Consider the following 70463-nt stretch of genomic DNA (forward strand, 5'->3'; position numbering starts at 1 on the left):
TCAAATGGAATAATCACAAGGGACCAGCTTCCGGCATTCCTGATGCCTTTGAGATGTGGCCAGGGTTGGATACCAGCAGAGGGTACTGGATCCTAGTTCTAGGCTAGGAGGTCTGTGTTTACGCTGGTTTTCTGGATAGATTGGATCCAAGGGAGGCAACCAGAGAACTTGGCTGACCAGGGCTCCGGCAAAGGGAAGAGCACACACACCTTGCCCTCTAGGCTCCGAGGTGGTCAGAGCGGGGAGGTAACTGTGGGGTGACAACAGAGTCTTCCTCGGGAGCTCCCTGGGATTTCAGGACAGATCTGAGGACCTCATTTGAGGTCTAGTGTCACCATGGTTCTCTTGGCGTCATTCCCTGATGGGGCTTGGACTCCAAATCCTAATTTTTTGACTGGTGTTCATCGTCATAGAGCTGACCCACTGTGGGGCCACTCATGAGGCAGGACGTAGGGTTGCTTGTGTGATCATCTCCTCACTTTCCCACTTGGGGAGGGAGGAAATGGAGGCTGAGAAAGGTGAGCAGTGGAGTCTCATGAAGTATAAGCAAGTCAGGGTTGCACAGAGGAAGAGGAGTTAAGGGTGTTACATGAGTGGAGGAGTTTCCTTGATCAGCTGAGGAAAGAGGAACTTGTACCAACCCAGGAGCCCTAGAAAATTCATTCCCGGGTCTCTTTTTATCTGGAGACTTGTGAGGCCAAGAAGTAAACATTCGTTTCTTGGTTTTGCTTCATTCAATGTAGTGCTGATGGTTCGCTCTTCAGTTTCAGGGAGAAACTGGAAGAACTTTGCCCTCGTTCCCCTTTTAAGGGATGCAAGTACTCGAGATAGGCACTCTACCCAGCCTGAGGAAGTTCATCTGAAGCATTTTTCAGGGTCTCTTAAGCCAGAGGATGCCGAGGCCTTTAAGGATTCCGTGGCTCCAGGGGAGAAGTGAGGGGCCCCATGTGGGGTACTCTCCATGCTGGACCTTTGAATGCTCGACTACCATTGGGAAGCTGTTCAGAGAACACCAGTGCCCTGTCTGCAGCCTGACCTGATCTGTGCCAGCCTAGGCACAGCCCTAAGTCTGTACTGGACATGCCATGGGAAGTGTGTTTGGGTCCATGCGAAGAGATCGGCATCCAACCATCACTGTCCCCAGGTGAATCGTCAAACAGAAAATGATCCGCCTTTCTACTTTTTACTGACTTCATTAAACAGTGTGAATGGTAAATCTCTGTTGGATATACATTAGGCCCTTGTTTTCTTTTTCTTTTTTGTTTTCTTTCCTTTTTGTTTTGATACTGGGGATTGATCTCAGAGCCTTGCACTTGTGAGGCAGGCGGCGGAACCACTGAGCTAAATCCCTGGCCCTTTTTTTCTTTTTCTTTGGAGACATGGTCTTGCTATATAGTACATGCTGGACTTGAAATTATGTAGTCCAGGCTGGCCTTGAACTAGTGGACCCCTGCCTCAGTCTACTGGGTTGCTGGGGTTATAGGTGCTTGGCACTTGTTTGATTTTTGTATTTCTGGGAGCACAAGTAAGCGAACCCCAGGAAAATACTTTTGAGGACACAACACTTCCTTTGATGTTAAATGCTGAGGCCCTTTCTTTCTGTATTATGTTAATATCTCATCTACCAAGAGTGGTCTTGGGGGAGTTTGTCATTTGCTCCCCAGAGGAGTTGGGGGAGGCTGGTCCTATTCCCAGCTCTGGCAGAATGAGGTTTTCCCAAAAATGACTTTGTCCTTTGGTATGAAATACTGAAGTCCCCAAAATACAGCTTTATTGCTGCTCAGATAAAAGGACAGGACCACACTCCCCAAAGGACATGGAGAGGAATTTCCAGGGAACTTTCACTTGCTGAAGTGAAAATCTTGTTCTCCTGCAGTGCTAAATGCTTTCACCCCACTCTCCTGTCGTTCTCCATATAAATAAATATATGTATGTATATATACATATATATGTCTTATAACAATTGTGAACTTTGCGCCAGTCATTGGGCTGGCATGGCTATTTGGCATGGTGCCTTCTTTTTGTGCATCTGGGAGTGTGTACATGAGTGTGTGTTTGTCCTACCCTTTATGGCTGGATGCCTCTGGTTGTTCTATAGCTCTTACCCACAGGTGGGGGACCCTCCCTCACAAATATATCTACATAATCAGCAAACTATAGTCCATGGGCCACACCCACCCTAACGCCTATTTTTGTAAATAAACTTTCATTGAAACACAACCTCTGCCACTCCTTAGCCTGTTTTCATGCTACAATTCAGAGTGAAGTAGCTGCAGTAGAGACCAGATTGTTTGCAAAGCGTAAAGTATGCAATCTGGCCTTTTTGCAAAAGAGGTTTGTTGGCCTTTTCTTTATGGAATAGAAATTAAACAATCCAGGAGAGGTCTGTCCCGGATATGGGGTCGGGGAGGCTGTGCTAATGTCTGTGGATTGTGGAATGAACTGCTTAATTGTGAAACTGTTGGCCACACGCTCATGAAAGGAAGGGTGACTTTAGCTGGGGCCGGGCCTTAGGCCCTAGTGTGAGAGGTAAATCTGGAGGAAATACTTCATGCTCCCCAGCATCACATATGCCTCCCAAATAAGGCCGCCAGAGGCATCTGAGGGCTGGCGCAGCAGGGGCCTCTGTATGCAGTGAGGTACATGCAGACCGTGCGGCTGGTGAGTGCGGAGGAGGGATACAGACCATGAGGGTGTGCAGAGTGTTGATGAAAGTGCTTGATGTATATTATCCTTTATGCCTCATAACAGCTCACGCAGGAGCTATTATTATCTCTATTTTATAGATAAGAAAATTGAGACTCCAACAATTAGTAAGGTTACACAGCCAGTAAACAGCATGGCCTTGGTCTGACCCCAGGGAGTCTGACTCCAAAGCCCCAGCCTTAACTGCTGTGCCAGGCCACCTGGGCATGCCAGCCTACCGCCAGGTCAGAAGGGAGACAGGAAGGCTTCTTGCTGTCTGTTGTGAGCCTGGACTCCGTGCTTTACTAGGAACCCTTTCTTAGAAAATGTGTGGATGTCACGTATCTGCAAATTTCTGCAAATTGGATCAGCGTTTGAACTTGTGCAGAGGTGGAAAGAATCCTTGGCTGTTCTTCTGAATGATCACAGCCTTTTGTATAAACTCGGGGTTGCTTCAAGAAAGGAATACTTGCCTCTGGCTCATTTTTCCTTTCTTTTCTTTTTAAATTAATAAACTATTTTAAGACCAGCTTTGTGTTGACAACAAAACGGAGCAGGAAGTACAGAATTTTCTGTATAATCGTCTATCCCCACATGTGCACAGCCTCCTCTACTTTTGATATCCTGCTCCAGAGTGGTACTTGCATTAAGATTAAGGCAAGCAAACCTACACTGACATATCGTTTTCACCCAAAGTCTGTTAGCGTTCTCTCTTGGTAGTGTACATTCGATGGGTTTTGGCGAATGTATAAATATGGTATCCACCATTACAGTCTCATGCAGAATAGTTTTACTGCCCTAAAAACCCTTTATGCTCTGCTGATTCATCCTCCTCTGCCTAGCTTTTGGTAACCACTGATCTTTTTTACTGCCTCCATGGTTTTTTACCTTTCCCAGAATGGCATGTACTTGAAGTTACACAGTGTGCAACCTCTTTGGATTGGCTTTTCTCACTTAGTATCATGCACTCGAATAGTCCTTCATGTCTTCATTTCTTTTTGGCACCGAATAATATTCCATTATCTGGATTTACCACCGTTTACGTATCTACTCAACTACAGAAGGTTGTCTTGGCTTCAGTTTTGGCAATTATGAGTGAACCTGCTGTTAAACATCCATGCGTAGGCTTCAGTGTGGATTATAAGTTTTTAGATCCTTTAAGTCCCAAGGAGTGTGATTGCTGGATTATTTGGTGAGAGGTATGCTTAGTTTTGTGAGAAATCTCACAGTAGGCTTGCAAATTATTTGAAACATCTTACACTCCTACCAGCAGGGATGAGAATTCTCGTTTCACATCCTCATCAGCACTTAATATCCGAACTCTGGGTTTTGGCCACTCTAATAAGTGTGAAGTAAGTAGTCTTACTCTATTTTTCTGTCTCTTTTTTTCTTTAATGTTTCCACTTAAACTTAGCTGTATTGACCAATATGTAGTATGCATTTGCATTTTAGAATATTATATTTTCGTTATGGCCATGTTCTTTTGTACTTTTCTTTACCTTTCCCTTTCTAATCCTCTCATAAGGAAAAATGGTAAAGAAGGGAATAAAACAAAACAAAATCTTTGTTTTACATGATGTAATTGTGACATATATTTGTGCTTTTTAAACTGTTTATTTATTTATACTTTTTGGTGCTGGGGATCGATCCCAGGGCCTTATGCATGCTAAGTGTGTGCTTTACCAGGGAGTATTAGCAAATATAATTTGTATATATTATGGTGCATAGCATGATATTTTGATATATGTGTACATTGTGGAAAGACTAAGATAGCTAATTAACCTATGTGTCACCTCATCTGCTCATCATCTTTTTGGTGTGTGTGTGTGTGTGTGTGTGTGTGTGTGTGTGTGTGTGTGGTGTGAACATTAAAATCTACTCTCTTAGCAATTTTTCTAGCCTGTTGCTGTTTCTTTGTCTCTGTCTCCAAGTCCTTTCTCAGTCACCTGGAAGCAGGATGAGCCACATCCAGAATCCTTGATGGGGCTGCTGCTCAGCTCTCCTAGTCCAGAAATGAAGCTGTCTTTCCATGATGCAGACCAGGGCCCTCAGGGTGGCCAGGGCCAAGACAGCATCCAACTTTCAAAGCCAGTCCCTAAGAGCGCACACAGAGGAAGCCCCCACTCAACGCTTCCCACCAGCAGTCATGCATCATTGGCCTTAGTGTCAGACAGCCTTGCCCCCTGCTGGCCATGTGACCCTGGGAAAATCATCTCTCCCGAGCCTCAGTTTTCTCACCTGTGAGATGGTTACAGCCCAGTTTGCAAAGTTACTCTGGAGCTTAAATGAGAGAGTGAACAGAAGGGCTAGAACAAGGTACAGGGTGCAGAAAGAACTCATTGACAGCTACTAACCTGGATTGTTTTTACTATGCTCCTTTGTTTTCCCACTGACTGCCATGGCTGCTTTCTCCAAGGTCAGAACATGGAAGAAGACTCTGTCCTTCTTCTTGGACCAGGCCTCTCCTGGGAAGGGCATGAGGTGAAGCTTGACTAAGGCACTGCACACCTGCTCCCACAGGAAGGTGCGGGCAAGACATGACAGGGTCAGTCTGCCAAGGTCCGAGGCAGGCAGTGGAGTTCTTCCTGGCTCCTGGCTCCTTCTTCATGGCACCAAGTGTGAGGGAAAGGGTTGGCCCTTGCCTGCCCGTGTCCACTGCAGAGATGCCCTGCCCCGTGGTGGTAGATCCTATGGGCTTGTTGCCTGGGCCTGAGGCCTGTGGGGTTTCGATGGTGCAGGAAGTTGGGAGGGTCTGCCTCCTGCTTCCTGCTGTGTCTTCTGTGGGTGTTCTATGATAGGCTGGAAGACTGCCTCTGTAGACAGACTCCCCCCCAACTTGGGCAGGATGGGGGCAGACAGGATATCTTGGCAGATGTCTAGCCTCTGGAGCAGGCCTTTAGGGGCAGGGCTGGGATAGGAATACCCAGAGGCTGACCTTTCACTCTTCCATTACATCCCACTCCCAGTCCTGGCCCTATTCTCTGCACATACACAACCGATGTGGAAGGACCCTTTCTGGGCCCCTTATGTGTTCTACTCACTGTCCCCGAGAATTCAAGCCACTGAGGAAGGGTTAACACAGCCTGGCTCATGGTTGCTACAAGGAACCTGGGGCCTGGTAGAAGAGGGCAACTGTTAATTTCTCCAAGCTTCAGGTGTTGGGGCCTCTTGGAATGAGCCTCAAAGGTCACCCATGTGGCTGTCAAGGCTATGCAGACGATGTAGGATTCTGTAAGGGCTACAGTCTTGGTATAAACAGGTGGGACTTCTGGCCCCCTACTCCTGTGACTGTGCTTTGAGGACCCAGAGCAGGCCAGAGACACTGGCTCATTAAGGCTGGGTCAGTTCCCTGCCTGATCTCAGTGGTGACAACATCCTGCTAGGCCACAGGCCATGTGTCTGTGAGTTTTTGCAACACAGCCCTGTGTGACTAAGTGTAGGATTGGCCCAGTGGCTTGGGGCCACGCGGCCAGCTGCACCTCACTCTGAAGCCTGACTTCTGAGCACCCTGTGGAGTTCACATGTTGCCCCAGGAATGTCATCACACATGGAACATGCCAGAGGGGTCTCTGGCCTAAGACTCTGCTGATGTGGCTTTCCTCTTGCAGCTACCTCTCTTTTCCTCTCTTTCTGCTCTGTCTACCTTGGACCCATTTCCCCCTCCTCATTAGAGGCCCACCCCTCCTTGGTTGGTCCTTATCATTTTCCTGGTGGGTTATGGTTCCTGCCTGTGCTGGTTTCCCCTGAGTCCCGCGTTCACGTGGGCTCTCACACTGTGCTGGCTTCATTGGAACTGCATGTGGACCAGTTCACAGAGCTGCTGCTTCCACGTGTTAGGGGTGGGACTCTTTCATGAAGCAGTGCCTCTTTCTGTGTTGGGTGACCTGGCTCCTGCTGCTGTTTTTAGCAGAGTGGGGCTTCCCTTATTCCTTGATGGGCACAGTACAGATCTGGGTGAGAGACAAGGGACATTTGTCCCTGAGAAAAAGCACCAACACAGGGAAATTGAAACAGAGACCATCAGCAGGATTCATACATAGCTGGGAGCAAGCTGGGAGGAGGGAGGGCTGGGCCAGGGGCGGGTCAGGAAGTTACAGAGGGGACCCTACTTCCCCAAGTGTTGGGCTGTAATGGTGTTTCATGATGAGATTGAATTGAGAATGGGAACTTCTCACTGGCTAGCACTGTGAAAGCAGCTCCTCACTTTACCTCACTCAAAAGACTGCTTTGTCCTGTCCTGGCCACATGTCCTGCTGTCTTGTGGTCTGGGAGCCAGCCCCTGCACCCTACTGCCACTCCAGGTCCAGTGGGTTATGGTGACAAGGGATCAAGGGGCTTGCCTCCGGGAAACTGTCAGGGAAGTCCCTACTGCCTCGCCCAGCAGCACTGGCACAGTCAGCAGAGACTTCCGCTTGTCCCGTCATGGCTTGGCCACATCTGGCCTAGGGGAGCAGGTGTGCATCTCCTGAGTCAAGCCTCACTCCACCCTCTCTCCAGTGGCTGCCTGGCCAGGAGAGGGAGGGCACACAGTCTTCTAGGCTGGTGCTGGCCTTGGAGAAAGGTGGCCTGGACAGTTGCCGGGGAAATAAATTGGCACGACAAAAACAATCCCAGCAAACAGTTGTAACTGAATTCTTTCCGCATTCTGGACCTTATTCTAGCCCCATGTATTCATTCATTTAAGCCCTATACTAACCTGGCAAAGAGCCTCATACACACCTCACAGGTAAGGAAATTGAGGCTTAGAAGAAATGACTTTCCCAAGGTCACATGGGGGCTGTCTGACGCTAAGGTCTATGGTGCATGTTTGCTGGAGGGAAACATTGAGTGGGGGCTTCTTTTGTGTCAGAGGGACCTGCTCTTGGGGACTGGTTTTGAACGATGGATGCTAGCCTTGGGGCCAACTACACTAGGGTCAACCCGGCCAGTCCTTGGCTGAGCCTTTCTTCCTAGAGGTCAGGGTAAAGCACTTGACTGTTTACTAAGCCTTCCCGTCTTCATGATCTCTTTGACTCCTGTGGCATTCTTGGGAAATAAAGTCTACATTATGATTTCCATTTCCCAGTTGAGGAAACTGAGGCTTTTGAGGGGAAGCCCTCGTTGAGCATCAAATACAAGAGAGGGAAGAGTTGGAGCCAGAACTTCAGCCTTGTGCATTAATAGGTGCCTCATTTGCCTTTTCCCTGTGGGGTCAGGTGCTGGGCGGGTGTGGGGATGACTCACACAGGGCACGTGGGTGGTAGGTGGGGCTTGCCCGGCGCTGAGGGCAGGTAACCCAGCCAGTTCTGCCTCTGCTGCCTCAATCCAGCCATCAGCCATCCCCAGGCCTGAGATGAAAGCCTCTTGCCGGCCCAGCCACTGTCCCATCGGGGGGCCTTGGGCCCCAGACATGCGGTGATATCAGAGCAAGGGCTGTCACCACCAGCTGGTACCTCACAAGGTGAGTCCTTGCCACATGGGGCAGCCAGTGCCATCCAAAGCGCCTGGGGAGCCCAGAGGATGGACTTGGGGTTCTCCTGGTCTTTGCCCATAAGCTTCCAGGAAGGTTGGGAGGGAGCTAAGTTCCAGCAGGGGAAACAAAGTCATGAGCTCTTGGCTGTGAGAGTGCAGACTCTAAAGGAGACATGAGCCTTCTCTGAGTCTGGAATTCTTCCTTGGGAGGAAGAAGGTCTTATGGCTGCTCAGGGCAGAGGTGAGGGTGCTGTCTCCCTCAGTAGGCTTGGGGATGTCTCTCGTTAGGGCATGAGTGTGATGGGATTTGGGACTCTACAAAATGGTCCAATACTGGAGAGGTGTGGGGCCCAGGCACCTTACAGGTGGCTCTCCCAGGTGCCTATGGTCTTTACCATTCCAATTAGCAAGAGAGGCCATTTAAATCAGTGCGAGGGCTTGGGAAGCATGACATTCCACTTGCCGGGCGTGGAAACTGAATCCAGAGAGAGGGAGGGCAGGGCAGCTGAGAGTCCAGCGGGTGAGAACACAGGGTTTATGGGTGATTCAGGAGCTAATTATAGCTGCTGCAGTCCTGATCCTGATTTTCCTGGCCCTCTTCTGCGCTAGCTACCCAGGACAGCCCACAGTCATGGGCAAGGCAAATGGAGCAGCTAGTATCATGGGTCAGGACTAAGGAGTCCTTAGGGACCATCAGCCCATTTCTCAAGAGAGAAACTAGAGACCCGGGGAGGGGTAAGACACATGCCTCCATCCTTCTTGCTCCCTCTTGGTCCAGCTAAGCCTTTTAGCCCTGTCTGTTCAGAGATTTCTTTGGTCTGGGGCAGGCAGTAAAGGCCACCTGTCCTCCTTAGGCTGTGACAGGCAGGGACCTGGGTGTCCTGAGGCCCTTTCTGTGGGCTTCCCCACCTGGCTGGCCTTGAGGCCCCTCTTGAGTGCCTCTGGCATCAAAGTGTCTGCATTTCAGAGACAGAGCCCTCCCCTATCCTAACACCCCTCATCCTCGTTTTCCATGGGGCAGGCACTGTTCCATTTCCAAACCTCTCCAACCCGATGACAAGGAGGTGCTCAGGCCACCTCCTTACGAGGCTTTCCTGCTGGAGCAGGGTCACCATTAACTCCAAGTTCATCCATCCAGCTAGGTTTTTGTAGACACCCTCTTCCTCTGCTTCTGTGACTCAAGCTGAGGTTGGCTTCTTTACTGTATCACCTCCTGTCCACTCCTCCCTTTCTAGATCACACACCCTATGTGAACAGCTGGCCCCTATCCCCACAGTCCCCACAGCAGCTCCCTCCTGGCCCCTAGGCCTCCACGCCCATGGCTATTTTCCCTGAGGTGTCTGTCCCTATGTAACCCCAAGCCCTCCATATTCCTTGCTGCCCTGGGTTTAACTCCCAAGTGGAGCCCCTCACGGTGTGATCCAAGCTGTTTCTAAGGCCCCCCCTGACATGGGCCCCAGGATCTCCCACCCCAGGCTCTTTGGCCCCACTAATTCCTTGCCACTCACTGACCTATCATGACCCCAAGTCTTTGCCCAGACTGTCTCTGCTCAGATTGCCCTTTCTCCTCATAGCAGCCTTTAGGGTTTCTTCTGATATGCCTTCTCTTTCTCCTTGGAAAACATCTCAGTCCCTCTTCCCAGCATCTCTATGTCCTTTGGAGCTGAGCTCAGTGGCCAGCCCACAATGAACACCAGCAAAGTAAGTCTGGACCAGGGAATGGGCCTCCTTTGCCTTGGGGCAAGGGATTCAACTACTTCCTCTAGGCAAGAGGGAGTTCAGCATGCAGACAGCCACAGGCTGCTTTTGCTCAGCTTTGTGAAGAGGATGAGAGAGATGATCAGTGTATTAGCCTCAGAAGCCATCCAGATTTTGAGAAATCTAAAACACCAGAGGAGCCCAAGGCTGTGCCACTAGAAACATAGTGTCTAGAGAAAAGAACTTGATGCCAAGGTCAGACCTCTTGGAGTACAGATCTGAACACAAAATCTGAGCGACATCAAGAGAGCAGAGCTACTTCTCAGAATTCCATACAAAGATCACTGGGGCTTGGGGCTGGGAATGGTGACTTGGGGAGACGATTGGGCATGGTGGTCTCTACCTGGATGCTTTGCTGGGCTCTCCTAGGGACAAAGGAGCAGGCAATAGGGAAAATTGCAGGAGCAGTTGCCCTGATCTCAGGAAGGATCGGCAACCTAGGAATATAGAGAGGGAGCTCCTGTCCCAGGAGGTCTGAGCAGTAGCTGGACGGTACCATGTGGGGGTCTGAAGGCCCTGGAAGCTGCTCCATGCCCGTAACATCTACCTTGTGAATGTGTTCCAGCTATGAATGCCCACCCCAAGGAGATGGTGCCCCTCATGGGCAGGAAAGTCAACATTTCCGGTGGGAACCCTGCTGTTCTGACAGAAAAGAGGCCGGCGGAGGTCACCCCCACCAAGAAGAGGTAGGATTGGCAAGCTTAGGACCAGATTCTGTGCAGTCAAGGCAGGGGAAGTTCCCACTCCAGGGATCTCTGCCGGTGGACCAAGATTCTCAGGTGTCATCTAAGGTGGCATGGCACCCAGCCAGGTCTAATGAGGAAAAGACACCGCATACTTGGTCTTTGCAGGGGAGGTCTATAGAATGGAACAGTCAGGGAGCTCTCCCCCAAGGGGCCAAGGGGCACTGAGGCAAGAACATTCAGAAGGCTCCTGGAGGAGGTGAGGCATTCCTGGAGCCATCCCTGAGACAAGGAACAAAAAGATGGGTGGAAATTCCAGGTAGCTCAGACTTAGTTGGGTATGTTTTTACCCACACTGATAGCTTTCAGTGCACTGAGAACTCCAGCTGTCTAACCCACCTGCATAATGGATACTTTGGGAAAACCCATTTCTGTGTATAAGAATCAGCTGTCAAAGGCAGAAGGTGCTGTGAGACCTAAGAAAGAGGCAGACAGATCCAAGAATGCACAAAGTGTTGTTTATTGGGGACCTATGGACAGATGTGTGTCTTGTGCGGTAGCAAGAGAGAAAGATCACAGCCTTGAAGGTAGGAGGGGGTTTATATGCTAAACTAGACAAAGGTGGGTTGTGGCCAAGCAGAGTATGTACCTCGCTTTTCTTAAAAATTATCAACATGTCTAACATCAGTTTAGAGATATTCTGAGTGTTCACAGCCAGCACAATACTCTTGGATGACTATATTTTTTTCTCATTAAGTTTATTGGTACATTTTAGGTATACAGTACAGTTACATTCATCATTGGGATCTTGTACCTTTTCATGACAGGTCTTGGTTCTCATTTTTTCCCCTTATCCCCGCCCTCCCTTCACCCCCTCCTCCCTTCCCTATTTACAAATACTTTATTTCCATTTTTTCATTTTCTCATGTTTTTTTTCCTATTCCCTTATTACCTTTCCCCAACCCTTCCTATTTTCCCTACACCTTTAACCCTTTCTTCCTATTTCACATTGTCAATTATATCATTAATGTCTTATGAACAAATACTTTTTCCATTTTTTCATTTTCTCATGTTTTTTTTCCTATTCCCTTATTACCTTTCCCCAACCCTTCCTATTTTCCCTACACCTTTAACCCTTTCTTCCTATTTCACATTGTCAATTATATCATTAATGTCTTATGTACCCTTATAGTTTTTCACACCAGAGAAACTATTCGGTATTTACAAATGTATGACTTACGTATTTCACTTAGGAGGTTATCCTCAATATGTATCCATTTTGGGATGACTATCTTAATGGCTTTGTTTGTTCTGTAGGACCAGGGTTGCCTGGTGGGGAAAATAGAGGCTATGATCAAGATGGTTGTAGTCACATCAAGCTGGGTCCCTGTATAGGGACACCGGCAACGGTACCCACTCATTGGATGATAAATTGGGATTACGTCAACAAAGTGCTCAGCACAGTGCCTGGTATTCAGTAGTGCTCAGCACATGTTGACGTTGGTAGTATTTTTGTAACCTTTATCATCATCATTGCTGTTGTCACTCGATAGGCTCTTGGGACTTAGGCAAGGCTGGGGTGGTTAGTTCCACTTCCAAGCTGCGAACACAGAGGAAGCTGGGAGCAGAGGAGGAGCTTCTCTAGGCTCAGACCTTCCTTCCCTTGAGCTGCCTCTGAGGCAGGTCCCTCTCAGATCTCTTGGCTGATTGGGCGCCTCCTACAGGGGCCATCTTAGACCAGGGAACCACCTCAACTGTGTGTCCTTTGGATACCAGAGAAGTCTGGTGTGGCTGAGATATCAGTGAGTAGAGTCTTTGAAGAGATGAACCTCACTTACAGGGCTAGTTAAAGAACTTGAACAATCTTAAGGGAAGGGAGGGATTTCTCTTGGGAGGGAGGGCATGGTGAGATTTCCCTTTAGCAAGGTTACTTTCAGTGATCTGTGTGGGTGATGGATTGGTGGGGAGACTGGGGCATGAAGCTCATGAAGAGGCTGTTGGAAAGCCCAAGTGACAGGTGGTAAGGTCTGATCCTGGGTGGTGAAAGATGGAGAGGCGGGGGTGGATCAGAGGGGTATTAGTGTCAAAGGATCTGTTATGGGAGGCGAGGGAGAAAGAAGATACAAGACACACTTCTTTCTTCTGGTTCAGTGACTTAGAAGAATGGTGAGGCCACCTCTGATATGGCCCCAAAGAGGAGAAGGAACAAAGTCAGGAGGAATGAGCCAAAGTCAGGTATGAAGTACTGGCTAAGGGTGCTTGTGGGACATCCAGGTAGGTGGTCTATCCTGGTGTGCAGGAGAGAGAGAGAACTGCGGAGAAATGGAGATGCAGCAGGCGTCAAAGAAGCATGAGGATCACATGGAAGGAGCAGAAATATCCCTAGGCTGGGCCGGCAAGGACCGGCCTCCCTGGCCATCTTACTAGTCCCCTCCCCTCCCATGTCCCTAGGGACTGAGGATCCCGGCAGGACCGAGGATAGGCATTGGAGGAGTCCCAGGTGTTCCTAAGCAGGTCCTGTCCACCTGCCTCTTTGGAGCCCATCCCTGCATGTGAACTCGACTCCAAGCTCAACACTACTGACTATATTGGTCATCTTTCCATCACTCTGTTAAGATACCTGACATGAACAACTTAGTTTGTGGTGGAGGGCATGGTGGGGGAAAGCTGCTCACCTCGTGGCAGCTGGGAAGCAAAGAGAAAAGAAAAGAATGAGAGAGATAGAGAAAGAGAGGGAGGGAGGCAGGGGGAAGAAATAGAGAGGTTGGAGACAAGATATTCCCTTCAGTACCTTTCTCCAATTGTGCCCCACCTCCTCACAGCCCATGCAGCTATAAATTCATCAACAGGTTGCTCCATTGATGAAGTTAGTATCTTCATGGTCCAGTTACCCCACTGTATTCCACCTATGAACATTATTGTTTCAGGGATTGAGCCCCCAGTACACAAATCTTTGTGGAACACTTCATATTTAAACTGTATCACTGACTTGGGGCCAGGGATTTAGCTCAGTGGCACTGTACCTGCCTCACAAGTGCAAGGTTCTGAGTTTGAACCCCGATACTGAAAAAACAACAAGAACAACAACAAAATGTATACATTACATGCAAAGAAAGAGGGAAGTGCTATTAAGGAACTACTAATGGTGGAATTGAAAGCACCAGCAGGTAGGTGTGCATGCGTGCATGTGTGCATGCATGCATGTGTGTGTGCATGTGTGTGTGTGTGGACTTGAACCATCATGCCATTTCTCGTGTGGTAAAATGTAGGACCAGAGATACAGGCTGACAGAGGCTGTGAAGAAGTTGGCTTTACAGAGCTCAGAACACTCAGACATTTCTTGGCACAAAGCAGATGGCCAGATAAGCTCTTCCCCCGCCCTGGGATTGTGTCCCAATCCTGGACTTATCCACTCCAAGGGACAGAAATGCAGGAGAAAGGGTTAAGTGCTGTCTGCACACCTGAGTTAACACCCAGGTGACCTAGGCTAAGGGAAGGAATAAACAATCAGCACCTGCAGCAGGTAGAAGCCCAGATGTCACGGGGCCAAGACCGGGCTATGTGCTCATGACAGTGGGTGGGAAGTGGGTGTGCATGATAAGTAGGGCAAGCATGGTTCAGGCCCTCACGGGCTAGTAGCTGTTTTGCCTGCAGTTAGGTCCTTGCTCTCATTACTCTCCTCACATCCTGTGCTTCCTTCCTGCCCTGGAAGATTTTCTCTTGCTGCTTTCTTTGCCTCTGGGATTTCCCAAACTATAGGCCCAATCAAGATCCAGACTGCATCCTACTATAGCAGAGCAGAGTCTTCTCCATCTGTCTCCTACACTGTTCCCTTCCCTTGAGCTCCTATAGCCCAGTCCCTCTCCAGAGAGGAGGAAGCTGTCATCAGAATGATGTCTTGGCCCTGGTTGGGGTCTCCAGGGATGAAGTTCCTGGAATGGTCATGTGTGCCCTCTCTGCTCCCTAAAAAGTGTCCTATCATGAGCATCTGGGTAGGGTTTGAGTAAGGAGCCAGATCAGTGAAGGAGTAGGCTGGAAAATGAGAGGAGAGGGTAAGCTGGCAGGTAAGCAGCCAAGTGGCCCAGACCAGCCACTCACACCCATGAGGTCATGACATGGTGAAACGATGCTTCTAAAATGAAGGAAAACCTTGGGCCCTTGGACCACTTTCCTTGGGCCACTGTCTTAGAGAAAAAGCTGTGGGTGCACAGTTAGGGCCTGTTTGAAGAGGGTCTGGAAAAATCTCAACCAGGATGTCTTGAGATGGAGCCTCCAGGAGATATGTTTGGAGTGTCTGTGGCCTGCTGGCATGGCAGAGCGGGACCAGCCTTGGAGTGGTAGCTCTGGGCCACTGTCAGGGTGTAGAGAAGTGGTGAACAGAATAGCTGGCCTCCGATGCCTGCTTCAGCTGGATTTTCCAAAGGTAGATGACCCCAGAGCTGTCAGAAGTCCACTGCTTAGGAATCATTTGGCCTAACCATTATCCATTCAGGTGAAGTCTCCTGAACCAGAGATGAAAAGTTAAGTAAAAAGATTAGATGAAAAGAGCCATGTTAGAACCCAGGCTTTGAATTTCCAATCAAAAATTTACTCCTCCCTTTGTCTTCTATTTTGGAAGAAGGATTTTCTTTTAGGTCAGGTCAGTTTTCTCTTGATAGGCAAGAGTCAGAAGATGAAGGCCAATGAGTTGGCCAGTATTGCTCTCTGTCTTGTTTCTGCACGAGCTCTGAGCCTTCTAGGCTCATGTGTGCCTGGAGAAGAGGAGAAACCCACCAGCCCAGCCTGAATCGCTCCTACCTGCTCAGCCCGGGAAGTGGCTGTGTTGGTCAGCCTCCCTCTGGGACTAACCCCTGCTGCTGGTTTGGCTAGGAGCAGGCCCAGAGGGCTGAGAGCAGAGCAGGGTGGATTGTGGTTTGGACATCATGTTCTCTGATCAATTTGGTTTCTACCCTGGGGAGTGGCCATGAATGAACTGCTTTTCCACATCAGTTGCCTCATCTGCAGAACAGGACCAGCATCCCTTCCCTGCTGCCATCCTTCTGAACTTCATACAGCTGGATTGCACTTTGGGAGCTCTTCCAGGGTTTTGTGAGGAAGGGAAGGGGCATGTTGGTCATTCTGGGCCTGGGAAGAAAGAAAGCAGGCCTCAAAGGTGCTTGGAAGCCTGTGCATGTGGAGAGAGGCATGGCAGCTAAGAGGTTACTGTGCTGGAGAGGTCACAGGGCCAGAAGCCATGCTGCAGCAGTTGCCGCAGCTGAAGTCATTCAGTGTGATTATCCCCATCCAGGTTGTCTCCAGAAGGCTCCAGTATGTGATTGCAGTTTCCAAGGTCATGCAAGTCTGCATTTGTGGGTGTGTGTGCAGGTGTGGCCAGGTTGTGACTGGCTGGGACTCAGCTCTCCAGTGTGCATCTGGCCTCTCTTGGGGCACTATTTCCTCTTTGATGGAGCCCAGGCCCCAAGGAGAAACCGACTCTGGGCCTTGCCTTCCACTACCTGACCTGGTTTCCTGGGTCTTCCTTCTTGATGATGAGAGGTTCCCAATCCTATCCCCTGGCCTCTTAAGTCCTCCCTGCTTAGAGCAGCCCATTTTTGGTTGTGAGGAACGGCACAGGTGCTGATCACAGTAGTTGAGAGTGGAGGAGTGGCCAGTGCTGGAGCAGCAGACTCCTTTAGGAGCTGGGGGCACCTGTAGCATGGTCTAGGGACTTCTCCCTGGGGGCTTCACTTTACATCTGCATTCTGAGGGGCAGCTGGGTGGGAAGGGGGATCTAGCTCTTGTTGCTCTCTCCCTGCCTTTGCAGAGCCTTTCCTACCTGGAGGCAGCTGTGGTCCTCAGGTGTTAGGCACTCACCCCAGGCGTGACTCTTAGGGTCATCCAGCCAGTATTTCTAGCAACAAGAGTCACCTAGATTCTAATCCAGGCTTTGCCACATCCTTGTGAGTGGCCTTGGGCAAACTGTTTTACCCCAGAGCCTCCCAGGTCCAGACTGTGACATATGAATGAGGACAGTGCCCATATCTAGGCCTGCTGTGAGGGCTCGGTGAGACGGGCACCAAGTTGGCCGAGGGTGAATGCTCAGTGTGGGTGTGACACACAGGTGGACAGATCCTGCCTCAGGTGATGGCCTCGTTTGGCTGTCCCCTCAGTGCTCACTTCTTCCTGGAGATAGAGGGTTTCGAGCCCAACCCCACTGTTGCCAAGACATCCCCGCCCATCTTCTCCAAGCCAATGGACTCCAACATCCGACAGTGGTGAGTACCGGTCCTGGCCAAGCCCTCTGCTCCAGCCGATGGCCAGTGATGTGCCCTAGGCCATCACTGTGGCTGCAGCATGCTGCCATGGCCCATTTTTACCGTTGTCCTCCCCATTCCCCCAACTTCCAGCCTCTCTGGCAACTGCGAAGACATGGACTCCCCTCAGTCACCTCAGGATGATGTGACCGAGACGCCATCTAATCCCAACAGTCCAAGGTGCGTCAGGTCCTTGCCCTCCTCCCATTGGGCTCATCGAAGGGCAGTGTCAGAGGGACAGGCTCCAGGGAACTACGGGAAAGGAGAAGAAGCCACCATTCCTGAGGTGTTGGGGCAAATGTCTGGAGATCTGGACCCATGTAACATGATACTCTCTTGTTCTAAAACATTTACAACCTTCCCTCAGCCCTGTATTTTGGGGTAGTTGTTAGGAACAGTTTGATATATGCCCTTCATGATCATTCCCAGGGGCATCTAGACACGTATTTGAATCCAGGCAATTGCATGTGGATAGGAACAGGAGGCTGATAGGGTGACAGGGAGTCCAGGGCCAGAGTTTACAGGCAGGGATGGCAGGCATTGTGAGTCATGTGAGATTCTTGGGGTGGGGGGTGGGTGGCCCTGGAGGGCCAGTTGCTCTGGTGGGGAAGAGAGTGGGGTGCTGAGTTGGAAACATTTTCTAGCCTCAGTGCAAGCCAGGCCAAGGAAGAGCAGAGGCGGAAAAAGAAGCGGCTAAAGAAATGCATCTTCACGGCTGTATCTGAGGGGTGCGTGGAGGAGCTGGTAGAGCTGCTGGTGGAACTGCAGGAGCTTTGCAAACGGCGCCGAGGCCTGGATGTGTCTGGTTAGTGCCTGGTCCTGGAAGAGGATGCAGGTCTGGGGGTCCCCACTTGTCTCTACTTGGCTCCTGCTCCATCACTTGTGGGGCTGGAGTGTGAGGACCCTCGAATGCTGGGCTAGTGACTTTGAACTTGACTCTGAAAGCAATGGGGAGCTATTGAGGGGTTTGGACAAGTGAGGGTCTGCATGGAGGATGGGGTGAAATTGGCGAAGGCTGCTGCGGAAGCAGGATGGAGACTCTGAAATATGGGTAGAGGAGGGGGGACTAGTTCGGGAGAGTTCTTCAGGCAGGACTCAAGGACATGGGGAGTGAGGGAGAGGGAGGAGTCCTTGGTAGTGCCATTTGGATATGGGTAACTTGCTGGGACTCTGACTGACTAGGGGACCAGGAAAGAAGCAGATTGAAAGGGAGAGGATAAGTTTTATAGGCCACGAATAGGGAGGAGCCAGGGTGGGGCTGCAGATTCCAGGGTGTCAGTGCTGAGGTGCACAGTGGGAAGGCAGGAAGGGATGAGACTGCCTCTAAAAGGGAGAAGGTACACAAGGCAAGAACCAAAGGCCTCAGACAGGGCTCCCATGGGCACGAAGAAGGAAGAAAGCAGAACCGAAGGAAGAACAACTGAAGAGGAAGGAGGAGTCCCGGGAGTGCGGGGTCAGGGAGTCTTGTGCAGAGGGGATGGCACAGGATCTTGAGGTATGAGACTGTGGCTCCCACTTCTTCTGGGCGGGGGGTCAAGGGTGGCAGGTCAGTCCTGCCTGTGTCTCCATCCTGCAGACTTCCTCATGCACAAGCTGACAGCCTCAGACACAGGGAAGACCTGCCTGATGAAGGCCTTGCTAAACATCAACCCCAACACGAAGGAGATCGTGCATATCCTGCTCACCTTTGCAGCCGAAAACGGCATCCTGGACCAATTTGTCAACGCCGAGTACACCGAGGAGGCTTACGAAGGTACCCTGCCCACAGGGGCGGTGGGGTTTCCAAGGCCACTGCCAGCAGAAAACCCCAGCATGTAGCTCTGGTCCTTTCTCTTTCTGCAAATGACTGGGAGTGATAGGCACTGTTGTTGGTATTGGGATACAGTGGGGGAACAAATCAGATTAAGCCCACTATTCTAAGGTAATTTTAGACAGAAAATTCTAGGAAAATAAAAGAATGTAGTGGGGCATAAAGAAACTGAGAACAGGTAACTTTAGAGTGGATGGACACAAACGTACCTTCCTTCCAGAGAAGGATCTAAAAGCAAAGTGAAGAATGAGCCTGGCACGTTCCAGCCATGGAAAGGAGGCTGGAGAGCCAGGCAGGAACCAACAAAAGGCAACTATCTGTGCCATTATCACCATCATTAATGTCAGTTTTGTGGCTTCCCTTGTAGGTGGGCCATGGAGATAAAATCTGGGCTAAGCCTGGGGATGTAGCTCAGTGAAGAGTGCTGGCCTAGCAGTATGAGGTCCTGGCTTTGATTCCTAGCACTGGGGGAAAAAAAAAAAAGGCGGGGGGAATCCATAGTGAATAATCTGTAAGATATGGGTTCATTGGGCTCATCTGAGGTTTTGGAGTCGGGAACTGCCTATTAAGGTTAGATACTTTTGGCAAAAATGATGGCTCGTGATTGTCCATCCTGCTGATATGCCAGGGGCCACGAATCATTGCAGGTTTCCTGGGTAGGAGGCTAGCTTGGGCCTTGATCCTTCTCATGGGAGAAAGTAATTTTGACTTATTATCTGAATGCTGCAGACTTTCAAACAGGATTTTCTTATGCATAAGAAAAAAAAAATCCAAGGATTGTGTTAATCTAGAAGAAATGGAAGAAGGGAGAAGAAACCCAGGAGAGACTGCTGTAGATTGAGTGCTGAATGCACACAGAGCTGCCCAGTAGTCAAAGCAAGGAGAGAGACTGGATGAGTCATAAAGTGTTCTTAACCTGTCACAAGGGAGTTGACACTAGTCCTGTAGACAGCAAGGTGTCAGACCAGAGTCTCAAGCTTGTTTGTCCCGATCCTATTCCCTTAACAGTCTCCTTCTGTTCCCTTCTTTCTGACAGCGCTGCAGGATCACACATATGAGCAGGCTGGCCTTATACTCCCTGAGTAGTCCAGGTTGGCCTCAAACTTGTGGTGATCCTCGCCTCAGCCTTCTGAGAGCTGGGATTACAGGCTTACATTGCTACCCCGGGCTCCCTGGGCTCCAAGGGCAGCGATTCTTGGATGAAGACAGTCTGCTGGCCGGGGATGATTCACTAGTGCTCTTTGGGTCTCACATGGGAGACAATGGATTTTTTTTTTTTTTTTTAATGGTTTTTTTTTTTTTTTTGAGCAACCGAACAGAAGTTATTAGTATCTCTATTAAGGCTTTGCTGCCCTGGCCTCAGATCCTTACCTCTCTCTTTTCTCAGTCTCCCTCTTGCAGATGGGCTTGCAGCAGGAGCCATTCAGGTCTGGGAGGTGGTGGTGTCGGGGGAGAACAGTTATTCCTGTTTCCCCAGAAACCCACCTTACAGCCACCACTTTGCCCAGGATGTTATTACCATTGGTGATTTTAGGCAGCCCCCAACCCCGGGGCTTAGGGGCTTCAGGACCAGGGTCCCTGGTGTCTCCAGGGTCCCTGCTCTAAGGTAACCCCCTTGCACATCCCCAACCATAGGGCAGACGGCGCTCAACATCGCCATCGAGCGGCGCCAGGGGGACATCGCCGCTGTGCTCATCTCCGCGGGCGCCGACGTCAACGCCCACGCCAAGGGGGTCTTCTTCAACCCCAAATCCCAGCACGAAGGCTTCTACTTCGGTGTGTGTGGCCCAGGCTGTGCAGCTATGGGAGGGGATGAAGGGAAGAGAAATTGGGGAGGGTGAGGAAGGGGTCCCTCTGCGCTCCTCTGGACGGAGGGTCCCTGACCCAAGTGGCGCTGGCGGGCTGGAGAGCCCTCTGCTGGGTAGATGTCCAAGGCCTCGGAGGACAGAGCCAGACCGGGAGGCGGCTGGGGCAGACTGGAGAGCTGGAGAGCGGAGCTGGGGAGGTAGGGTGGGGTGCTGGGGTGCCCCTGATGGCCTTAGCGGGCACATCGGCATCCACCTGGGCAGGAGACCCGAGGGGGTAACAAGGAGGGGGAATCAGTTTTATAGGGAAGCAGTGGTTCTGGTGGGGAGATGACTTGCCTTGCCTAGTAAGGCCTTGGGCTTGGTGTAGGTGAATGTCCTGGCTTCCAACTCTGGTCTCTCCCCCTGCAAACAGGGAGTCACAGGCAAGAGGTAGAAAATTTCCGACTCACAAATTGAGTAGTCCCAAAGCAATTGGAGTTAGATATGTCAACTTAAAAAGCAGTCAGAGTCTCCAGAAAGTGCCGATACTTATTTGAGAAGAGTAGAGCTTGCAATGGAAAGAGCAGACAGAACTTCATCATGGAAACACTCTGCCTTAGCAAACCAAAGGTGTATTCAAGTAGGCCGAGGAAAGCCCAAGTTCTTAAAGACAAGGAGAGTTACATCAGATATTCTGAAACAGTAAACGTTGGCCACAGTGATTAATAAGAGCAGAGTCAGTCCAAGGGTGAACAGAAGACAGGTCTCGGGCAGATGTCACTGTCTAAGTACTTTTTGCAAAGGTCACTGTGCCCTGGATGCAACTTGTGGTTCTGGCAGAGTCTATTATTAATAGTCACTATCAAGACATCATGTGTAAAAGATCTTCTGTCTTAACTTCCCTGTTTTATCTATTTTTGGGTTTTTTTTTTTTTTTGGATGAGGTTGACAAAAGGATTGCATTTTGATTCTGACAGGGGTCACATTTCTTTCGCAGATGCTCTGATTGAAAAAAGTTCAAGCGTATAATTTAGATATGGTAAAATTCACCCACTGCAGTGCCTAGTGCTGTTATTTTCACAGATGCTTAAGAGTTGTGTGACCACCACCAGACCAGGGGCTCCATTAAGCCAACGCATTTCTCCAGGCAATTACAAAAATCCCTGTTCTCTCACCCCAGCCACTGTTTACTAACCACCCTCTGGGTGTCTTTTTAAACAGTAGGACTAGATTGGCCTGGGTGTTCTGGAGGACAGGGTGAGTTGAAGAGAGGGCCCAGGAGGGAAGCAGCAGCTCTGGGATCTGGTCTTGGTGCTGTTCCGGGTGCTATGAGACCCCTTGGGAATCACTTTCCTTCTCTTTTCTTAGCAAAAACATATAAAGTGCTTACTATCTGTATCAAGCCCTGTTCTAGGTGCTTGAAATATATCAGTAAACAAAACAAAGATCTCTGCCTCCATGGGACTTATATTCTAGGTGGGAATCTATAATAAACATTATAAATAATAATTTGTAGACTATGTTACAAAAAGGCAAGTGCTATTGAACAAAATATGAAGTAAAGCAGAGGAAGAGGAAATGGGAATTCTGTCTGGAATTGGAGGGAGGAGGATATTCAATTGTAAGTAAGGTGACATTAGAACCAGGAATTGAGTATGCACAGTCTTTTTTTTTTATTGAACCAAGAGTTGAAAGAAGTGAAAGAGTGGGCAAAGTAATGCAGATTTATACAGCAGCGTGAGCAGCCTGTGCAAAGGCCCTGAGGTAGGAAAGTGCTCAGTGTATTTGAGGAAAAGGAAAAAGGCCATTGTAGGGGAGGTGGCTAGGAGATATAGGGTTTTGAGGACTGTTTTAGAACTTGGACTTTTATTCAGTGTAAGGCTGAACATATGAACAGAGGCAGTCCAGCTGCTGTGCTGAGCACAAAGCTATGGAGAGCCAGAGGGCAGGTGGCAGGGGTGAGGACCAGGACACCAGTTAGGTAGTTACTGGAGGGATCTATGATTGACCTTCCCCAGGACAAGGAGCAGATGAGAAGAAGGTCAGGTAATGTCAGGAGCAGTGCTGCTGATGTGGTCAGCTCATAGGCTGTAGTCCTGGAGCCTGGGAGACGCTGCCTCTGGCCCACGGAAGCACTGAGCCCTGGTGCTCCCTTTCCTCCAGGTGAGACACCCCTGGCCCTGGCAGCATGTACCAACCAACCTGAGATCGTGCAGCTGCTGATGGAGAATGAGCAGACGGACATCACTTCACAAGACTCCCGGGGAAACAACATCCTGCATGCACTGGTGACAGTGGCTGAGGACTTCAAGACCCAGAATGATTTCGTGAAGCGCATGTACGACATGATCCTGCTAAGGAGTGGCAACTGGGAGCTGGAGACCACGCGCAACAATGACGGCCTCACACCGCTGCAGCTGGCTGCCAAGATGGGCAAAGCCGAGGTGAGGCCACGGCTGCAGGGTGGCTGGAGGTCGGGGAGGTGCAGCTTCCCCTCTGCCAGCCCTAGGGCCTTTCCGAGGATCCCACAGTCCACAGCCTCAGCCCCTGGAAGGTTCCTTAGGTCTAGAATGGAGTTGTAGCTCCAGGTGGGTTTACTCTGAGTGACCACACAGAGCCGGGGTGATGCAGCCCGTGGATTCCCCTCTGGATTTTGATCCCACGCTCTGTGGCTCTAACTCTTGTCCTGGGACTTCCTTGCTGGGGCCAGACTGGGGGAACCCTGAGGCTGAGGTGACACATATCTCATATGCTTTGCAGCTGAGCATTCCAGCATCTGTGAGGCGCCCAAGCAGAGGCTGGGTGTCTGACCCTTGAGCTCTTTGGCCTCTTATGGGGATGGGAATTTTGCATGGCTGTTCTGGATCCAGAGCCAACGGGCTGCTTCTCTGAGATTATGGAGAGAACCCAGCCTGTGGGTCAGGGCAGAACTAGCCACAGCATCTCTAGCAGAGCGTGGCTGCAGACCCTTTGTGCCTTCTGTGATGTGGCCGAAGAACAAGGCTGAGCTGAGAGCCTTGGGGAAGACTTGGGCTGTGCTGGGCTCAGATCTTTATCGGTGACTGGAACTGTGTCTTGGTCTGAGATCAAAGTCAAGGCTCAGGCTGTTCTCGGGACAGCCTCTTCTGCAGCCCCTGAGCCTGGGAGGGCACTGTGGCTCGGGGAGGTCACAAGAGAACACTGTGTACCCACCCATCTCCCAAGTCAGCTGCCCTGAGGGCCTTGGGTCCGTCCCAGTGGCCAGGGCTGGGGACCACAAGGGACCTTTTTATTCTCTCACGGTAGGGGGAGGAGGAGTTGGACAGTGGCTTCAACAGAGAAGGAATTGTGAGCCTGCCTCCTCTCCCTTCATCTCCCTCCCCCAGCTCACAGCTTTCTGCGGCTTTGAGTTGAGTCAGATGGTGGCTGCAGACCGAGCTTCCCCCAAGTGCTTCACCCCTCCCTGTCACTGTGACACATGGTTTCCCTGCCTCCCCAGCCCAGGGAGGAGGCTTCCTGCATGGAGATGGCCCAGGACACCAATCCCCATTGAGTGGCCGACATTTGTTCCTCTTCCTGTCCTCAGATCCTGAAGTACATCCTCAGTCGTGAGATCAAGGAGAAGCCGCTCCGGAGCCTATCCAGGAAGTTCACAGACTGGGCGTATGGGCCCGTGTCATCCTCACTCTATGACCTCACCAATGTGGATACCACAACAGACAACTCTGTGCTGGAGATTATCGTCTACAACACCAACATTGATGTGGGTCTTCTGGGTGGGTCAGGAGGGGTGGGACAAAGGGCTAGACATCAGGCTGGGGCTCAGGGGGCACTGGAAGGACCCGATGCAGCCAGCCCCACAGTGTCTGTGGTCTCCCAGTCCTTTGTCTCAGTGGCAGAGCCAGGCACAGAAAGGTCAGGGCCTGGGGCAGATGCTGGGCACCCTCAGATTGTAGATCCTAGTGTTAGGGGCTTTTTTGGTCCCAGGATGCAAGAGTTTGGGTGTGGGTGAGGATGGATGGTGTTGATCTTCTCAATCTTGTTTCTCTCCCATCTCCCCTGCTGGTTGATACAGCCTGGCTTGGAATACTTTTTTCTCCCAGTTCTAGTTCCACATGAAGGTCATGGAGTGCACACAGCTGGAGCAGCTCAGGGGCCTTCCTGGAGTAGCCTGGAGAGGGGAGATACTAAAGCTGGAGTTGAAGAGAGAGGGTCAAATCCAAGAGATTTCCAGCTTTTGCACGAAGTGGAGAAGCAGGCTGGGTCTTCCTCTGTCACATCTTACCAACAGTTCTGCTTTTTTTGCGGGGGTATTTTTGAGACAGGGTCTCACTATGTAGTTGACACTGACCTGGAACTCACTGTGTAGCCCAGGCTGGTCTTGAACTCACAGCAATTCTCCTGCCTCAGCCTCCCAAGTGCTGGGATTACAGGCGTGCACCACCACGCCCGGCATCTTACCAACAGTTCTGCTTTTTTTGCGGGGGTATTTTTGAGACAGGGTCTCACTATGTAGTTGACACTGACCTGGAACTCACTGTGTAGCCCAGGCTGGTCTTGAACTCACAGAAATTCTCCTGCCTCAGCCTCCCAAGTGCTGGGATTACAGGCGTGCACCACCACGCCCGGCATCTTACCAACAGTTCTGATTCCCTGAGTCCGCCTTCTCCAGGTCTCCCTGAGCCCTCACAGCAGCCTGCTTGGGAGGGCAGGGGTCGTACCGGTTTTATAGATGAGGATTTTGAGGCCTAGAGAGGATCAAGAGCTATCCTAAGGTCATACAGGAAAAAGGGCAAGTTGGGGCTGGAACCTTTTCCTAGCCCTTACTGTGCATTAGATTCTCCTGCCGGAAGTCTCAGGCTCCTGGGGGATGTGGCGGCTGCCAGGATACACTGGAAGGAGCCCCAGGAGCTGGAAATTACCCTCCCAACATTTCCAGCTAAACCAGTCCACAGCACATCATGACTGGCCCTGTTCTGCCAGGAGCCCCAGTGACTCAGAGGTCCTTTGAAAATGGTCCCTCCCTGCCTCCCTCATCTCCATGGTAACCGGTGGCATTCTGTCCCCCAGAACCGGCATGAGATGCTGACCCTGGAGCCCCTGCACACTCTGCTGCACATGAAGTGGAGGAAGTTTGCCAAGTACATGTTCTTCCTGTCTTTCTGCTTCTATTTCTTCTACAACATCACGCTGACTCTCGTCTCTTACTACCGCCCCAGGGAGAAGGAGGTATGTGGGGGCTGGGGCCAGATAGGGAGGGCAGAGCCGAAGGAGCTTGGAGCTGCCCCATGTGTACATAGGGAAACCGAGGCCCAGAGAGTCCAGGAGATTTGCACGATGTCCTTCAGTAGTCATCCTTCAGAGCTCCTGGGGAGCTGAGTACATCTTTGGAGGTTAGTTGGGGTAAGTCCTAGGTGCCCAGCCCCAGGGTGACTCAGGTGACAGGGAGAGTTGAGGAATTAGGAACTCCAAGCTCTGCTGGGCTTTCTGTCTGACTCTAGAAAGGATCGGGTGTTTCTGCTGTGAGGGCTACAGGAAATGTGAGCGTGAGTGTGTGTGTGTGTGTGTGTGTGTGTGTGTGTGTGTGTGTGTGTGTGTGGGTAGTGTGGTTGGTTGGTCAACCTCCTCAAGACTTTGGGCTTCAGTTTCCCATCTATCACTGGGGCACAGTCTGGGCTTTATTTACCTGTGTTAGGAGGCCCTGTTGAGCGACTGGTGAATGTGTAGTTCTGGGAAGGACAGATGGAATGGAGCATATGGGCTTCTTAGACAGACTGGCTTGGTTTCTGAACCATGGAGTTCTGGGTTCCCACTGAGGGAGGAGGCAGGGTTGCCACATCTTCTCTTGCCCTCTATGGAGATAAGGTTTCATGCTGCCGTGGCCCAGCTTGAGGTTTCGGCCTATATGTCATGGCCTCCAGAGGGACACAGCCCTGACTCCCATGTTCACCCTCCTCCTTCCTTCCTTCCTTCCTACCTTCCCAGGACCTCCCACACCCACTGGCCCTGTCACACAAGATGGGGTGGCTGCAGCTCTTAGGGAGGATGTTCGTTCTCATCTGGGCGACGTGCATCTCTGTGAAAGAGGTGAGTGAACATCTGAGCCCTTTCCAGACTGCCCTGCAAGGCAGGCAGGGTGAGAACTGGCTTGGCTCCCACCCTTCCCTCCTCTGCCTGTACTGCTGAGGACCCTGGAGGGCGTGTTCTTTCTAAACCTTGGATGCCTGAGTTAAAACACAAGAACAAATGAGGGAGGAAGGCCTACCCTATTTATGTCACCCCCTCCACCCAGCCATCCAACTGTTCACTATTTAACTACACTTCCCACTGCCCATATTCCTCTCTTAAACTCTGCCCACTGATCTGGTCACTTGCATTTTCTAGATTTTTTCTTTTTTTTTTTTTGGTTCCGGGGATCGAACTCGGGACCTTGAGCTTTTGAGGCAGGCAGTGGAACCACTGAGCTAAATCCCCGGCCCCATCACTTGCATTCTCTTATCCATTCATTCTTCCATTCACATATCCGTCTAGCCTCGCCTGCCATCCTTCCATTCTTTATCCAGCCATCTTTCTGTCCCTCCGTCCATCCACCCACCCATCCTTTGGTCTGTCAGTTAACCAACGAATTAATCGTTATATTCTGAGCACTCTCTGTGTGGAGCTCTGGAAGAGTGATAGGGATGGAGAAATATAGCAGACGTCTCTTCCCAGCATCAGCAGGCTGTAGTGACACAAGCTTCTTGCCCCTCCATAATTCAGCTGTGTTGCACTGGGAGTAGCAGAGCTTGGCTGAGTTCACTCCCAGTCAAGGTGAACTGACTCCAACTAAATTCTTCCCCTCTGAATTAGCCGTTCGTTCTCTTCAGCCAAGATAAGCTTGTGCCTCATTCTACAGTCCTGCCCGCTTGACACTTGTTATCAGCAGGTGCCCCAAGACCTGCCCAGCTTCCCCCTCTTCCCACACTTTCAATGAATAAAGACTTGATGTCCTGCGAGTCTTTTGTCTTGGCTGCCCAGAGCAGCTTAGATCAGCCCAAGACTCTTTCCTATCTCTTGGATGTTGTATGAGCTGGCAAGAGACCAGGACTACTGCAGGGGTCTCTGGTAACGTCCCCTAACCCTTTCCCCATAGACAACATTTTCACAGTCTAAAGAGGATGTTACATGGGCACAAACATCTAGGCTTTAAGGTAGTCTTTGAAAAGGTCCCTGAATGGGGTTCATACCAATGCTCAGAGGAAAGGAGATAACTTTTATTTGGAAGTGGGAAGGGGGGCTTAAAGATAGACATGGGACTTACTCTGGAAGAGTAGGGTAGGGTACAAGGGTATTGAGGTTAAAGAATGGCGTGAACAGAAAGCTTGGCCATATTTGGGAAATGGTAGGTAACTGCAGTGATTGCTTTTGTCATTTTGTGGGGTGAGGGTGGAGATGAAGTTTTAGAGAAGAAGCTTTGAGGGAAGATCCACTGTCACTGTGGGGTAGTCTATGTTTTCCAGGCACAGGTCCCTTCCCTCCATGGGCACTGGGTAGGCCTTCACATACTCGGTCCTGGGGAAGCACCCACTTCTCAGAGCCTTAACTGAGGGGCATGGAGAGGGTGCAGTTTTTCTTTCCTTTCTGGCCTTAGGGCATTGCGATCTTCCTGCTGAGACCCTCAGATCTGCAGTCCATCCTGTCAGATGCCTGGTTTCACTTTGTCTTGTAAGTAGGTCTGTCCCCTTGGTTACCACCTCACAGGCAAAGCCAAAGTTCTCTTTTGCCGCTACCATGTCCCTCTGGAACATCATCTGCCTGGTAAAGGAGGCACATAGTTGCCTGTGGAAAGGCTCGGAAACTCCCAGGATGGTGCCCAGTGTCTGATGGTGGCGATGGCTCACTCCACCCTGTCACAGAGCCCCAGGAACGTGGAAAAATAATGAGAAGGATTAGCAGTCCTGTTGATTTTTTTACAAAATAATGTTCCAGGGAAAGCCTTTCCTAGACACATAGGGCCTCAAAAAGTCATCCTGTGGGACCTTGGCAGATTAGAATTGAAAGGTATCTGACAAAGTACTGAGTCTTGCCTGTAGATCCCCCTGAGGCTTTCAGAGCAGCAAAGCGAGTCCCTACAGTCTCATGGTGCTTCAGGGGTGTGGAAGACCCAGCCTCTGAATCATCTTCACTCCCAGCTAGGAGAGGGTTGGTGGCCACAATGCCCCAGCCACAGAGCCCAGTTCTGAATGAGGTCACGTACAGCTCATGACAAAGTCTCATGTGACCTCCGTCTCTAAGTCAACAGAGACGGATTCAACTTTACAGCTGTGGTAATGGAATAGAATCTGCAGCTTGGGGTGAGGAATGCTGGGCTCCTCAGCTGTGTTTGCCCTACTGAAATCTCTCCTCTGAGCATGTAGGAGGCTGGTCTGTAGGACCAAGAATACTGGCCTGATGTCTCCAAGTGCCTAGGTGTTTCATTATGTGTGTATCTGCCTTCCAGATACACGAACAGTTCTTCATCCCTGTGGGCAGGCAGGGTACCCGGATACTGCAGTAAACAATTGGGCAGCTGTGACACTGCCCCGTGATGTAAGACAGACACAAGGGCATCTGTCACCTTTGAGGAAGTATGATGATTCCAGGAAAAAGTCTATTTCTATAGGTAGTGGTTTTAGTGCATTGTCCTGCTCTTTTGCTCCTCATTTGTTTTACTAAGGTAGAAGAAGGTGGTAACATCCTTCCTCATTTCAGTCCCAAATGTAGTTGATCAGTCAGATGTTTACACTTCATGGCACCAGAAAAACAAGCTTGTCTGTGTCCTAATTTTGATTAGCTTGTAGTTGTGGAAACTTCCTGATGATATAAGCAAGAGTATTTTTAGTGAGATGTCTGCAAAAGTGGGAGTGTGTGCATTATTTTGGAGTTCATTTTAATCTTGTATCTTTGGTATATATTCTGCTTTCAAAATTTTAATTATGACAAAGTGCACAGAACATAAAAATTACCATTCTGACCATTTTTAAGTGTACATCTGAAAGCTGTGGAGTTCATTGACAGTCTCTAGGATGATGCTTTTAATCTTGCAGAACTGAAACTCTGTACCTAGCAAACAACTCGCAGATCTCTTTTCCCTGGTGACCTCTGTCTCTATGCATTTGCCTACCCTGGGTATCATATACATGACGTCACATAGGATTGGTCTTTTTGTGACTGGCTCATTTCGGTTAGCATACATCATGCTTTCTTTTCAAGCTGAAAAAGGGTAGGCTTTGGGGGACTTTTAATTGGCATATAATCATAAATGTTGGCAGCTTTTGTTATTTTGGTTAAAGATGCAGTCATTCACCACATCCTCAGTCTACTCCAGTAGTTCCCAAATCTCGGTGAGAACCATACATTTATGGGCGATTTAAAGACTATTTAAGGCCTCCTGGGCTGCATGCCAGAATCTGCTGGAGTCCTGGGGGGAATATGTATTTTTTTTAAAAAAAGTACCCATCAGCTTCACCCAGCTAAACACTGGCCTCAACTCGCACCTGATGATGTCATCTACAAACCTGGAATCCAGATGTAGTTGGATGGATCTGAGGCAGCCTTAAGTATCCGGTCAGAATCAGTCGCCAGGGTGACCATCAGGGGTTGAAGTTTGTGGGATCTGAATGTCTGTGCCCTGCTGCTGAGAAGTAAGGTCTGTCTCCTGTGTCTCCTGAACAGTTTTATCCAAGCTGTGCTTGTGATACTGTCTGTCTTCTTGTACTTGTTTGCCTACAAAGAGTACCTCGCCTGCCTCGTGCTGGCCATGGCCCTGGGCTGGGCGAACATGCTCTACTACACGCGCGGCTTCCAGTCCATGGGCATGTACAGCGTCATGATCCAGAAGGTGTGTGGGAGCTGTGTGTGGGGTGGGGTAGGGCACATGGGGTGTTCGTTTTTCAGATGGGAAAACGGGTCTGGAGAAGGATAGGGGCTTAATGAGGAGCAGCCCACTGATCTTTCTTCTGAATGACAGTCTCCTTTTGCCTTTGGTCAGACTTTACATGTCCAGACCTTAAAATGCTCATGCTTCTTGGGCATTGAAAAGGGACACACTTTGTGAAAAAAGGTTCTCACCCCTGGGCAGTGGTGTGCTGGAAACTATTTGACAGTTGTTTGCTGTCATTGTGTGTATGGGTGTGTGTATATACATACATACATATATATATGTGTGTGTGTATTTGTGTGTGTGTCTATGTGCATGCATACATGGGTATATGTGTGTGTGTTATTATACAAATAATTTCTTTTTTCCTCTGCTTTATTGAGGTACAACTGATAAATAAGAGTGTATAAACTTTAGGTGTACAGTATGAGGACTGGATATATATTGTAAAATGATCACCGATTTCAAGGTGGTTAACACACCCATCACATGGCATAGTTTTTGTGTTTGTGCATGTGGGGTAAGAACATTGAAGGTCTCTCTCGACACATTTCAAGTATGCAGTTTGATATTGTTAACTACAATCATCATGTTTTGCATTAGATCCCCAGAATTTATTCATTTTATAACTGAAAGTTTAATTTAGTTCTTAATTAATAATGGCTCTTCTTAACAACCAATGCACCCAATTCATCAAACTTCAACAATCAGCTCTTGTGAACTGGCATGAGCTGGCCCCAGCACGCCACTGCCTCCACGAGTGCGAGGACTCCAGGTGTGAGATCTGTGCAGAAAGGTAGGGTGAGCCAGGCAGTGAGTCCCAGGAGGGGAAGAGAGAACCTGGTGCAGGGGCTGATGCAGAACTGGAAGGTTTCCCGGAGGAGGCGGGCCCAAAGCTGAGCCTGGGAGCATCTGCTGGGCAAAGACAGCGTAGCCTGAGGAGTAGGGTGAGAGGCTAGGAGAGGGCAGGAGGAGGCGAGTAGATCAGGTTACAATGAATATGTGCCCGCTTCTTATACTTGAATCATGTTTGTTTCTTTGTAGGTCATTTTGCATGACGTTCTGAAGTTCTTGTTTGTATATATCGTGTTCTTACTTGGATTTGGAGTAGGTAATTGATTCATAATTAATAACTCCCACATGTATAAAGCACTTTTTGTAGATGTCATAATTTCAAAGCACACAGCAGCCTCAGCAGTGACTTTATCAGCTAGCGGTGGGACAACTGCCATGTTAGTGTTTTCCAGGCAGCATCTTTTTACTTCTCTCAACAACTTGATCAGGGGGAATCATCACCCCTGGTCCCAAGGTAACCGAGGCACAGGGACTCAGGCCCATCATTCTCAGGCCCATCCGTCTGCACCGTGTAATCTGCTTCCCCCTTTCATACTCATTGTCTCCTGTGCCCTCACGACCAGAGACAGGCTTGGCAGGTGTTTTCAGCCTACTTTACAGAGGAGGAAACTGACGTGTGTGGATATATGATTGATGGCCTTCAGAAACAGTAGTACAGTACCACACTGAGGTAACGTCCTTTGGCCTTATGTAGCTTGCTACCACCACACTTTGTTTCAGCTGGCTCTGTGAGAACATCTGATCAGCCAGGGACCAGGAATGGGGAGCCCCTTCTTTAAAACTTTCCATTTACGATGGACTTGATTTTATTTCTAACATCTGCATAGAGAGGTACGGTTCCCTGCTCCAACCCATGACAGTGTTTTTCCCCCAGTGATCAATGACATTTGAAATTAGGCAGCTGTTACCAACTACCTGGTACCTTCTCTGGGTTAAAATTTGCTTATTTCCTGGCTCCTTCATCTGCTCACCCATGTACCCACGCATTCTCTCACACATTAGTTTGCCTTTTCATTTTTCCGACAATGAACCACTACAGGTCTGGAGAATGAAGAGAAGAGTGAACCTGGGCCTCACTTCTCCATTAGAAAGGAACTCAGGATCTTCCACTCTTGGGGGAGGCAGCCCAGGATGCAGGAAGCCAGGAGCTCAAAGAAGAGCTGGACAGTGAGGGACATGCAAGTAGATTATAATAGGTGGTTCTGCAAGGCATGAGGAAGCAAGGTTGAACTCTGGGGCAGAGTGTGAAGAACAAAGAGAGCTCTTTTGGGCAGGTAGGGCATTCTGTAGGCGGTCAGGAACCAGTTTTAGGAGGCTGATGAGGGCCCTATCCTGGAGATAGAAGTTAAGGGGACAGAAAGGAGGAAGCAGAAGGCTTGCTCTGTGTGAGTGTGTGCATGTGTGTGTGTGTGTGTGCGCGCGCGTACACATTGGCATGGCTTGTCAAATAGCAAGCCAGGCAAAGAGGGCAAGAGAACACCTGTTATGTCCTCCCAGCCCTGGCCTCGCTGATTGAGAAGTGCTCCGAGGACAACGAGGACTGCAGCTCCTATGGTAGCTTCAGTGATGCCGTGCTGGAGCTCTTTAAGCTCACCATAGGCCTGGGAGACCTGAAAATCCAGCAGAACTCCACCTATCCCATCCTCTTTCTGTTCCTGCTCATCACCTATGTCATCCTCACCTTCGTCCTCCTCCTGAACATGCTCATTGCCCTGATGGGGGAGACTGTAGAGAACGTCTCCAAGGAGAGTGAGCGCATCTGGCGCTTGCAGGTGAGCTAGGCACAGGGACTTGGTGTGGCACATGGTCAGGGATGACTATCAGCACTGGCGGGTTGGGGTGGAGCCTGGGGATCTGCATAAACTATGTCTGAAGAAGCCCTTGTCTAGGTTCTTTGAGTACAGGGTGTAGGAAGTGTGAGAGAAACCCAGGCTTGTGCAGATGCTCTCCTCTTTGTCAAAAGCGTGATATGTGAATGCTGAAGGGTGATCTTAGGTTGCATTAAGAGGAAAATGAAAGTAACTGCTCTGCTCCACCATGGGCTTAACACTCTTCATCTACTGAAGACACAATCTGCAGGATGGGTCCCAATGTGGTGACCAGGTTTGGGAGAGAACTGGAGGCTGTGTCTCACAAGAAATGGTTGTTGGAACTAGGGTTGAAGAAGGGGAGAGTTCCTTCAGATATCTGCAGAGCTACCTGGAAAGAGGGATCAGCCCCCTTCTGTGGCTCCAAAAGGCAGAACTGAGGTACATGACAGAATTACAGGGAGAAAAGCTTTGATTTGGCAAAAGAAAGTTTCTCATTATTACAACCTTCTTAATTGGATTATTGGTAATATTCAGGTGAGATTGGACAAATTATGGCCAGGGAAAGTGCCGGAGGAATTCCAATCCCGGGAGGGGGCATGAGACCATGTGACATCTGAACTTACCCCTGTTGTGGTATTTCAGGACCCTAATATTTCATTTAGGAGCTCCTGGACTTTCAGAGACATTATGTCATGCTTAAACAATTGGAACATCTCTCTCAAACTTTTTGCTCTTTCATATTTGAATTCTGTAGATCAGGCAAATGCTGAGGATCTATCATTAAGCATCCAGCCAAGGTGGAGGGGCTGTTTGATGGTGTGGTGTCCGTGTGTGTGTGTGTGTGTGTGTGTGTGTATGCAAGCCCCTTATGGAGGGCTGGCTCTGAGCTAGGAGCTTAGGCTTGTTTATGTCCCCAGAGAGCCAGGACAATCTTGGAGTTTGAGAAAATGTTACCAGAATGGCTGAGGAGCAGATTCCGGATGGGAGAGCTGTGCAAAGTAGCAGAGGACGACTTCCGTCTGTGTCTGCGGTAACAAAGAGGAAGGGCCCTCCGGTGGCAGTCTCTGGGGTGGGTAAAGGGATGAGTCAGCTAACACAATGTTAGAGAAACAAAGCTGCCACTCACTTCTCACCACCACCCTGCTGTCTCCTCTGACCTCAGAAGATGAGATTTGCTCCGATGGGGTCCTGTGCCTGGGATGAGGGCTCATCTATCCTCAGAAGGGAGAGGAGACTGCAACTAGTGGGTCCTTCTCTGCCCCTTGTGAGCTGCCTCTACGGCCTTCCATGTCCAATGTCTGGCATGGAAAAGGTTTGCCGACCTGATAATCTTTGTCCTTCTGTACACCCCATGTGGTTTCTACCCTGTATGGGTTCCAGTGTCACTAGAGAATCTGGGGCACATGTATCCCCACCAGATGGAAAGTGAGACAGCTACTTTCCACAGACTTCAAGCTTTCTGATTTCTAAGAAAGTCTTCACACATTGCAAGACCACCTTTTCAGAAAAATGTTCATCTTCCTACCTCCTACCTGAATACCTAATCCTACAGATGCTCTTTTTCAAGTATTACCTTAAAAGTCTTAGTGTATTTTTCTGTTTTCCCCACCTGCAAACCATCACTTCTGACTGTAATGTGTACTCTAACAAAAAATGTCTGATTTGAATACTTTTACTCTAGAAATGGTCTTCTCATGTGAACTTGAGTCAAACCAGTGTTTCCAGATGTGCTTTAACATTATAGACACTGCCTGCTCACACTGGGGCATGAACTGCAAATACTTTCTCTCAGTGCTGAAGTTTCACTAATTTAAGCCTCATGCTCTCTCAGCCTGGCCCTCCCTCTGTACATCCCTTCTTCCCCATGAGCTTCCTCTCACCAGTCAGGCACAGTTGCTGGTGTCTGAAGATGTGTGCTTTACATCTGTCTGAGCACCTTCCAGGATTTCTGGGTCCCTAAGCATGGGACTCTGTGAACTTCCCCCTACGATGGAAGAAAAACTCATCCTTTGAGGCTGGGAAGTGAAGGTTTGGACAGGTTTCAAACCCTAGCAATTCTGGTGTGACTGTGCACGATAGGAGTATTTCATCTCTGGGAGGGACAGAAGGGGGGCTATGTAGAAGCTGAGACATCTGAATGCAGTACTAGTATCTATTTGTACTTAATAAGGTTCAATTGTGAAGTAGTGAGAACAGTGATCACACTTGCAGGATCAATGAGGTGAAGTGGACTGAATGGAAAACACACGTCTCCTTCCTCAATGAAGATCCGGGGCCCATCAGACGGACAGGTACTGTTGCTGTGAGGACTGTGGGGTCCGTTCCTATTTGACCATGTGACCTTGTGCGAATCAAGTCTGAGGGCCCTGATTTTCCCTATCTGTGAAATGAGAGTGTTGAATTAGATTTGTTCTTAGGTGCCTTTCAACTGTAACATTTTAAAATCCTACTCAGTACAACTTTTAAAAATTAGGTGGTAGGGCCTAGGGTTGTAGCTCAGAAGTAGAGCACATGCTAATTATATGTGAGGTCCCGGGTTCCAATCTCAGCACCACCACCAGAAAAATAAATTACACTAACATGTTGAAACATGGAATGTAGAAGTGCAATTCTAAAATTGTTTTCTTTCTTTTTTTTTTTAAGTGGATTTTAACAAAATCCAAGATTCTTCTCGGAGCAACAGCAAAACGACCCTCAATGCATTTGAGGAAATAGAAGAGTTTCCAGAAACTTCAGTGTAGAAGCAGAACCCAGAACTGACGTGAGAATCCTATGCTTCTGGTGGAGTCCTTCCTGAACTCTGGCTGAGGGACTCGGTAGTGGTCTGCAAGCAGGTGACATCCTCATGCTGAGCAGGCAGCTGTACCCAGAGGCAGCTGTCAGTGTTGGTGAGGGAAGCCCCTCGGGTTCTGTTACTCAGTGGAGTTAGTATAAACCCATGGCCAACAGTCCTGAGCATGGGAGTCTCCAAAAGTCCAAGTTGAAATCCTTGGTTTGACCAGTAGAGGGTCAGCTTCACTGGGAGAGACAGCAGTTGGGGGAAGGGGCCTGAGGAGTAGGGAGGGAGTCTTTCCTCCTGCTGGGGTCTCCTTGTCAGATCAACTTTAGCCCACCGATCGCACTGTCTACCTATGGAGACTTGTTCTTCTGGATTTGTGGGAGAATTTTGATTGCATCCCAGGATGTGCAGAGAATGGAGCTAAGCTGAATATTCTGGAGGAGGAGGGCTCTGAATTATGGAAATGCTCTTCCAAAACCTTCAGGAAACAGAAAACCACCCTTGGAATGAAACCCAAGGCTCAAACTGTCTCAAACTGAGAGATTTTTTTTTAGTAGCATAATTTATACAGGGTTTTAATTTTTAATAGTAAAGACATTTCACTTTTAAATGAAAATTGCTTCAGATGAAGTAAGTGGTTTTAAAAGCTGAGAAGTAGATCTTGGGCTTTTGGGCTGCATGTAAGTATTATATACTTGGTTTTAGGGTGGCCAGAGCAAGGACAAACAGCTTTTTTAATGCACATGCAAGTCTACAGGGGATAGGCTGCCATCTGGGTGAAAGGGCTTGGCTCTTTTTCCCCTCCTTTCTTGCTGTAGTGTAGGCGTCTGTGCTGGGACTGTGGCTTCGTCTGAAACAGAAATAGCAGCTTTTCAATATATGTGGTCCTAATCTCAGAAGTGACTAGTATACATTAGTGTTTCTCATTGGGGTAATTTAGCAAACTACTTGATATGCTCTGGTACCAAGTATTTTTGTTAACTGTGAATTTTGAAGCTAAGGGCTTGTGAGAGACAAACTTTTGCCTTAGAGTTTATTTTTAGAACCTCATCCTGAGATTTTTCCGCCTGGTGAAATTCCACAGAGTCATTTTGGGGGCAGAGGTGAAGTGAAGATTAAGGAAATTTCCTAGAGCCCAAACAAACAAAAAATCTACTACCCTTTGGTACCTTAGTGAAATAATTCATGTGGGAATTTTTGAGATGTAATTGTTGAGATAGTCACTGTGAATTTTAACTTTAAATGGGGCCTTCAGATGACTGGGTAACTGGTGAGTTAATCCGACTTGAGGAAAACCCGAGCCCAGGCCAAGTAGTGAACTCTGGGCCCCTGTCCCTACTCTGGGCTGCTCAGAGTCTTGGCTTAGCTAGATGAGTAGAAATTTGGCCTGTGTGTCCCTGATGGGCCAGGTTGGGGTGAAGGTGGGGAGATTGGTTCAGTCCTAAGAACAGCCCTTGCATGACTAACTTTCCAGGGAGTCATTACTGCTCTCACTGTAGTGGTCAGACCAAGTTCAGATGTGAGCAGAGCAGATTTGAGGGAGATGTCATGAGAGGAAAAGGGTCAGATGTGTTCCAGGTGGGCAGAACTAGTGAAAGAACTAGAGAAAATTTTTGGCTCAATTTAGTCTTCAACTGCTCCAGATATTGGAGCTATTTAACCAGAAGCTGGTTGAACACTTATTTGAGATGGTATTGAAGAAAGTGGCTGGATGAAGTTTAAGGTCCCTTCTGGCCTAGAGATTGTATAAATCAGCATTCCTTAGCTGGAGTTACCTCCTTACATTTATCCTGAATAGCAGTGCTGAGTTGGTGGGCAGCCATTTGGGTCCGTGATGCCATGTACTACACTGTGGGGCTGGGAATTCCAGAACTGCTTAGAGTGGGATTTTAACAGAAAAAGCCCAAAGCTCCACTTTTTACTTGGTTAAGGGAGGTTAGGCAAATAGAAATTAATAACTGGAACTTTGTCTTCTCACATATCATGGAGAGCTGCTGTCTGTGGAGCTTGATGGAATTTGTTGGCAAGATCATTTTCTATACTGGATAGTTTCACAACAGTGGCATTCCCGAAAGATTTTCAGCCTAGAAGGCCTGAGTCTACATAGATTTACCAAGGCAGAGAGAAGCAATGAATCAAAAAGCATCCTAGTAAAAAGGACTAATTTCTTCATTTTACACTTGGAGATTAAACCGCTGAGAGGAACATGGACCGATTAAAAATCATGGAGGAAGTCATGTAAGAGTAGTTGAGGCCAGAAAGTTCTGATTCCTATACTGTAGATATCCCCCTGCACCATTATTTTAAGCACAGTTATTCAGTAAATTTGAGTTTATTTTTGTGGTTGGCATATACCAGTGGCTTGACTTTTTGCTCAGATGACTTGTTTGGCAGACAGCATTGTTTCCATGATTCCTATGTCTGGTCTAAAATTCAAGCATGCATGCACTTGTGCACAAAACTACACATGTATACAGCTCACTGAACCCCTATACCTGTCAGGACGTATTAAAGCCCCACAATTTACATTTCAGAAACATAAAGGGAAGATTATTTTTAGGCATAGGATTTCCCATGCTCGGGCAGTGGTGTTTTGGCTACAAATGGTATTTTGGCTCAACTTTTCCTTGGAAAGACTTCATTATTATAGACATTATGTAATGTGACGGGAATAAAAAAATGTGCTTATCTTCCTTCCTGGGATGGGGGAGAAGATGTGCGAGGTGGTACTGTGAAGTCACTAAGCTCTTAGAAGGCATCTGCCCAAGACAGTACAGTATTATTGACATTGCTTTCCTTCCTCAAGGCCTGGTGGAACGGAATCCTTTTGCTCTGGGTGGGGCCCAGGTAGATGGGTGATTATCCGGGCCTGTAAGCCATACTTGACTTCTACATTGATTTAACTGTGATCTTGGTTCCAAACACAGAATCATCATCCCACTCATTGAATGTTCCTGATTTTTAAAATTCTCATTTATAGGTGTGTGGTTAGTGTTGTGTGTGTGAGACTCTATGCTCAAGAAAGAAATCATAAAAGGAGTAAGACTGTTTTAGTCTCATTATTTTGATTTCTAATAAATATTTATTTTGCCTTGTTATGGCTGTGTTTTACTCTTGTCTTGTGCATGTGAAAATGAAGACCGACTGGAAATCCTCGAGTGTTGCTTAATAGGAATGGATAAAAGGAAAGATGGTTTTTGGACCTAAAGTATTCTTACTAGTCCTGGCATAGGGACGGAGCAAGCAGCATGCCACCTTCATGCAGTGTCTACCTCTCAAAGTATGGCACACTATTTAAACCACTCAGCAGCTTTGGAAGCTGCTTAAGTAAAGGACTTGGAGCCAGATAATACTAGTGGTTCAGGGTGACACCCAGGCAGTGCTCTATCCAGGCCCTGCTGGCTCTCAATTTATTTTGCATGAATATAAACCCATGGCTCCACCTGGAGACCAGAAAATATAAATCCCTGCAGCCTAACTCACAGGATTTTCATGAAGAAGCAATGAAGGAATGAATACGAAAAGGGTGATATTGTTAGTATCCTTTTCACTTACCAGCCCAACTCCTGTGTATATTTTCATTTGATTGAACTATTTCATAAGGGTAGCAGTTCTAACCGGGAATCCTAAGATACTGCTTTGTCACGATGGGCTGTAGAATTTATAACGCATTTGTTAATAAGCTAAATACTGACTTGTTTATCTAATTCAACTGAGTCTCATAATGCCTGCCTTCACTGGAATGTGGCTTGTTGAGTAGCAAATAAATTTTACATCAATCATATCCTTATCTTGAATAGGCTCATAACCTGGGAATGTGTCATCCACAAGAATATTCTGGGTAGGCTGGTTAGAAAAAGAATGTAAACTCCTCCTGTCAAATATATTTCTGGTAATGGGACCCTTACGTCATTGGGCTTGAATAATTTTATGGCTCTTGATAATGTGAAAAATTATCTTCTGCACTATGAAACTCATTCATATTACACTATTTTGTAGGTTTGGTACTGTATCCCAGGTGGGAAAACTGAGTCTTGGAGACAAATGATAGGCAAAAGTCATAATGCTTTTTTCTGGCCTGAGGATCTAGGTTCTCTGAAATTTAGTTAGACTGGTATCAAGAGATGCCACTTTTCTCACTGCACCAGGGTACCTCTTGGACAACAACAGCTAAGTTCTGAAAAAAGGAAGGGACCCAGTGCAGTGCTACAAAAATGTGTCTTGCCTATTCTCCTTTGATATAGCGATAGTTTGAAAAGTGTAGAATGGAGTGAATTCACTTGGGAGTGACAGAGAGAACAACATTCATTGACAGAGAAAGAAGGACATTGGTGGAATGTGAAGACATTTCCATAGAGAAAGGATGCCTGAGCACACTCACTCATTCCACTAAACTTTATCAGGCTCTTATTAAATTGCAGACACCAAAAAAGATGCTGTTAGTGTGCCCCAGGTGGGATAGAAGCCAAGGAGGGCAAAGGGGCAATCAAGTCAGGTAAAGGGAGATCAAGAAGCACAGCAGCGTTGCCTGACATTTTGAAGGAAACACAGGAATTAGCTAGAGGAAGGCCTCGGGTGGTGGAGATGAATGAAGGTGAGCAAATTCTAGGGTGAAGACTCAGTCTGGATGGAGGCATATAAGAATAAGACAGTGGGAGGGGCAGGGAAACAGAGAGAAAGGGAAGGGAAATATGCCTGGAGAGATGGTGGGGGAGGAAGGGATGGACCATAAAGGGCCTTTTGTGCTAGGTTTGAACTTGAAAAATGTATAAATACAAACTCTGCATGAGACACTGAGCCAAGTGCTTACATGAATAGCCTGCTTACTCCTCAGATGACTCCACAAGGGAAGCATTATTATTCTGATCACCCTCATTTTATAAATGAGAGACTATTAGAAACAATCAAAACAAAACAAAGTGGCTAAAACCACACAGCAATGTGTTACAGGTCCTTAAAACTCACATCAAATTAGAAACATTAAAGATTTTATAAAGATTAAGCTGGGGGAAAATTAGACTTGATAGAAATAGTACAAAAATTGAAACCACTGTGACCTGAATTCACATTATACATTTTTCGAAAAATTAAAATTTGGGGGAAGAATAAAGCTTTCTTGCCAAAACTTACATTTGAGAAAAACTGATATAGGGGAGCTGGACTCTGCAATAAAATAAAATGGAATCTTCACAGTGGCAGAAGGGAGTGTGGTAAAACGTACGTATGAAAGAGGAACGACAAATCAGATTTTTACTACAACATTCAGAAAGAAGAGAGTTTATGTCCATAAATATAGAGTACACCCAAAATGCTGAAAAATTTGAAAATATTTAATTGTGTCGTATAAAACATTAAAAATAGAGTGAAGTTGGTTTAGTGGAGTTTGCTCCGGAAGAATGAGAAGGTTTGCATGTGTGTGTCAGGTGTTATTAGTGTTTTTGATAAATACATTTGAAGCCATAAACACGGGTTTCTTGGTGTCCAGATCGTGGGATAAAAATGCTTCTTATTCACCTGCTGTGGCCCGAGAGGGGAGGGAGTCACCCTGGCGAGGCTGGAGAAGGAGACACGAATTGTTCTGCCATAGGTCCTTTAAGGAAAGAATCACAGGAGGCAAGAGTGTTCTTTCCAAATAAGAATTGACAGTTGCAAAGAGTTTGCTTCTTCCAAATTGTCTATGCTGAGAAGAATAGCTTCTCAAGAGGTGTTCTCAGAGTTTCTGGACATATTCAGATGCCAACTTTACAATTAGTCCTCATTTCTCTTTCATATTTTTGCCTGCAAAATAACTTAAAAATCTCCTGCACTCTGCAATAATACATAAGATCATAATAAGATTACTGACATTGAGAAATGGGAAGAAAGGAGCTAAAGGTGTAGGGAAGGTGGGATGGGTAGGGGAAGGGTAATAAGGGAAAAGAAAAAAAATGTGAGAGAATGAAAAGATGGAAATAAAGTGTTTGTAGATGGGGAGGGGAGGAGGGGGTGAAGGGAGGGCAGGGACGGGGAAAAAATGAGAACCAAGACCTGTCATGTAGAGGTACAAGATCCCAACAATGAATGTAACTGTACTATATCCCTAATATGTACCAATAAACTCAATTAAAGCTGAAAAAAGAATCTGCTACAGATATCACAACTATTGAGAAAGTTGATAGACTGGATACTCAATATATTGTTGTTAATTCAAGCATGAAATTTTTTTAAAAATTAAAAAGTTCTGTACAATTAGTTTCTAGTAGCACTTAAATATTACTTGAAAACATACATTTCATTTTATGTCAAGTTAATGACTTTGCCTGTAATATATATTTTAATTTTATATGTTGAGTGTGAAGTCTGTTTAGAATGTTAAATTATCAAAGTATCATGTTTAAAGGCTATATAGAGACAAGAAGCACACTTTTCTGAATAAACTGCATACATAAAATATAATACTTTTTAGAAGAGATTCATTCATTTGTTCTCTTTCTAAAGAAACTGGTCTGGATGCCTACGGTGTCGGGCATGGGGTGGAGGCAAAGACTTGTAGAGTTTTTCAAGATACCCTATAATAACTGTTGCACTAGCAATGATTTCTAGTGGAAAGAGGAGTGAATGCTTTCTGCATTGAGTGTGAGTTTAGTTGTCTTTGCAAAGGCTTCTTTCTTTTCATAATATGCGGCCTCATTCACAAATACTGGGTACACCGTGCAGTCTCCACTGAACAGAATAGTCTTTCCGTCAAGAGTCACAAACACAGGGTCCCCAGGGTGTAATGGTTTCCAGTCTTGATCCTTTCAAGGAGACAGTTAAAATTTAAAAAAAAAATTACATTTAGTTTTCCTCCTATTTTAAATAATTTTACATCAGACCCTAAGCAACTGACAAATAGCATTAAAAGAGATAGTTGAAGGATGCAATGAGAGACAAGTGAGTGACCGGACCGCACTGAGACTGTGTAATTGGCAGCACTATTAAGAATTTCACTTTTAATTTTCATGGTCAACATATATAATTAAAGTTTGTTTCAATATTGAGTTTGCCTTGAATGCTGCCAGAGATTTATAATATTAAAAGGCAAAACTAAGTTCATATTGACCTAAGTACATAGTTTACTCCCTGTCGGTGGAAGTGAAATTTTGTTCAGTAAAATTTAGGAAATATCTATTCAGAGCCTTCTGTGACTGCTGCTGGGATGTAAAATGAGTCACAGGTACTTGCATACAAGGAAATCCTCTTCCATTGGGAACTGGTGAGAGAAGGTGGGTGGACTTGGGAAAAGTCTAAACTGGGGCAGACGTGCCCCACATTAAGATAACAACTGTGTCATCTGAAAGTTTTCACACCAGCAATGTGGTCCTTTGAGCCTTTGAACACCAGTGTTGTCACACTGCGGAATCCCTAGAACAGTTCTTCTCCAACATGAGTGTACTTGCAAATCGTTTGGGGATTTTGTTAAAATGAAGATTCTCTTTCTATAGGTCATGGGGAGCCAGCCTGAAGTCCTGAATTTGTAACATTTCCCAGCAGCATCAGTGTCATCCAGGAGTTTGATGTGCTCAACATCAACTAAGTTAGAGCCAAATTTGCAACCTGTTTCCCTAGGAGGTTCCTGCCTTCGTTCTCTCTCTTCAGAACCTCAATATTTAAACCTTGATTGGATTAATCAATAATAACAAGTGAAGGAGGAAGGAAAGGCTCTTGAGCGTTAAGAGATTTATGGCTGGAAAAGGCAAAGGGAAAAAGGAGCAATGAGATTCTAAAAACAAAGATGTCCATTCCCTACACATTCTCAGACCTCAGAGAAGAGATGTGGTAAGTTTCCTAGTGTGGGGCTTTCAACCCTGACCACACATTACTTAGAAAGCCTTTTTTTTTTTTTTTTTTTTCCAGGAGTCCACTCTGAGATAATCAGATCTCAATTGACTTGAGCAATCATGGCTGAAAACCACTGATCCACTTCAAATCTCTGTTTAATGACTCTAATAGTCACTCAAACTCTCAACTTAATAAAGCACCCTGCCCACAAATACAGGCTAGTGGAGCAAAGCTGGCTTTGTGGCTTAACGGCATCCAGGTGGAAACCAAAAGGGGCCTTAGGTTGCACTTTAAGGGGAAGATAAAGACTAGAGGAGAGAAAGGAAGAGAGCACTGTATATGGCAGAGATGTCAACTACAAGACATTTAAGGCTAAAACACTTGGGATTTTTAAAAGTTTAGGAGTATAAAAATAATCTTGGGGAGGCTGAGATGTGAGATGAATGAGATTAGTAAAAGGCAATGTGGGTAGTAGGTGCTGGAAGTTAAGAAAAGATAGTTTGGATGTGGCAGACAATAAGGAGTGGCTCATATTCTACAGGAGAGACTGACTGGTTGGTTATCTCAGTATATTTGAATAACTAGTAAGCCTGTTCTGAGCCCTGAGTTTCAAGACAGGCAAAGTCCCTCATGGAGCTCCAACACTAGTTAAGAAAGTTACATATACTGATTAAATAAATTATATATAAATATATATCAGCCCATTTTATTTTGGTACCAGGGATCAAGCCCATTTTAAACTGTATGAAGTGTTATCAAAGAAATATCAGAAAAATATAGCAGAGGGTAACAAAGGGCTCCAGTTAGATGGAGTGATCAGAAATAGCGGTCCCTGAGATGATGGCACTCAAGCTGCAACTAGAGCGGTGAGAATCAGCCACAGTGAAAACAAAGGCAAATTTCCTGGGGCTGGAACAAACTTAGTTTGAGAAACAGCAAGAGTAGCCTTGTTAGTGCAGTGCAGGGCTGAGCAGAGAGGACAGTGGCCCTGAAGCCAGAGTCATTGGCAGCGACCTGGTCCTCAGTCTAGATTTTTGTTCTAAGGGCGGCAGTTCTTCATCAGGGATGCTCAATGGAATTACTTAGGGGACTGTCTCCCTGAATTCCTGGAACCCAAAACAATCTTACCAAATCGGTGCTTCTCAAACTCAGGACATATGAAAACTACCTGGGGAGTATTTTAAAAAAATCCCAATTCCATGGTCCCACCCCTAAATGGTTCCAGAATACACAGTGGCAGGTTGGAACGCCTGGCATGGATAGTTCCTGGCAAAGCCAGAGGTGGTGCTGATGGTGCAGAAGGTCAGGACTGTAAGAGGAGTGCTCTGCACAGCTGGCTCTCAGTCTCAGCTGCAGTCTAGAAGCATCTGAGAGGTTTTACTGGGCCTGGGACTCATCCCACATGTTCTGATTTGTTTGTCCTGAGGTAGGACCTGAGAAATAGCCGTTCTATAGACTCTTCAGGTGATTCTAATTAAGACCGGGGTGAAGAGTCACCATAAAAAAAGTCTTATTATTTTCTGGCTCCAGAAAGAAATGCTAACCCTGCTGTTTACTAAAGAAGTTAAAATTCAGAGACTTTTTAAAAGGTCAAAATGAGGAGTGAGTAGGGGGCACCCATATTTGAACTGAGGACCTCTTGACCTGCTGTCAAATGCTCTACTCCTGGTAATTAATATTATTTTCACACACCCAGGCCACTTGTAACCTGTAAGTTGCCTCTTTAGGGTGGGAGCTCTGGAGAGGCTGGCGCATCGGCAGCAGATGAATTTAGAGATGAATGATTGTGATCAACTCTAATGCTCACACACCTGCAGCTTCCTTACAGTCTTCCCCTCCAGATTCTGCTTGTCCCTTGGTTAGCACAGCTTTAGTCCCAGCCCTAAACTCAGCTTGCCAGTTAGGAATCTGAGGATTCAGAAATACAGCTCCTCCCTCAATGCCCAGCTCCAAGCCACACCAGGCACCATTGCTCCTTGATGGGAACACGGGACAGAGGTGGGGCATGGGAAGGTGAAAGCAAGAGGGAGGTGCAGGGAGGTGGGGTGGGCTCTCCACAGGGCAGCTATAGAAGTACGTGTGTGTATGGAACTAGAGGTGAGGCATTCCAAGTCAAGGTATTGATCACAGGGAGGTGGCAGCAATGTGCCTGTTGCAAAGAATACCAGTTCTGGATTTGTCATCGATACCTGTGTGGATACAGGACAGCTGTAAATTTCTGAGCCTCCACTTTCTTATATTAAAACAGATATAATAATCGTCACTCACTGCACTTGGGTAGGACTTTCACTTTTTGGAAACTCCTTGTATGACTAACTTTCTGCCACCTCATTATTCCTTCACACCATCTGGCTCTCTTCATTTCTAGACCGTTGGTTAGACTTTAGTATATGGAGATTAGGAAAACCTTTAGTATATCAAAAAGGGCAAACCTTTTTGAGATCAAGTGCCCAAACCGCAACCCCAAATCCACTAATTTATTGCAAAGTGCCAACACTGCAATTGTACCTGAATACTGAGGTTTTTAGTTTAAAAAAAACAACTGTTATCCGATGCTCAGTCAGTGGGGTGATTTGGCTCACAAGGCAAATGTGTGTCTGCTGTGACCTGCATGCCATAGGTTTGCCACCCCTTATCTAGACTGCATATTCCGTGAAACTATGAACCATGGTCACTGCTGTATCTCCAGAGCCATCACAGATTATTGAGCAAAGATCTGAACGTATTTCTGTGGTAGTTTGAACATGGCTAATGTCCTTCAAAGGTCCATGTGCTGAAGGTTTGGTCTCCCTGTGGTGCTAGTAGAAGGTGCTATGGATCTTTAGGAGGTGGGACCTTGTGAGAGGTCCTTGTGTCACTGAGAACTTGCCTTTGAAGATAATTTGGGACTCCAGTCTCTGAAGTTGCTCTCTGCTTTCTGGATGCTATTGTGAGCAGTCACTCCACCACAAACTCCCTGCCACTGCCATCCAGAGTCCACACCAGAGCCCAAAGCAATTCAACTACCTGATCTTGGGCTGGAATCTCCATAACTGAGCTAAATAACCCTTTTCTCTTTGTAAGTTAATTGTCTTAGGTATTTTGTTATAGTAATGGAAAGCTGATTAATATACTTCCCTACACTGCAGTGTTTTGGGGAACATCAAAATTACCTAATGTGTGGAAAGTGCTATATGAACTATCAAACTCAAATAAAAGGTAAAATGTTATGATTTTCAGTATTTTAAAGAAACAGCAGAAGTTACCTGCAGGTTAGGATGGATAATAGCAGTAATTTCTCCATTTCCATTCCTGGGAAAGTCAACTTTCTCCATAATTTTATAGGCCTCAATAGCACAGGGAGGAAATTCTTTTCCTATGATGAAAAGATATATTGCAAAAGCAACTAAAAAAAGTTGATACTTTAAAGAAGGAAAAAACCCAACAGAAACAAAGACAATTATAAGGAGGACAAATCAAGTTTAGTTAAGGATGTTCATAAACAAGAGAAAGCAAAAAGATGTTCTTGAATTATTCCTAATACCCCACTTTCCAAAAAATACACTGATGGAGAGACAGAGATGGAAAACAGAGCTTTAAAAGGTCAGCGTGAGAGAAGAAGAGCTTACGATTGTGAGTCAGGGCTCCTGGGATCTGTTCTAGTGTGCCATCTTTTTATTTTTCCCTAGTTATGTCATTTTGAGCAAGACACTTAACTTCTAGAGGCTTGCTTTCATTTCTGTCAAGTGCAGGTTCTGGATTAGCTTAGCTTCCAATTCTGACTTTCAGGACTGTATGTTTTCAGAAGGACTTCCTGCAAATTAGGTGACTTCAGTCTAGTGTTCCTTTCTTTTAACTATGTGCATTAAACACTTGAACAGCTCCTGAGTAGCAAGTCTTTATGACGTGGGCTGTCTGCTAGCAGTGGAGTCCAACTTCCAAAGACATGGCTACATCAAATGACTCAGTACCCAGAGAAATGGGAAAGGAGTAGTTTACATATGTAGCAGACCATCTCTGAGCAAAAAGGATAAATCTAGGTTCAATGGAGGGCCACTGTGTGCAACAGAAGTCTTCCTTTGTCCTTAGAGCAGAGAAAAGATGAGGTAGACTAGGTGATCACATACAATCAGCCAGTTTTTGCCGCACAGCACATTACCCTAGAACTTAGCAGCTTAAAACAACCAGCCTTAATTTAGCTCATGATTCTGCATTGTTTGGCAGTTTTTCTGGTCTGGACTGGCTTTGTTGATTTCTTGATGTTTTGAGCTTGTGTTTGGAGTGAGCTGTCAGATCAGCGCTGGAGGCTGGGTGATCTGAGACAGCCTCACTCTCACGTCTGCCATTTGACAGCTGGAGCTGCATGGCTATTGGCAGAGGCGTCTGAGCTTTCTGTCTTATGGCCTTTCGTTATCTAGCAGATTAATGTGGATTCATTCTCATAATGACCATACACGGTTTCCAAGAGCTACAGAAAAGCAAGTTTTAGTGTGCAAGTTTTTTTTCAAACCACTTCTGTGGCACAAAAATAAGTCATGTGGCCAAGCCAGATACAAAGGATGGGGAGGAACTCCCTGACTGATGAAAAGATGGAAAATGAGGTGTACTGGACAACCATTATAGAAATCACTATGGAGATTTCTCAAATAACTGAAATTAGAAATTCCATATGACCCAGCTATTCCTCTGGTAGGTATCTTTCTTCTCCCAAGAGCTTAAGTCATCATACTACAGCCATACACACATGCCAATGTTTGTAGCGGCACAACTTGTAATAGCAAGCTCCTGGATGCAGCTGGTGTACTCATCAACAGATAACGGAATAAAAAATGTGGTATCTACTCTTAAGTGAAATAAATCACCACATTGTTTCTCTGGTGTGAGAAACCAAAAGTGGAAATAAGGATTGAAATATAGAAAATGTTCAAATGGGAAGGGGACCATGGGAGAGGGAGAAAGGAAGGAAGGGACAAGAACAGAAAAGGTGACAATAGAAGGAGAAAAAGGAAACAAAGCTTTTGTACATGAGGAGGGAAAGGGGGTTGTGAGGGGTGGAATGGGAGAAAAGGGATGGGATGTTCCATGAAAAAAGAATATGCATATATATGTGTATACAAATAATATAAATATATTCTCATATGGATAAAACAAGAAACTGTGGTGTCTCTGTATAATAGAATTCTACTTGGCTATAAAGAATGACAAATTGTGACATTTGTAGGAAGATGGATGCAGCTGGAAAATACAATGTTGAGTGAAATAAACCAGACACACAAGCTCAGATACCATATGGTGTCTCTCATTTGAGTGAGGCAAAGTGCAATCTAAGAAGATGATAAAGGACAAAGGATGGATCTCTTGCAGTAGGGAAGGGGTCCAAGGGAACAAGGGCAAGGGAGGAAGAGAAAGGGGAGGAGAAATAAATAGAATAAAGATATGCCATGAACAGGACCCTCCCAACCCCGGTGAAGGTAAATATTATATGCCGTAACATGAGCTAAGACAATATCAACAAGAATGACAAATAGGATGGGGAAACTGGGGCCAGGGGCAGAGGAAGGGGATAAAAAGAGAAAGAAACAAACATGTTGTAATAGGTACATGTAATCATTCCCCAAGATGATTATAAACTATACAAACCGCAACATGGACAAGTAAAAAAAAAAAAAACAAACCCTCGAGGAATAATAAAAAAGAGCTGTACTGGAAATACCACTCTCTGCCCTGTAGGAAGAATCCATGGACCATGATTTGTAAATTATGTTTCCATGGGTTTGTGACTTGATAACCTGAGTGTATCATTTCTTAACATATTGTAGTTCAAGGATTTCTTGTGGATATTTTCTGACCTTCCGAACGCTGGTTCTTTTAGACAGTGTAGAACCTGTCTTCAGACTAAGGTAGTGAACAGCTGATTTTCCAGTTTAATGATTCCCAAGCACAAAAGAAGTTCCTGTGATTGCGGAAGTGAGCACAACCTGAGCCTAAGGAAGTATTCCCTCCACCAGCCCTGAACTGCGCACAGCCGTGTTGCTTGTTTCTCAACAATTTCTAAATTGCCTATGGGAATCATTATTTACATAGGATGTCTCTTGGATTTCATTTAAAGCAGTTTTTTCAAATTTAAAATACATTTTTCTTATAATTAATAGAATTTAATTTTAGCACATTTTAGATTTACTCACTTTCATGAGCGGTTGTATATGAAGTGTCAAACTCCTTTTCATCAGTTTCTGTTTAATTAATTGTTAATTACATAAATAGTACATGAATATATTATTCTTGTTGAATATGATGAAAACAAAACTAGCTTGGTTTATTCTTATCCTCCTCTGTAGTCACTGTTATCGGTTTGATGTGTTTTAAGTATTCTAGTAAGTGATTGTTATTACTTTAGTATATGTGCTGCTGAAGCAGGCACTTATTATTATTTTTTTTCTTTTTTTTTGAGACAGTCTGTCACTCTGAAGTTGAGACTGACCTGGAACTCACTATGTAGCCCAGGCTGGTCTCGAACTCACAGCGATTCTCCTGCCTCAGCCTCCCGAGTGCTGGGATTCTAGGCGTGCGCCACCATGCCCGGCAAGCACTTATTATTTTCTGTTTTCATACGCAATTTGTTTTCTTTTAGTTAACAGTATATTTTTGAAATTGTTTTATTTGTTAGTTTATTTAATTGTTTACAACTGGACATTTGAGTGTTTACCTTTTTTTTTTTTTTTTGTACCAGGGATCAAACTTGGGCCCTTGTGCTTGAGGCAGGTGCCAGAACCACTGAGCTAAATCCCAGGCCCAGTTTTTTTTGATGTCACAAACAAAGCTGTAATGACCACCCTTATATACAACATATTGGGTGGGCATAAGTTTCTCTGAGATGTGGAATTGCCAGGTTGTAAGATTTGTGTATTTTGAGAAGTAGATAGCATAAAATTATCCTTGAAAGTGTCTTTATAAATTTATTTGCTCAACAGCAGGAAATAAGATTATCCTGTTTTCCTATACTTTTACTAAAATTTAATATTATTAAATTTTAATATTTCCTCAAAATAATGGAGGAAAATGGCTTCTCACTTTAATTTGCATTTCTCTGATTACTGGTGATACTGAACGGTTTTCTGAGGATTATTGGACATTTGTATTTTCTAGTCTTCCTTTACTCTTTAGGATGGAATTAATAGGAAAGTAAACATTTGATTTGGGGGCTTTATTTGGCAGCTGTGTTTCTTAAATGTATCTATTCTTGATATTGAGTTCTTGATATTGAATTCCTGGAGTGAATAAAAGTTTTAATAAGCATCTAAGATTGTGAGCATGACAAATCTGACCAGGATTCCAGTAGCTATTTCAGTGTTTAGTGCTTGTTTTATATACACACACAGTTAAATGGTGAATATGTTTTCACATACATACATATACACATTCATAATTAAGGACACAACTCTCATCCACTACTTACCTTGATTGAAATGATGTATAAAATCAAGAGCATGTTTAATTATTTTTCTCATTTGATCCAAAATATCAGCTCTCAGAACACCTTGAGGCTGAGGGCCAACTTCTATACCTAGGTGCAGAGAGGGAGATAGTCATATTTGTATAAATATTTGAAAATGTTGTGAAATTAAGCATTTTAATATATCAAGATCATTTAACATCAAGGAAAATATCTGAGTTATAATTTGGGTAAAAGCTGGGCATGGTGGCACATGCCTGTAATCCCAGCACTTGGGAGGCTGAGGCAGGAGGATCTCTGTGAGTTCGAGACCAGCCTGAGCTACATAAGGAGTTCCGGGTCAGTCTCAACTACATAGTGAGACCCTGCCTCAAAAAAAAAAAATTGGGGTACAATATAAAGTAGAACATTTATATGTCTTTTTCTTTTTTAAACATTTGTTGTGCTTAGCTTTCTTGTGCATATATATAAACATTTATTTATATATGTAGTATCACAAGTATGGGTAAGGTACACACCTGGGCATAAATGATTCGTACAAATGTGCAAAACACTGTGGTCATGGATGTGTTGCTGTATGTATTGTAGGATACATTGATTGCTTACCACAAATTCACTCCACTTTCTACCCTTTTAATAGAGTCGGAAGTTTGGTTGGGTAACCAATATTCAAGGTAAATGAACTTTTCTTCAGTTCAAGAGTAAAGACAAGATAGTTTAAGTCACATATTATAGTTTTAAAACCTCAGTGACCGACTGAAGAACGGCTCTGTGGCTCCAGTTCCGAACAAGGGGTCAGAGTGAAAGACTTGCAGGAGAGTTCTTCAGAGTTCTTTTTCTTCCTTTAAATATTTTCACATTGACATATGAGATTTGGAGCTATAGTGGACACTTTTGGCACTCAGGAAGCTGATGACATGTTAAAGACGCTAAGCTAGAAAGATGAAAAGAACTTATAGGGCCAGGGATTTAGCTCAGCGGTTCGGTGGCCTGCCTTGCAAGCGTAAGGACCTCAGTTCAATCCCCGGTACAAAAAAAAAAAAAAACAAATCTGGTCCCTCATGATGTTGCTTAAGCTTTTGGGGGTTGACTGAAGCCAAAAGCATTCTGTATATTCTTTTCTTTGAGGGAGTTGGGGTGTGCATGAAAAAGAGAAGAGGAGGGAGATGGCAGTGGTCATGAGGCTGGCTGCAAACTGCACCCTTCTGGAATAAAGATCACCAAGATTGATTCTGTCACACTCAAGACACATTAACAATAGAGCACAAGGTGGTCCTTGTAGGTGGTTAGTTAGTAGTTAAAGCCAATTTTAGGAGCACTAGTCTAGTGAATCATAAAATGCCAATTCAAAAAGAATGTATCTCAGTTTTCAGTGTTTTTAAATGATTTATGAAATAAATGTATTCCAAATAGCATATCAAAGTTGGAAGGAAACTATACTAATATATCTAATTATTTATAAAACTTAATACTTCCTCATATTGAAATGTTCTTTAAAGATTTAACTCTATATTTAAGGGCTAAACATGTGAACCAGCTAGTTGGTCTAGCTAAGAACATCATTGCCCATAAATATCACAGATAAAGATTGATATTTTAGAAGACTTTTTTTTTTGTTTTGTTTTTTTTGAGACAGGGAGTCACTATGTAGTTGAGACTCATCTGGAATTCATTATGTAGCCCAGGATGGTCTCAAACTCACAGCAATCCTCCTGTCTCAGCCTCCTGAGTGCTGGGATTACAGATGTGCACCACCACACCCGGCTAGCAGTCTTTCATTTGGTGTAAAAGAGAACCATGATCTCTATCTCATCATCATCATCATCATCATCTTATTATTATTATTATTATTATTATTATTGTTGCTGTTGTTGTTGTTATCTGATGGTGCTGAGGATTGAACCAAGGACCTCACTCAGGCTAGGTAAGTGCTCTATCATTGAGCTATACCCTTTAGCCCTATCCCATATTATTAAGGCTTTAGCTTCTTACAGTTATGTACCTATAATTGAATATATAGCTTTCTCCAATTATAATTGATTAATTCTCCTAACTATGCGTCAAAGGTATCAATATGTGGATAATTGGGCTAACTTTTTAAAAATTTAATTTTATTTGCTAACTTGCTCTTAAATTATTATTGGTTAGACCACATGACTTCTAACATCTGAGATCTAACAAAAAAGATTTTAAGCTTTAATAACGATTTTAATTGTAGTGTAGTCTGCAAATAATTAATTATGACATTAGGTTTCTTAGGAAGGAGAATGGAATTACACCAACTATGGCCACTCATCACTCTGTGCAGTAATTACCTGGTTACTTGTCTATCTTCTCATTAGGTATTAAACTCTTTGTGTGCTGTATCCATTATTATACCCCAGCACCTAGCAGAGTGTTATAGTGGACACACAGTGAATATTTGTTGAATGCATACATTTTTGGAGTAATTCATTCTGTAGAGTGGGGTTCCATGAAAGGTGATGTTTCACTTGGGTCTTGGGAATGAGAAGACTAATGTGAAGGGCCAAATATAACAGCAAGGGAAATAAAACAAAACCAAACTATGCAGCTGCTCAGGGAAATTGATGAAATTAGCATTGGAACCTTGCCTGAGGCGAATTTTCTTCTTACCTGACAGTTACGAACTTTAATCATGAGCAAGATAGCTAAAAATGTTCTATAAAAATAATTTTCTCAGTTTCAGCTGTGATCTATTTTGTTCACTTACAACAATAGCAAATACAACTTACCCACAGGATATTTGGCGATAGAACGAGTGGTTGCATATTTGAGGGAAGGATGTTCAATAAGGTAAACATAGCAGGGTAATGGAGCCAAAGAAGTCTGAAAAGAATTTAAAACATCTTTTTTATTATGTAAAGATGATGCTTTGTTCTCTTTTCTACTACACAGTTAGCAATGCCTTCAACATGCTATACTCCATTGGCTAAGATTAGTCAGACAGCTTTATGAAACACGCTATAAAAGTTGATGCTTTAGAGCTTTGAAAACACACAAATGAATCATATTTAAAGTTGAATTAGGTGTAGCTCTCTGGGCAAAATGTACATTCAATAAAGTTCCAGAACCATGACCAAAGAATGTGAAAGACATTGTTCTCCTGAATGGATTTGGTTATTTTTCTTTTTATCATTGATTATACTTATTATTTAGCTTAGTATTGGTCTCTTAAGGAATTCTATTTGTACTCCTGTGGTCCGGCTCTCTAAAATGCTGGGTGATTTCCCCTCCTTCTGTTTATGTGAGTGAGAATTTGAGTAAGGATTCCTGGTTATGGCAACTATCAGCCAAGCTGCTATTTGTCAACCAAAACATTCAACCTTCAGAGATCAGCAAAGAATAGTTGCACTGTGATCTTCCTTTAGAACCACTCTCTAGTTATTGTTAAAAACTCTATTGAAAATAGCAGTGATCTAGGTATTACCGTAGGCTACATATTAGGTTAAACCTTTTAATGACTTAATCTCATTGAAGATTTTTAGTTGTCATTTGGAGTAAGTGCTATTATCTTGTCAATTTTATAAAATGAAGGAAGCTAAGCTTTGAGTTGAGCATTTTGTCCGAGGTTTGTGAGTGAGAAAGTCAGGATTTAAACTCAGCTTCTCTGGGCTATGTGAGTCAAATTTTTCCCACTAAATTATACTAGCTCTCAGGAAGGAAGATTATCTATTATATAGAATTAACATACAATTCACTATTTATGTTTTTGGTTGGCTGTATTTTTTTAAACAAGTATTCTCCAGCTATAGGCATGGGATTGCTGAATTTTTCATCTTACAGATCCCTGAGCCTTAAAATGATTATCTGTCTGAAGTACACACCAAAGATTGAACGTGTGTTGGGGTATCTGAATCTAATAGCAACAAGGGCAGAACTAAAAGGAGCCAGGTTTTTTTTCTTTTCTTCTTCTTCTTCTTCCTTTTTAACCATCAACATCAAGGGACAATTTCTTGAGCGTTCTAAACCCTGAAATTGAGATATTTTAACCACACCATTTATATTTGTGATATTGATTTTACTTTATATTAACAAATAGCTAATGATTTGGTGGCTACTGGGGTGAATTTTACAATTTTATAGATACAAAGATTCACAAGTGTTTTGTCTTTATTCATCATATTTTTCATTTCCCTTATTTCCCCTCCCTTTCTCCCGCCTGTCAGGAGCGCCTCTGTATTCTGGTACAGTCCCCCACTTGACCTCTCAGCCTGCCTTTGGAATAGATGGATAGCATTTCTCTCGGACATTCCTTCCCTACCCTTTTCCCATTGTTTCATATGTATAATTATGCAAAAGTACAGACCCTATGCTAACTTATAAATTAATAACATTGTAATTACCTTAATATAATGAAACATCTGAATTAAAAAGTCATTCTTGGAATCTTCAAGAATAAGAGTGCACCCCATATTAGAAGTAGTATTATGAAGGTCAAAAATAACGTCATAGGAATCTTCACTATTTTTTGGACCAAATAAATGATTTATTTCTTGAGCCCTTCTCACTTCATATGGCAAATCCTCTGACATCTTTTTGCTGTTGTTAGTAGAAAGAAAAAGATTAACAACTTCTGAGGCTAAGATAAGATAAATATATTGCAAGAACACAGTGCACAAAGAACCAGTTGCTACCCCCCTACCCTTGTTTATTGGTACGTTTAAAGCGGTTACATTTATTGGGATCTTGTACCTTTACATGATATGTCTTGTTCTTATCTTTTCCCCATACCCCTGCCCTCCCTTCACCCCCTTCACCCTTCCCTGTTTACAAAGACTTTGTTTCCATTTTTTTTCTTTTTTTCACATTTTTCTTTTCTCTTATTTTCTTTCCCCTCCCCTTCCCATCTGCCCTTTAGCCATGTTCTTCCTATTTCACACTATCCATCATACCATTTGAATCTTATTTACACTTTTAGTTTTTGCCAGACTCTTAATATGAAAAATTTAGCAGGGAGTGGTGGTGCATGTCTGTAATCCCAGCACTCGGGAGGCTGAGGCAGGAGGATCACTGTGAGTTCGAGACCAGCCTGGGCTACATAGTGAGTTCCAGGTCAGTCTCAACAACATAGTGAGACCCTGTCTCAAAAAACCAAAACAAACAAACAAACAAACAAACAAAAATAATTTGAAAAAATTGTGAGGGAAGTGAAAACTGGTCTGAAATCTTTATGTGAAAAAAAAACATGCTTTTTATCCATTCTATTCTACATAAAGAATGTTGCACTGACACACGTGCAAAATAAGTTGTCTTATGCTACTTGTCCTAGGTGGAATATTTCAGACAAAATTATCTTTTGACTTCAACCTTGAATGAAATTTGTCCATTAATTTTGGAAACAACATCTTAGTAGTTACAGAATACTTGTTACTTATTAAAGGGATAGACCAGTGATGGTAAATCTTTGAGAGATCAAGTGTCAAACTGCAGCCCAAAGTCCACTTTTTTATTGCAGTGTGTCACCACTGCAATTAAATAGACATATGACGTTTTAGCTAAGGAAAAACAACCCACACTTTAACATCCTTTGTCCTAAAAGAAAAACACAATAACATGTGTGTCATAGGTTCACCACCATTGGGTCGGGCATTAAATGCACCTTGCCATTCCCCTTTCACTGCAGCTTATTCTACTCCATAAAAATAGTCAAACTTAGGTGTTCCCATCATCTGAATTAGGATTTCAAACTGAGGGCTAGGAGCTGTCAGTGGCCCAGGGACAAAGTTTACAGATGAGAGTCTGTAAATCTTCAAATACAAAATGTTGCGGTACAGACATGTGTATTTTTTTTTTAGAGGTGCTTTATTGCGTTCTCAGATGAGTCTCTTTCCACCCTTTTCTCACTTCCTGCAATGATTAGGATACATTTTTCCTGCTATACTTGATAATGGTTTAGTTTCCTTCATTAAGCCATGCAAATGTATTTTCCTATAATTCAACCTATTTCTATTCCCTGGCTATTTTTGTTAGCATCTTCAAGGGGCCTACAGTTTGCAATTGAGTTTTTCCTTCTCAGAACACAAACAAGGAGGTGGGGCAGCCATTTTGTAACTGTGAAGCAAAAAACCAGGCAGACAAAAAGGTGCAGGTGAAGAAGCATAGAGTGGAAAGGCAGAAGGAGCCTGCGACACTGACAATGTCATGAAGCCACTGCAGCAGCCCTGGGCTGCCTACCTTTGGACTTATTATTTATGAACAAAAAGCTTCCAAATACCTGTAAATACATACTTTACAAGTTAATTTACGAAATACGAGGGTGACCCTAATTCTATCTGTTTCTACACCATTCTACCCTCTTTAGGTAAGTGCACCACTGCCCACCTGCTGCTCAGAATCAAGGCTTGAAGTTCTGAAAAATAATGGGCACGGAGTTTCTGTGTCTAGAGGCCAAATCTCACTGAAAGATCCCAGGGGATGAGGTAAAAAGAATAGAGAGGGCGAGACCCTCAAAGACACTATCAGCTATGCTAAATTGCTTAAATCTATTCTGGACAGGAGATTTAAAAAGAATTTTCAATAGGAGAAAAGCATATGATTTGCATGTTAGTATGATCCCTATGGTTATCATATAGTGAAAGTCCTTTTTTTTGTTTGTTTTTGTTTTTTTTTTTGTACCAGGGATCAAACTCAGGACCTTGCGCTTGCTAGCCAGGCAGCAGCACCACTCAGCTAAATCCCCGGCTCCATATACGACACTATGGTGGGAAGGACTGTAATGAGACTCAGTGCACAAGTATCCACACAAGAAACAAACTAAGGGAGTGAACAGGGGGAGGAAGGCTGAGTTTGCAAAGTTATTGCAAATGTTGGGAAGACCTAGTGACCCACTAGACATGGCAGGATGAAGAGCTGGGAAGGTTCTAAGATGATTTCCATGATGACTTTGATGGGTAGTGGTGTCATCATGAAGACCAAGAAGACAGGAAACAAATAAATTTAGGAGAGGAAAAATAGAATGAATTAATTAGTTTATCTCATATAAACTTTCATAGCTACCCCGAGAGAGAACTGTCTAGCCTCTGAATAGTGTTCAGAGTAGGAAGCACAACATGGGTTTATTCGGGAAGTTAATAGAATGATTAAAAGACTTACTTTCAACATATTCCTACTTATAATATACTTTAGTTAGTAGTTATTTTAGGCTCTTAAATGTTAGCTGTATTGACACACAATCTCAATCATGATAGAGTATTTCATAAATTAAAATTTATGCCAGTAAAATTATTATTTGATACACAAGTATGACTATTTAAAATTATCCTGAAAACTTTATCCCATTAAATGAGCATATTTATATTAAAACTAGTATTCATCTTTTGTTTTGTGGTGAGACTGAACCTAAGAAATTTTTGAACTCTAATTAGTATTTATCAAAACAAGTACATAAAGCTGTACAGTTAGATGTTCCTGTGAGTGGTCTACCAACTCACTGGAGGTAAAAACCATCTTGTACCCAGCTTTGTATTCCCATAGTACCTAGTACAGACAGAAAAACAGATGTTGAATAATAATTTTAGGTAAAAGAAGAGGTAAAAGATAAACTTAGAGGCATTTACAGTGATCATTATTATGATATAAATAAGGGCAAAAATAATTAGTAAGGGCCCAACCAGAATAGTGTGATTATACAAACTATTATAAATCAGTTGTAGTTCAAAGTCAGAAAGTTCAAGAGAAGTGTCTTTAGCTCTCATTATTCTCACTTATGGTAATGGTATTTTCACCTATACCACACACAGAGTGGCCTGATGTTTTCTGGCAATGGGCACTTATTGATTCTTTCATTCAACCAACAGTAATCAAAACATTACATTTTCCTCAACTGTACTATCATAAGCCTAGTCAAATGAAAATGTAGTGAATTTCCTAGAAAGTTAACACATATGTATACAATTACATTCATTAAAAACTAATTTAATACAGATTTATTAAATCCACATCTTGAAAGATATGATTTAAAAATAAAAACCTTTCTTACTGTCTCAGTCTGTATAGAATACATTTAAAAAGTCAATTCAGTTAAGAGAAATGTAGAATGTTAAAAAGTTGATAAAAGACCATGTGAATACCTAGTTTTGGTTAACTGCATAATTTACAATTATGATTCAACATGATTAAAAGTGAAAGTGCTTTTATTCCCTATAGCCATTATATGTGTGAACATGGGTATTTATCAAACATACATAAGTGTTTTTTTCTTTTCCATCTACCACTTTGCACACATACAGGCACACACACAACATAAAAAGTAGTCTTACCCAAGATTTTCAAAGTCAAAAACACGATTCAGGTCACAGTCAATATATCTCAGACACTTCTTCACTGCTCTTGGGTTGGTAATAAATGGTTTTACTTCCAGTCCTGTTCTCTGAATCTCAGTGCCATCCTGTAGCCAGTGCTGAACTAGGAATACTCCTGTTAGCTCATTCCCATGAGTTCCTCCAAAGATAGCAATCTTTTTAATAGGTTTTTCAGTCATTTTACCAGGGAGTTTTATCTGATTTCTGAAATTCAGAAGAGAGAAGATCAAAGGAAGCTTAATTTCCTAAGAAAGATTTAGGAATTTAAATCTAAGTGAGAATTTAACCAAAGTGCAAAGTACATGTTCCCTTCAGTGAAGTCTTTTAAAAACTTTCTATTACAAGTTCTGAGCCTTGTTTATTATACAGACACCGACTTCAATAGCCCTGCCCTTTACCATATTTGGATTAAAATATGCAAAGGTCAACTAGAGATGCAACTGTTAACGTCTAACTCCCTCAGATGGTCAGTAGATCTAAGTACAACAATAAATTAGTACCTCCTAAAGACATTGTTTTCCCTTTAGCTGGAATATCATCCAATGGAGATTTTATGATCATTTATGATAATAAAATACTTTATATAATTATAATCCTCCAACTATAAAAAGAATCTACTATCTATCTTATCTTCACTGACATTTACAAACATCTCTTTTCTGAGATGAGCTCAGGCACTTTTCATGATCTGAGGGCATCTCTAAGCAGCCTAAGGCAGATGCTTACAGATTTCTTGAGCCAACTTCCTTTCTTTCAAAATGGCTTTTCACAATCAGGGACACAAGCATTCAATCAGTGACCACTGGTAATTAAAAAGGCTACTTTGAAACATCTTTTGCTTCTCATGAACTTTTTGGTAATTCTGTGTCAAACTCTGGGGGAATAAAGGAAAAGCAAGTGTTAGTAATGCATGAAAGTTTCTGCAATGCCTAAAACATCTCTTGGGACATACTGTATACATTGACATCACATCATGTGAGTTAATATATACACAGCCTCACTACTAGACTCTCCATTAGAATGTGTTCAAGCAGAGGCCTTATTAGGAGAAATAATCTAGAATACTAAAATGACTACATGCCTTTGGAAAAGTGACTCTGAGCCAAATCTGATTTGATTTCATGCTCAATCACCCAGAAAGTTTGTATGTTCAAGGGCTGGAAATACTATGTATTAGTAATGCCAGGTTGTTTGATAGGGGTATAAAAAGTAATTTATTACAATTTCAGGGTAATCAATTTGTAATGTTCTTCAACATACATCAGCCCAGTTTATTTATATAACCACGTAGTAAAAGAGGATAGGTTAGGTATTGACATAGGTTAGGTTAAGAGTAAAGAGAGGTTAAGTAACCTGATTAAGTTTGCACAGCTATATAAGAGAAACTAGGCCTGAGACATGTTTCTGATTAAGTCCAGTGTTTTTCACAGGACAACAGGGTGTCTCTCGGTTATTTTTGGTTTCCTCTGAAGTTCTAATTTTGCTCTTTCAGGATTCACAGTCACTACAATACTCAGGAAGGAAGTATATAAGCACAGTACATAATGGAAACATACAATATGAATGCTTACTAAAATTTAATAAACACATTTCTATATTTTTTTCTTTAAGATATTATAATGAAGAGACACAGAAAGTAAAATAACAAAATCTAAGTTTGCACATTGAAATTCCTGGTCTAACTTATAACAAAGACCCTGTTGCCTTTGATTTTCTACCCATATCAGTATATACTAAGCATTTCAGATAGGGTAGGGATGATGAAAACACACATAAATGTAAAGAGATGACAGTTGTATTGCTACTTTGAAAGCAGTAACTATGGTGAATCATTAACACACTTTGTGTTTTGTTTCTCTCCTGCTGATTTGTAGTTTGCTCTGTCCTTTGCCCTACTCTCTCTGGAAATGCTGCTTCAGTTATTTACTCGTAGCTGGCCCAAATGACTTGCATTTAGAAGCTTGTTTTATGGAATTTTAACAGATCAGCATTTTGAAGCACATTCCACATTCATAAAGTTTCTGTTACATATCCAAATGAGTAACTTTCTGGAGAGTTAATGAACTACAGTAATTATTTCCTATACTTACCTTGTTTATTGTGTACAGAGTTTGTCTTCTGCCAAAAGCTTTACTAGAAAAAGGAGAGAATTTCCTTAGAACTAGAGCAACAGAGGCTTTTCATACTGTTATACCAAGTTAACTTCCAAAAGATTTTTAACTCCATGTTACCCAAAGCACAGTTGATTTTTTAGCACACTTGAGTTTTGGACACAGTTGTATTAGTTTAGTTCTTTTTGAGAGTTAAGAAAACTGATAGAATACAAGATGAAACCCTATCTCTTTGTAATTGTCTCATTATTGAGAATTTAATATTTTGAAGAACTTTCAAGTAAGTGTGACAACTTCTAATACTCACAAATGTTTTCTACAAATGAAGGTGTCTGATTTATTAATAAAGCAATGTTGTTTAAAACAAAAGAAGAGTAAATTTTTACCTCATAGTTATGGCTATTCAATAGAGCAATGCTAGAATTTTTGTAGGAAGATGGATTGTTTCCTAAACAGTATGATTAGGGGTTAAAGAGGTTTTTCTGTTCAAGAGCAAGATAAGGATAGAAAAGTTTATAAACTGTTAGCAAAGGATTCATGTTGCTCATGACTACGCTCCTTAAAGATGTAGCACAAGATAGTCACCATAATGGACCTAAGGGCATTTTGTTGTTTTCATGAAGAGAAATCTATTTTTCTTCTTTGGGGAAGGGAGCAGGTCTCATGCACATGTATGTACGTAATTGTGTATGTATGTATATATCAGGTCAACATATGTTTCCTTAAAGTTTGTACTCATATTTTGGGTAAGTCTATCTGAAACCAGGACAGATAACAAGTCTTTTCAGACATTTTGTTGTTTGAAGTCTCCTTTTCAAATTTAAAAGATTACTCAATTTCTTCCAAGCTTATTCCTTAATCTGCTATTATTTGATCTCAATCTACCTTTAATTTTGAAGGAAACTACTAATATATATTAGTCCTAGATCTTTACTAACAACCTTTCTTCCTGTCTGAGACCTCTTGACCTGTCTCATTCATGTGTCCTAGTCTTCCAATAGCCTGAAGATATAGCGTAACAGTAGAACATAGTTTTCGATTGGACACAGGTATGACTAATATTGTTTCTCTGGTATGAGAATCTGAAAGGGTAAATAAGGACAAAAATGTCTAACAGATAATATGAAATAGGAAGAAACTGTCCAAAAGGAAAGGGAAACTGTGAAGGGGGAGGGGGATAAAAGGAAGGAAAAGGGAAAAAAAGAGAAAAGAAGAAAAAATGGAAACAAATCTTTTGTAAATGGGACGGAGTTGAAGGGGGGGTAGGGGAACGGGAGATAAAGAGGAAACGAGGTATATCATGAACAGGTAGAAATTCCATTTGATTAATGTGATTATTATGTATATCTAGACAGTACTGGTAAAATTAATAATAAAAAAGAACATGGTTTTTGAATTTAATATAGAATTATGACACCTGGCCTATCGGAAGTACACAATAAATGGTAACTACTGTTATGAAATAAGAGCTAACATTTATTGAGCACTATGTGTTGACTGTTCATATTTTCTTGGTAATTTGGGGGCAATTATATAAATACTGTATTGCTACTTTTATTTTACTGAGGAAGAAAATGTATGCGGGGTTAAATTGCTCAAAGTCACCGGGACAAGAATTCACAGGTGGGAAGTTTGGAGTACAGAGCTTGGGGCTTTACGCCATTTTGCTTTCTTGTAGAATATCTCTGTGGCTCCTGTGCACTTTTGCTCCCAAGCTCCTGCAGCACTTGCCCTGCTTTACTGACTGTTCTCGCCTGACTCTAATTCTGTCTCAGCTGTCTCAGAAATGCAGCCAGACTAAGCAACACACTCATGCCTTGGTTTTGAGGCCTTTGGCCCATGGACTCTTTATGCATAGCTCGGGGGTACTATCAGAACTGCAGAAAGTGATGTCTAGAGCCTAAGAAATGGCCAATGGGGCGCAGGAACGGGAGAGCCACAATTTTCTGATACAGTCAGAGCACAGGAAGGCTGGGCTGGAGAACTGCATCCTGCTCAGGTGAACAGAGCAGGCTCCTTCCCTCTCTGGTCAAAACCCTAAAGAGATTAGGCTTTTTCTGCCCCACATACTTCACGGTGTTAGAACGCAAAGTCCTTCCTAGCGTAAAGAAGCTAACGCCTCTCTAGCGGTTCTCTGAAACTAGGCCGTAACTACAGCACGCAACCACGTGCAGGCGGCCTCTGCGCCTGCGTACAGCGCTCCAGGCCAAGTGCACCTGCGCGAGTTCCCTGTGCGCCTGCGCACAGCTTGACTTCCGGCGCCTTTTCGGAGACCGCTGCGTCTGTCGTCCCTGACTGGCGGGCTTCTCTAGACGACGACGGTTGGTGGAGGTAAGTCTTTGTTTTGACAGGGGTGTGTGGGGGTGTGTCAAGAAAGGAAAAACAGTTTGCTGATTCTAGTTACCAAACCGTAACCTATTCTTGGGTGAGTTAGGAGGGCTCTTTGGAAGAGAACGTAAACTCTGATTGAAGTTTTTCCCCTTCCTTTCCTTTAGGGGCCAAAACAGGCCCTTCTGGCGTCTGTCAGGTACAGTGGTCTATGGGCAATATGTATTTGCAAGTTGAGCAAACTTTGGACATCAGTGCCAACAACTCTGTTATTAAGGCACTCAGGCCCAGTCGGAAGCTGGAGTGGGTAGAGGCAGTTGGGAGGTCTCAGGTTAGTGGTCCAGGAGGATTTGGATTTTTTTTTTTTTTTAGACAGGGTCTCACTGTGTTGTTGTGGAGACTGACCTGGAACTTACTATGTAGCCCAGGCTGTTCTCGAACTCACAGTGATCCTCCTGCCTCAGCCTCCCGAATGCTGGGATTACAGGCGTGCGCCACCACGCCCGGCCAGGTTTGGATTTTAAAAAGGGGTTTGCCTTGGTCCTTTGAATGATACTCAGAAACGTAACAATCCTTGTATGTCTCTTCAAGTTTAGGATGTGAGTCGCATTGGTATTTCTGTGCCAAGAAACAAGAGGCATAATTTCTTCTTTGGTTCCTAGAATGGCACCAAGAATATTTTCTAAAAGGCCTACTGGATATGGCTTCAAGCCTAAGATCTGGAAACAAAGCAGAGGAGCCCCTGATCTCATGTTTCCCAAATTTTTTATTCAAGCAATATTTAGAAATTTGTGTTTATCTCAGTTTGACTTCCATTATTACTTAGTTGTGTTCATATCTGTTTGTCTCATTGGGTAGTGAGTTTGGAGCAGAAATGTTCTCAGATTAGCATTTTGGTTTTTCAGGCAGTGTGCAGGTATTGAATTAAAGTGGAATTGAAATATATTAGACTAAATGTGAGAAACAGAAAATTTGTTCCACTCGTTGACATTGTAGAAACTTGAGTGGGAATTTAAGATTATTCTGGATATTAAGTGGCTCTTTGGTTGTCTCAAACTGGCCACAGTAGATGATCTGTGCACATCTTAGAGCTGGACACAGCATTTTCTCACATGGCTAGTTCCATAGTATATTTTTCTTCCTGTAAGTTTACTAGTAAGTACTATAGCTCATTTACATCTTTATAGATCTGGTTCAAAATTCTTTTGGTAAATTCTTGATTCTGAAATATATTCCATAGACTGTGAAAATCCACATAGATTTAGGGAGCTGGGTTACAGTCACCCCAGCCTTAATTTATTTTGAGCAGAGCTAAGTTATTGTAAATGTGTTAAATGAGCTTTCCTTACTTCTTTCACCCTCAGGCTGTTTTTTTTTTTTTTTTGATTGTTACCTCTTTACCAACTCAGACTTTCTTATAAAAAAAATCAGTGTAATAATAGTTCTTAATGGTTTGCCTTGATGGCATCATTGTTTAGAAGAATGTAAAAATAGAGAAAGGGACCCTTTATCTCCATTAGTCTTTATTATATTGAATACTTTATTAGATACATGTTATTTCCCTCCCCCATTTTAGTCAATATTATGTTTGTTTGTTTGTTCTTTTTTTTGCTTTTTTGAGACAGGGTCCCACTACGTAGTTGAGACTGACCTGAAACTCACTATGTAGCTTATGCTGGTCTTGAATTCACAGTGATCCTCCTGCCTCAGCCTCCTGAGTGCTGGGATCACATTCATGCGCCACCACACCTGGCTAGTCAATATTATGTTTGAAGTAAAAAAAAAAAAGGTGCGATAATATGGAAAATCTAAACTGCATGCTCTGGAAACATTTTTTTCCCCCAGATGCATTTGGTTTAAAAGGGTTAAGTATATGGTACTTTCAGAATTTTAAACGACCAAAAGTTAATGTAAATTCATTTGTTTTTCCCTTTTCAAGTGGGCAATAGCATCAAATGTGCTATGCAGCTAAGTTAACATTTTAAAAAAGACAAGCTTGATTGACTTTTTTTTTTTTTTTGGGGGGGGTACTGGGGATTGATTGCACTTGGGACAAAGCTTGCACTTGCGAGGCAGGCAGTGGCAGCCCTGACCTTATTGACTTTTAATATAAGCTGTTACAGTGTACACGTATATAAAAACCTTATATATGACAAATTAAATTTAAGAAAAAGGAAAAAATAGTTTTGAACAGAGCTAGAGAAATGAGTTATGTTATAAATTCTTACTTAGAAAGAAAAGAATTCCCTAAAGTGTTAAGTGTTTACATTGTCAGGTTTGGGAGTAGTTTTAAAACATAATTTCTGTAGTTAGTGGCTGAAAATGTGATTTTGTTGTTGATACAAGTTACAAGTTTCTTTCTTTGAAGGTTTTGTCAACCAGCTTCATTTTGTAAATTTGGAATGCTAATGAAAAAATTATAGACTTTGATACTGAAGAAAATGAAGAGAAACCTTAATGAAAATTCGACTCGAAGTACTGCAGGTATCAAACAACTTTTATTTTGAAGTTTTCGTTTTATACATACACTATAAAGCACATACAGTTTATAGATGGAATATCTTGAAAGGGACTTTTAAAAAGAACTAAACATTTAGTCTGACCCCTTTTCTTTTTAGATCCGAGTGAATAAAGTAACTTATTCAAGGCAGACTATTTGGTGGCATAGGTAGAAATAAAGTCAGACTTACTTAGTTTTGCTATGATGTTCTTTCTGTAAATCCTGTGTGCTGGACTTGTTATATGCTTTTCAGTTGAAAACAAAGAAATAGATATATTGTTTGTCTTTATGACTGACTTGTTTAGAGTATTTCCAAAAGTACTCTGTCTTCTGGTAGCTTCTACCATTTCTGCTTTCCCAATTCATTAGGTAGTCTAAGTGCAGATGGAAAGAATGAGAACCAGGAAATGAACATGGTGCACAGTGAAGATAATAATTATTATTTGTGATGGGTGTTCTAGATTCAAGATATTTGATTATACATACTAATTCATTTAATCCTTACAGTAACCCCCTGGAATAGGTTGTTATTACCATCCCTGTTTTCCAAATGAGAAGCCAAGTGGCAAAAAGGTTAAATAAATAATCTGTTCAGTGGCAGGAATCTGGCTTTAGAGTCTGTGCTCTTAATCATTATGTTATTTTGCCTCTCAGCATATGTCATATTGGTGCAAAGAGTTTAAGGAAATCACCCACATTTATACTTTGAAGTTGTAATTCAAAGCTACTTTGAAGTAATAATTACAATACAAGCAGTGTGACTCAAGAGTTGACTACCCTTTCATCACTGAGTTTTCAGAGTCCATACTCTGCAATGCAGTGATGGTGGCTCAAGGAGACAATGGTAGCATGGCAAGAGATCCGAACTAAGACTTAGAAAACTTGTCTCCTCACTAGGTTCTTCCAGTGGCTTGCTTCAAAGCAATGAGTAAGGTTTTGGGCCTCTTTTTCCTCTGAGTTATCTTATAGGTTTTACAGTTTCTACATGCTGACTTTTGGCCTGACTTGAGATTGGTACTTCTTTCCTCTGGAGAAAGTAGAGGTGGTATTTCTTCTTATTTGGTTTGTATATTTACCATTCTCTAAAATCACCTATAGAGAGATACCATGTCAGACACATGGGGTGCAAAATGCAGTTTGGGTTTCAGACCAAATTTTTTGAAATAAAATGTATAATATTGGGGCTATGGTCTTGGAATCTGCATGTATCAGATTAAATCTTAGCTAAGCTAAGTTTTGAGAACCATCGCCCTACAGGTTGTATCTAGCTAGTGGTTAGGTCTTTGGAAACCATGGTTCGGAGTTTGATTCGTCTTCATGGCTGTTATACTCCACAAGTCTTCTCTAGTTGATAAATTAATAGTCAAGCACAGTAGAGAAATAGGGAAAACAATAAGTAAATTGGGGAAGGATTAGAAGATGAGAAAGGAGATGGGAATTTAGAGAGGCATTAAAGCAATGTTAAAGTAAAACAAGAAAGGTCTTCTTAGATTAGGCTGTAAAGGATTTTAAAAAGAATATAAAAACCAAGGACATAGAACTATATCTATAGTAAGTACATTAACATTAGAAAGAGACATTTAAATTGTGCAGTATTATATATTAATAATTTGTCTATAAACATAACTGATTATTTCCCTGTATGTACTAATTTATTGGTACATTCAATGTAGGCTGTTTGCCTGTACCATTGTTCCATCAGAAAAAAAGAAACAGACAGCCATTAACTTCTAATCCACTTAAAAATGATCCAGGTATCAGTTCTACTTCTGACAGTTACGATTTCCCTCCTCTTCCAACAGGTAAGAAAATGAATCAGGTAAAAATTTTCAGGAAATAAGACCTAGGATTATAGAAAATTACAAATTTTCTTTTATTGTAATGAAAATAGAAAGTTTAAGTTTTTTCTTCTTCCTATTTTCCAAATATAGACATTACTTGGCTCTTTCTGAACATTCCAGTACAGGCATTTGAGTTTCCTAGTTCACAAGGGTGGCCTAGAATATAAATGGAGTATCTTAGATCTGAAGCCATAGTTCTGATGAAGTAGTAACCTACACTACAAGGAGTTTTTCTTTTCAAAACATATAGATACATGACTTATGTATTTTGTGGTAAATGTTGGAAAAACTCAGCTTAAGGCATGGATATTAAGTATGCATTGGACACACGAAAAATGGAAAAAAATAGACTTTAGGAAGAGAAAAAGCTCGGGAATTCCTGGTGCTTTGTCCTAGTCTTTTATTTCTCTTTTTACGACATTTTTGTCTTTTTTAATTTGTTTCTCTTTACTCTTTGCTACAGTCTAAAATTTCCTGTTTTGAAAATTGACAATGCAACAGTATTAGAGATTGATTTGCCCTCATGAGTGAGATTAGTGACTTTATAAAAGAGGTGTGAGGGAGTTATTTGCTGCTTCTGTCATGTCAGGATACAGTAGGAAGTGCCATCTATGAAGCAGCGAGCTTTCACTAGACACCGAATCTGTTGGCACCTTGATCTGAGACTTTTCAGTCTCCAGAGCTCTAAAAATTTTTATTTATAAATTACTCAACTGAGGCATTTTGTCTTACTAACGCAAATAGAGAAAGGCTTTCATCTAGTTGCCTCCACACATGAACTAAGTTGCTATTGAAAAGAATTCACAAAATCTTTTTTTGTTTGTTTGTTTTTTTGAGACAGGGTCTCACTATGTAGTTGAGACTGACCTGGAACTCAGTATGTAGCCCAGGCTGGTCTTGAAGTCACAGTGATCCTCCTGTCTCAGCCTCCTAATCTTTTAATTCTAGTTATTGGAGGTCATTGACTGATTATCTTCTGTATTTCTTGATTAAATTCTAGAGACTGCTAATGACACCACTGGCTTAGTTTTATGGTTAGGCCTCTCACTTCTGAACCAATTAATTGTGGTAGTGAATGCTGGGAGATCTTAATGTTTATTGAGTTTTTACTTCTTTCTGGAAGAAAGCATGGTAGGCAGACATTCTGAAATATATTTGTTTCATGTTGGTTCTGTGCATTTAATTTTTTGGATCACACTTAAAGAAGTATTAAAATTTTTTTTAACATTTATTTTTGGTACCAGGGATTGAACTAGGGTCCTTGTGCTTGCAAAGCAGGTGGGGGAACCACTGAGCTAAATCCCAGGCCCCTATTAGAATCTTATATAACCAAACTTTAAAATTATCTTTATATATAGCAATGTTATTCAATTTGTTCCCATAAACTTTTTTTTTTTTTTGGTATCAGGGATCGATGGTCCCATAAACTTTAATGTAGGTTTAAATTGTCTTTTCTTCTACATTAGAGGAAGTGAAGTATAAAGTGAATGCTATTATCATTCTTATGGATAGAAAATTAGAAATTCACCTGGGAATGTATAAATCATCATTTATCTGGTCATTCTCCATCATTTAAAAAAACTCCACCATTTAAAATATTTGTGTAAGTAGATGAGTGTTGATCTTTAGTAAAATAGCAAATTTGAGCTATGCCATATGGAAATGTGCATCCTCTGAATTACTGAATTCTTCAATCTCTCACTAGAGATATATTAAGATTCTTTTTTTTTTTCCTGGTACTGGGGATCAAACTCACAGGACCTTGCACTTGCCAGGCAGGTGGTGGCACCATTGGGCCAAATCCCTGGCCCCTTATTAAGATTCTAACGCTGGTTAAAAGAAAGGACTATAATCAGTGTTTTTCATAGTTTTGTCTTGATGCAGTAGTTGAGCTGAGATACAACAAATCTATAAAACACAAAACGAGAAACAGAGACTAAAGTAGAGTGGAGTAGAAAATATGAATCTGTGTCATACATAATAAGGATTAGGTTTGATGTTGAAATTTTGTTATGTTCCCCTACCTCAGTGATGGCAAACTGTTTAGAAGAAATAAGTCCCTAAACTGCAACTCAAACTCCCTTATGTATCCCAAAGTGCCAACACTGCAATTAAGCCTAGATGGTAAGGTTTTCGTTTAGAAAAAACAACTCATACATTAACATTTTTTATCTTAAAAAGAAATAACACAGGTGCCATAGATTTGTCCCCATTGCCCTACCTGATTTGCCTGTTTCTTCCTTTTTGTCTCTCACACATACCATGCATATGTGTCTGCTATGATTTATGATATATGTTTTGCTGTGGGGTGGAATAAAAAAAGTTTATAAACATTGGTTCA

The 70463-nt window shown here is 43.9% G+C and overlaps 4 protein-coding genes across 12 annotated transcripts in view; 3 read left to right on the forward strand and 1 right to left on the reverse strand.

Annotated features, from left to right (window-relative positions):
* Positions 1–1305, forward strand: part of Trpv1 (transient receptor potential cation channel subfamily V member 1) — a 20751-nt gene extending 19446 nt beyond the window's left edge. For all 3 annotated transcript variants that reach the window (XM_010611382.2, XM_033762848.1, XM_033762847.1), the window contains exon 16: positions 765–1305. In XM_010611382.2, coding sequence (XP_010609684.1) covers positions 765–937 — 173 coding nt within the window. In that variant the 3' untranslated portion in view covers positions 938–1305. The remainder of the gene's footprint in view (positions 1–764) is intronic.
* A 6750-nt stretch (positions 1306–8055) lies between these two features.
* Trpv3 (transient receptor potential cation channel subfamily V member 3) lies at positions 8056–36371 on the forward strand. The gene is made up of 18 exons (XM_010611387.3): positions 8056–8125; positions 10460–10580; positions 16727–16831; positions 16964–17050; positions 17515–17675; positions 18447–18623; positions 20316–20456; positions 22631–22911; positions 24033–24209; positions 25517–25675; positions 26432–26533; positions 28077–28150; positions 30140–30305; positions 31389–31455; positions 32697–32971; positions 33928–34040; positions 35222–35301; positions 35654–36371. The coding sequence occupies exons 2-18, from the start codon at positions 10462–10464 to the stop codon at positions 35749–35751; spliced, it is 2382 nt and encodes a 793-aa protein (XP_010609689.1). The 5' UTR covers positions 8056–8125; positions 10460–10461; the 3' UTR covers positions 35752–36371.
* A 74-nt stretch (positions 36372–36445) lies between these two features.
* Aspa (aspartoacylase) lies at positions 36446–59662 on the reverse strand. Of its 5 annotated transcripts, none has more exons than XM_019205612.2 (6): positions 59301–59662; positions 55386–55584; positions 53775–53868; positions 51025–51132; positions 46835–46944; positions 36446–36639 (listed from the first exon to the last, which is right to left on the reverse strand). In XM_019205612.2, the coding sequence occupies exons 1-6, from the start codon at positions 59519–59521 to the stop codon at positions 36541–36543; spliced, it is 831 nt and encodes a 276-aa protein (XP_019061157.1). In that variant the 5' UTR covers positions 59522–59662; the 3' UTR covers positions 36446–36540. The 5 variants fall into 5 exon arrangements, with proteins under 5 accessions (XP_019061157.1, XP_010609686.1, XP_019061156.1 ...); XM_010611384.2 differs by lacking the exon at positions 36446–36639 and adding an exon at positions 41842–42565 and having other exon boundaries at positions 55386–55581; XM_019205611.2 differs by lacking the exon at positions 36446–36639 and adding an exon at positions 41842–42565.
* A 4046-nt stretch (positions 59663–63708) lies between these two features.
* Positions 63709–70463, forward strand: part of Spata22 (spermatogenesis associated 22) — a 20306-nt gene continuing 13551 nt past the window's right edge. The window contains exons 1-3 of one of the 3 annotated variants that reach the window (XM_010611388.2): positions 63709–63784; positions 66150–66265; positions 67955–68083. In XM_010611388.2, the coding sequence (XP_010609690.1) occupies positions 66223–66265; positions 67955–68083 (172 nt within the window). In that variant the 5' untranslated portion in view covers positions 63709–63784; positions 66150–66222. The remainder of the gene's footprint in view (positions 63785–66149; positions 66266–67954; positions 68084–70463) is intronic. The other 2 variants (XM_010611389.1, XM_010611390.1) reach the window with 2 other exon arrangements.

Source organism: Fukomys damarensis, unplaced genomic scaffold (assembly GCF_012274545.1).
Source record: "Fukomys damarensis isolate Sample0158 unplaced genomic scaffold, DMR_v1.0_HiC HiC_scaffold_13, whole genome shotgun sequence".
NCBI lineage: Eukaryota > Metazoa > Chordata > Mammalia > Rodentia > Bathyergidae > Fukomys > Fukomys damarensis.

Coding starts and splice junctions, on each gene's coding strand:
- Trpv3 (XM_010611387.3), top strand. CDS start 10,462: ATGAATGCCCACCCCAAGGAGATGGTGCCCCTCATGGGCAGGAAAGTC. Junction 16,832..16,963: donor GACTCCAACATCCGACAGTG/GTGAGTACCGGT, acceptor CCCAACTTCCAG/CCTCTCTGGCAACTGCGAAG. Junction 17,051..17,514: donor TCTAATCCCAACAGTCCAAG/GTGCGTCAGGTC, acceptor AACATTTTCTAG/CCTCAGTGCAAGCCAGGCCA.
- Aspa (XM_019205610.2), bottom strand. CDS start 59,521: ATGACTGAAAAACCTATTAAAAAGATTGCTATCTTTGGAGGAACTCAT. Junction 53,869..55,385: donor AGATGTTTCATTATATTAAG/GTAATTACAATG, acceptor AATTCTTTTCAG/ACTTCTTTGGCTCCATTACC. Junction 51,133..53,774: donor TATCGCCAAATATCCTGTGG/GTAAGTTGTATT, acceptor CTCTGCACCTAG/GTATAGAAGTTGGCCCTCAG.